General features: G+C 38.7%; 1 protein-coding gene across 5 annotated transcripts; it reads left to right on the plus strand.

Annotated features, from left to right (window-relative positions):
- The first annotated feature begins 29,636 nt into the window (after window positions 1-29,636).
- Window positions 29,637-60,570, plus strand: VBP1 (VHL binding protein 1). Of its 5 annotated transcripts, XM_082608981.1 has the most exons (7): window positions 29,670-29,770; window positions 33,195-33,319; window positions 43,471-43,537; window positions 44,558-44,656; window positions 46,944-47,082; window positions 47,344-47,528; window positions 60,333-60,570. In XM_082608981.1, exons 1-6 carry the CDS (start codon window positions 29,678-29,680, stop codon window positions 47,505-47,507), a joined length of 687 nt encoding a protein of 228 aa, XP_082465107.1. In that variant the 5' UTR covers window positions 29,670-29,677; the 3' UTR covers window positions 47,508-47,528; window positions 60,333-60,570. The 5 variants fall into 5 exon arrangements, with proteins under 5 accessions (XP_082465108.1, XP_082465110.1, XP_082465107.1 ...); XM_082608982.1 differs by lacking the exon at window positions 60,333-60,570 and having other exon boundaries at window positions 29,637-29,687; XM_082608984.1 differs by lacking the exons at window positions 47,344-47,528; window positions 60,333-60,570 and adding an exon at window positions 49,295-50,111 and having other exon boundaries at window positions 29,666-29,770.
- The last annotated feature ends 378 nt before the right edge of the window (window positions 60,571-60,948 follow it).

A 60,948-nucleotide genomic window follows, 5' to 3' on the forward strand; every position in this document is an offset into this window, starting at 1 on the left:
GGGCTGTAATACAACAGCGGTCAGTTTTTGGCTTGTACCTGAATACCAAGCTGACCCAACTGTACATAATCTCAGGCTTTTTCCCCCGCTAGTGACTGGTTGTCAGGGACCCCCCACATGGCTATGGGTGTGACTTGAGGTAAAGGTGGCTGTGTAGCACGAGTAGATGAGATGGGCCTCTGACAATTTGATCGTTCAGCCTGCCCGTGCACTCTGGTCCATGCAGATCCCCACGCCTGACTCTAAATCAGCTCCTTTTACTGGAAGAGCTTCCTTATCAGTATGGTGGCTTCTGGCCCTCAGCCTGTACATAGAGTCACTTGTCCTGGCCTTGGGCTGGCCGAGCTGCTCCTGGCACGTGGTTTCTCGGGTGTCCTGGAAACCCTGGGATGGAGTGAGCTGCAAGGCTCCCTGGGTGGGGAGGGCTGTCAGGGAGGAGAGAATTAAGTCAGTCTCATCTTTGCTTCCTCCTTGAGAGAGGTGTACGCAAAACAATGCACACTTTGAAGAGTGTTTTCAGTCCATCTGCTGCTCCATACCTCCAAGGCTGCCGAGGTCTTCCTCTGTGACTGTCGGTTGGCCAGTTTCTCTCGTGCTGGCGACAATCTTTATGTGAAGCAGGAGCTGCTTAACTGTTAGGTGCAGGCTCACCATTTTCAGGCTCTGCCAAACCCTCGTGTCTTCTGAAGGGGCATCTCCCTCGTTTCCTTGGCTGACCCTTCCTCCTTGATTTCGACACTATCTAGGGCTCACAGAGCCTCCTTCTGCAGGTGGCTGTCTGGTGTGTCTGCCTGTGTCTACGCCTCTTCTTTCCACCATCGCCTGCCGTTCGTGTTGGGTGCGGCTCCCGGAAACTCGCGTAGCAGCGTCTGCTCTGTCTGCCATTCGATGCACTTTTATTTTTCACCAGAGCCATTCAAACCTACGTCTCTGGGCCACATCCCTCATCAGAGTTCCAGGGGCACAAACTCGGGGACCTACCAGATGGTTCCACCCTGCTGGGTACCAGCTTCGCCTTAGCATAGCCGCGGTTTTGGTGGGCGGAGGGCCACCGTGTGCCTCCCGAAAGAGCTCTGACAGCCTCACGCCTACCCTTTCGCTGGGAAGCACCGTTTTGGGGCCTTTTAAGTTTTCGGTTGTTCTGAGCGGGGTTCTGCTAATCACGGGTGACAGCATTGCCACAAATTTATAGCTGTCGGTGAATAATCTGAAAGCAAATCGGATGAAAAAGAATGTTGCCAGCCAACATTGTGCAAGTAGTGACAACTTCTATTTATTTATTATTTTGTTATATATTTATTGAGTGACTGAATGAATGAACTAGAAATGCTCTGTGTGTTTGCCCTGGTGATGCTGGGAGTGCCCTGATCATCTTGGGGCCCCTCCACCCCTCTTTCCTGTCTAGTATGTTTGAACCTTTGAAGCTCACTCTGGAATCCAGACTTCCTGGTCTCCCTGCTGCTGAGGGGCCTGTGAGCTCTGGCAAGGAACAGATTCTCCAGTTCCTCTGTGTTCAGGGTGCCCACATGGTTAAGAGGCATCCCTAGGGAGATCTTCTCCTGGTCCTCATATTTGGTCCAGCAGAAAATCCCTCAGAGCAGATTTCTGCTTGGATGCCTCAGCCCAGCAGCCCGTCTACACTGAGTGGTTTCCAGGCTCCTCTGAGTGTGTATACCTCTTGTGCCGTTATTGTCATTCATAGCACTCCCTTTTCCTCTCACATTGGTCCCTCAGCCCTGCCCACACCTCTGTGAACAGTTCCTTCATTAAACCCTTCTCCAGCTGCTAGCTCAGCAGCATCTGTGTCCGTTTTTGCTACCACACCATCATACTAGCTTCAACTCGGATCCTTTCGCTTCCCCATATATCTGCCCCCTGCTGTTTCTTTTACGCAATGCAACCAGAATGCTGATCTGAGAACTGCCAAAATACAGATCACTCGTCACTTCAAAGTCATCCGGTATTCTCAAGTTAAAGTCCAAACTCCACAACATTGTGTTGATTTTAAGGTCTTGCATCGTCGAATCCCTCCCACCTTCATCTCCTCCATGCTCCCCTTGGCAACATGGTTCACCTTTATTCATGGTCTGTGCCATATGCCCTCCTGCCATGCTCATTCCTCTCCTAGTATCCTACTTTTCTCCTGGATATCCTTCAGCTCTCAGCTTAGTTGTTACTTTGTTCAGGAGTGCTTGCTTCTCTGACATCCCTGACTTGGTCAGATTCACTTACTTGAACACTACCTATCATGCACCTCTCTTTCACAGTACTTTTCACAACTTTCATTTTACATTTATTTGTTTGATTATTTGATACCTCTCCTCCGCCAGAACCTGTAGACTGGAGCCACACAAGCAAAAACAACCTAGTCGCAGGCTTCATGACCTGGGAAGCTCCAGTCTACAGTGAACAAAACAGACAAAATCTCTGTCTTCATGGAGTTTTATATTTTATTGCAATGAGATGGATAATAAACATACATGGAAAGAAACCTATAATCTCAGGGAAGATAATTGCCATGAAGAAAAAGAAAACTTAGTGAGGGTAAAGAGACTGTTGGTAGGTACTATTTTATCTAGGATAGCCAAGGAAATCCCAGTTGAGGAGGTGACATTTCAGGAGAGACCAGAGACTGTGAGTGAGATTCTCTCTCCCTCTTCCCCAGTAGGCTTAATGTTTTACTTAAATTTATTCAGTAATCGGGTGACTCATGAAGGAACCATAAGTAATGAATAATTTCAAGCCCAATGTCTTCTCCAAAAGAAATACATATTTTAGCAGCCCATTGATCATTTTAAGATGCTTTTTTATTGTTTTTTAAAAAATGTATGTAAAAGTATGGTTTGAAAATGTGATTTGATACCAAGATGCTACTTTTAATAATGAATTTACTTCTAGCAATTATTTAGCTTTAATCATTTGCTATACAGGTGTCTTAATTTTATTCAAAATCTTTTTATGATATAGGAGAGTATGAATTTGCTAAGAACTATCTATCAAAAAAAAACTTTTTCCCTAATAACTTTATTTTTAGGTACCCTGCAGTTTACTTGAAGCACTAAAACAGCATTTAGCTTCTTTGGAAGAACAAAATGACATTTTACCTCCTTATAGGTAAGTTGATAAATGTCTTAATATAGGTTAATTTTGTTTTCATCTAAATAATTTCTCTCATTTTAGCAACATCACAGTGACTGAATAAATTACAGGCTTTGAATATGGTGTAATGCTATATAGCCATTTTAAATGATAATATGGGATAGAGTATTTCAGTCTTTTGTGGGATTCCATACGCTTCACAGCATGATCTGCTTCCCAAAGGAACATCTTTTGTTATACTGAGTTATTCTCAAAGTCAGAAGTTGGCACTTGAATAACCCCTCTTTGAAGAATTTGATTTCTTCCCTTAGGGACTCCCCTAGTGAGAATTAACTGTTGTACATAGTAACATTCAAGATGAATGTGTGTGTATGCATACATATACACATACCCACATACACATACTCCTCTATATGTGCACACATACACAAATTGAATAATATAAACTTTGAGGTATATCACTTCAAAATGTTCAAATTAGCTATTTCTGAGTGGAAAAATTATGGTTGATTTCAGTTTTTCTGTTTGTACTTTTCAGTATTGTGAAAATTTTTATAAGGGTCATGTATTATTCGTTCACTCCACTTTTTACAGTTATGTTGATTGTAATTGATTTATATTATCAATCTCTACTAGACAAGTCTGTTAACTATTTCTTTTTTAAAATAAATTTATTTATTTTATTTATTTTTGGCTGCGTTGGGTCTTCGTTGCAGTGCACGGGCTTCTCATTGTGGTGGCTTCTCTTCTTGGGCTGTATGGGCTCTAGGCGCATGGGCTTCAGTAGTTGTGGCACGTGGGCTCAGTAGTTGTGGCACATGGGCTTCAGTAGTTGTGGCTCACAGGCTTAGTTGCTCTGCGGCATGTGGGATCTTCCCGGACCAGGGCTCGAACCCGTGTCCCCTGCATTGGCAGGCAGATTCTTAACCACTGTGCCACCAGGGAAGCCCTGTTGACTATTTCTTAATTATCTCTTTATCATAGATGGATGTGTAGTTAGTATATAGTTGGATGGATAGATGGATAGATGGATGGATAGATGAGTGAATGAAAGAAATGCAGGCTCAGCTGGGTAGGATATATGTGACTCTATTCATCTTTCTTGTGATCTCTTCAGTGTGTAGCATGCATTGATTCCCTCCATCCCAAATTGTCCAGTTCTGAAAGCTTCAGCAAGCAGAGCTTGGCTTGAAGGTAATATAATGCTATTGTATGATTATGATGTCAATGATAATTGAGGGCAGGATTAGAACCTTTAATTCTTACATTTCCTAACCACCTACTATGTCTGCTGCCTCTTCCTAAAGCAGTCTTTGAGCCAGCAACTTCATTTCTAGGAATTTATCCCGTATATATATTCATAGTTGTGAAATGACATATGAACAAGGATATCCATTACAACATTGTAATAACAGAATGACTCTTCATAAGGCTCTTGTTTTAATGTACCAGAATGGAATGGTCTCCAATGTGTATTATTATATAGAAAATGAGCAAGGTGGGAAACACTGCATAGTATGCTACCACTTTTTCTTTTTCAAAACAGAAAGAAAGAATATATATGTTTATTTCATTTCTTAAAGAATACTTCTAGAAGGATATCTGAGAAATGAAGAAAATGTGCAAATAACTACTACTTAAAAGATAAATTTTACAAAAAAAATAAGACATACATAAATCCGGACTGATGTCTGTGTACAGACCTTGTCATGCTTACCAGGGAAGTCCTTGGTAAGCTCCTAAGGTTAGTTTGCCTCATAGTCAGGAAATTTGAAAGCTGGTTGATGACACATTGGCAACTTGAAATTGGCTATGATGGAAGTATGTATACCACAAAAATGGACAAACACTATAAAACAGGCCTTTTCCTGGAGAGCTGGCTGTTATACATTTCCTGGCATGCAACTGCTCAAAATCAGCCATATTCTGTTTTTTAATGGTTGATTTTGATTCAATGATGTTACTTGACCCTCTATGCTAGACGAAAATCCCTGTAATAATGAGCTATACTATCATAGGGTTTATATGTCTTAGAATTTGTTTGATCTTAATTTAACTTGAAGACTTAAACTGTATCTATTTTAAATGTTTTTTTCTTTTGTGCATATTTTCTCAATGGATGCACTTTCTGCACTTTCAACGGGTGAGTTTGACCAAAACTATGATGAACATAAGTCCTTGGAGTAAAACAGTATGTATAGCAAAAACTGTATATTTGCTTCATTTCCAAAAGAAGGACTGTTTTTCTGAGGCCCTATGGTTTGGGAATCATTATAAGGTTAAATGTAGTGGTTGACATGCTGTGGATTCAGTCTGATGTGAATGTGAATCCCAAGTAGGGTAGAGGGGGAAGAGGGGAAGTACTATTATGGTGTTATAAAGGCCTCTGGGCCTGGTTCCCAACAGCCCAAAACTGGCTTCTGGTGATGTCTGCGCATGCTGTCCTGAGGACTTAGCCTAGGTTGCCTAACAGTCATTGCTTGAGCCAGTTGTGTTGAAAATCCTGTGGCCAGCTGAAACCACTTTTTATCTTCAATCACTGTGATTTAAAAATACTGGCCATGGAATCAGAGTACTTGTCTTTAATTTTCACTCTACCATTCATGGACTGTGTGACTTTGGGTAGATCACTTAACCTCTCTGTGCCTCCGCTTCCTTATCCTCAGAAGGTTGCTGTCAGGATAAATGAGTCAATAGAAATGTAGAATGCTTAGAACAGGACCTGACCCATGTATTGCTTAGAAGCGTATTTTTAAAATTTCATGTATATGGGGGACTTCTAATTATCTTTTTCTTTTGTTATTGAATTTTGTTGTTGACATAGTGCTTACTTGCACTGTGTCAGAGAACCTTCTCTGTATTTCAGTCCTTTGGAATTTGTTGATACTTGCTTCATGGCCTAGCATATAACCTTTTTTTTTTTTTTTTGGTAGAAGTTTCATGTGCCATTGAAAACTGTATCCTGTTGAGGTTTTTAATTCTGTTGCTCAAATCCTCTATATCTTCACTGATTATTTTCTCTGCTTGTTCTTACAGTTACTAAGAAAGGTGTGCTAACATTTCCCCTATTTGCTTTAGTCAAAGTCACCAGTGACCTCTAGGTCACAAATCCGATGATAATTTCATCAGTCTTCATCTTACTGGACATGGTTCATCACTCCCTCTTCTTTGATACACTTTCTTCAGTTTGCATCTTGGTTTTCTTCTTATCTAACTCTTGGCTACTTTTTAGACTGTTTTCCACTGATTCGTCCTCATTTCTCTTCTTTATCTATATGCACGCATTCCTAGATGACCTCATCCAAGCTCATGGCCTTAAACACCATTTACATGATAAGAACTCCCAAATTATTATCTCCAGCTCCAGCCATACCTCCTGAACTCAAGGGTTGTATATCCAAGTGTCTATTCCGTGGTAGCACTTGAATGTCTAGTAGGGTTCCAAAACTCAGTGTGTCCAAAACTAAGCTTTTGATACTTGACCCGAGACCTGCTTTATCCATGGTTTTCCCCACCTCAGTTAATGGCAAATAGCAACTCATTTCTTTTAGGAAGAATGTGACTAGGACCAACGTGAAGGAATGAGGAAGGTGGGTGGGACAGAGGACTGAGCTAGAGGACAGGTGCCAGGAGAGACGAGTACTAGAGAAAAGGCTGGAGCTGGAAGAGTAAAACAGTTGGGCAGACCAAGGTCTTTACAATTCCTTACGAACCCCTCCATGGCCTCCTCCCTGTTCTTCAAACACACCAAGCACACTCTTTCCTCAGGACCTTTGTGCATGCTGTTCCTTCTGCTGGATCCACACAGTTCACTCTTTTACATCCTTCAGCTCTTTACTTAAAAGTCCCCTTCTCAGTGAGCCTTTCCTGTCTAGCATTTAAGTGCCCACTCTCCCACCAGCATATCATAATCCTTTCCCTGATATTTTTTCCTTAGCACTTATCACGATCTAACATATTATGTACTTTATTTGTCTTGCTTATCTTCTGTCTCCAATAGAATGTAAGTTAAATGAAGGCAGAGATTTTTATCTTCTTTATTCACAACTGTATCTTTAGCACCTAGTACAGTGTCTAGCACACAAGTGCTCAATTAAAATTTATTTAATTAATCATTTTAAACGACCTTATTTATACTAATTAACCTAATAAATTGAAGTCCTGTTGCTTTGTGTTGCAGTTGTTCAGTCAGAGACGAAAATGAGTCCAACACACGAGATGTATGCGTTAAAGCACAGTGGTAGAGGGCTGTTGCTCACTCAGGCAAAACAGCAAAGCCCTCAGTCCACTATGGCGTATTTATTTAAGCTTTATCTTACATCTATTATACTTTTTGTAATTAAAAGCACATTTTAAGAGCTAGATGTACTTTACTTATAACTTTATCTAATACAAAGAGTTCTATTTAGCGCAGGCTGTGCCTTCCTTGAACATCTAATCAATGCCCCGCCTTATTTCCTTATGTTCCCGATTATACCGAGGACATGCGTGGGTCAGTGCTCAGAACAATCAGTACTGCTTGAAGTCCTGAAACATTCTCATGCACCCAGCTTGCTAGGTGAACCGATTCTTGGGTCACGTCTCTTCCTATGTCCTCAGTTACCCTTCTACACTTTGTAATGGGAAGGTACATATATATATAATTACTGTATTGATAGAAATTAGGTTTTCATCTGATTCTGTCTCTTATTTTCAGATTGTTTTCTCTATGTGATATATTACAACTGACATTGCCTTCACAAGTCCACAAATGTATTGCAGCCAGACAGCAAAGTGGAAGAGTTATAGCAAACGACGTGGATGGCTCAATGGTTAGCCCTGTAAGAAGTAAGCATCTATTTTTAATTTAATATTTGAGATATATATTTTTAAATGCATTTTAAGAAAAAGTATTTATACAAAAATAATGTAAAATTTGTGTTTGTTTTACAAAACAGATATTAACTTTGGAGAAAGCCCAGTCAACAGGTAAGTTTTTTATTATTTAAAAAAGACAGCCAATAAATACATGTTAGAGGAAGGGACGGATGAGACTCATACCTGAAAAGAGTTATTTTTAACGTAGATTTAACCCTTCATGGTTCACCTGAAGGATGTTTTTCTAAGCACATCTTAAATGTTGGCATTCCTCATAGTTCTTTGTATTCTTGGTTCTTTTACTTTATGATATAAACTGTATTAAATGAGTAACAATTTTTTATTTTATTAAACAAAGACAATGAAACTACCAGTTGGAGTGCCTCAGCATCGTAAGGTAATCAGTGTTACTTCAGTGAGTGCTTCCCTACATTTTCAGCCAAAAAAGCCCCCAAAACAAACAAACAAAAAAAACCAGGCAAATGGAAACCAAAGGAAGGCTGAAGCGATATTAACAACAAATAATGTAGAATGTAAGGTTAAAAGCAGTGAACAGAATAAGACACTATTTAGGGAGATATAACAGTCTTAACAGTTTACGCACAAAGGTGAATACATAAAGCAAAAACTATTAGAAATGCATGGAGAACTTGAGAAAAGTACAGTTAAAATGGGCAGTTTCAAACCACCTCTTTCATCATTGGACAAATTTAGTAGACAAAACAAGAAAGGACACAGAGGAATTTAAATAATACATAATAAATAAATAATAAACCTAAGTGTACACACACACACAGAATGTTCATTTTCTTCAAAGCAATCACAAAGAAAACCTTTAAAAACTCCTAAACAATTTTATGGGCTACATTCTTTCATAATCCAATACAATTATAACTACTTAATGAAAAGTTGACCATGAAAATCTTAACTACTTATAAATTCAAAAATATAATCCTTTTGCCAAAGAGGAAATCAAAAGGAAAGTTAACTATCTAAAGGTAATGAAAAAGAGAACTTCATACCAAAGCTAATGGGGCACTGTGAAAGCTGAACAGAAAAAGATTTCATCATTGTTAAAAAAGATAAATTAACAAGAATTTAGTTTTGTCTTAAGAAGATAGATATAAGTTAATAAAAATATATTAGGAGGATAAAATTTATAAAGATAAAGGCTTGGGCTTCCCTGGTGGCGCAGTGGTTGAGAGTCTGCCTGCTGATGCAGGAGACGCGGGTTCGTGCCCCGGTCCGGGAAAATCCCACATGCCGCGGAGCGGCTGGGTCCATGAGCCATGGCTGCTGGGCCTGCGCGGCCGGAGCCTGTGCTCTGCAACGGGAGAGGCCACAACAGTGAGAGGCCCGCATACTGCAAAAAAAAAAAATAATAATAAAAAAAATAAAGATAAAGGCTTAAATTAATAAAATTGCAAAGAAAAATAAATCTGAAAGTTATTTCTTTGAAGTCCAATAAAATGAGGTCCTCTGATTCAACCGAAAAGAGAATGTAAAAGTATACAACATGAGGAATAAGAGAGCTGACGTAACCACAGACGTAGGAGAGATTAAAGTAACTATAAGTGAATACTTTGTGCAGCTGTTTGGTAACAACATATTTGAAAATCTAAAGGAAATTGATGATTTCCAAGCAAAATATAATGACAAAATTCATCCAAGAAGAAACAGAAACATGCATAGACCAATTGCCACATAGAGTAGAGCTTTATCTATCCTTAAAGAATAGGAAATTTTAATTCCAGGCTATAGAAAAAAGGGAAGATCTCCAATTCAGTGTATGAAGTGACATGACCTTAATATGAAAACCCAGTAAAGATAGAAGAAAGTGCTGACTAACCTCATATATTCATTATAGATATCAGAATTCTAAATAAAATATTCACAAATAAAATCCAGGAATATATTTAAAAATTCCACTACCAGTGCAGAGTGCTCCTTTTCTTTTTGAGTGTGCCATATGAAACACCCTGTCTGGCATGGTAGTAGTAGAGGTTAGGTATAATGGAAAGTGGATGCATCTGGCCCATGGTCTGGGGTAGAGTTGATAGCAGTTGCTGTCAGAGGTGAGGAGAAAAGCGGGACCAAGGGATGGTGCTTAGGTTTCTGGCCTGAGCTACTATATGGATGGAATTCTGTACTGAGACAAGCTCTCGAGGAAATACAAGGCATAGAGTTTCCAGACACCCAAAGTCTTAAAAAAAATTACCTGCCATGCACCTTTGCTTAGGAAGATCCTACAAGGTGTGCTCCAACAAAACAGAGAAGTAAACTAAGAAAGGGGAACACATGGGATTCAGGGAAACAGAGTACTCTACTTAAGTGAGAGGTGGAGGGAATTTACAATATAAAAACAATGGAAGTTATATTTACTTGTACAGCAGCCAGTTTAGAATGGAACTGAAGGGTGTAGAGCTCCAGGGGAGATGTCTCCTGGAAAAAATCAAAATGACATATTATTTGGTGCTAACATTTATTGTTTACTCTGAGACAGATACTGTTCATTCTAAGTATTTTACACATAATAACTCAATCTTTCTACTTGAGAAAGATATTATTTCCACTAGATCACAAGCTCCATGAAAGCAAATAATTTCATCTGTTTTATATATTCCAAGCACCAAGGATGGTGCCTGGCATCTAGTAGATATTGAATGGATATTTGTTGAATGAATGCAATGAATCCACATTTCACATATGTGAAAACTGAGATACAGGGATTCTTTGGGATTATGGAATTAAATACCATAAGGAAAAATGTGGCTACTTTTGCGAAGGGGAAGCGGTGACTGGTATTTTTGGTTTTAGATCTTTTAGCACTGGTTGACTTTTTAAACTCTGCATCATGTGGATAAAAACTAAATTTCAGTAAGTCAAATGATGAATACAGAATAAATATGAGCTTTTAGATACAAGAACGATTTCTTAGAATTAAAACTAAAGTGTATGTGGGATAGATTATTACATAATTTGGTAGAGGAGTTGAAATAGATGTAGAAAACAGGGATAATAATCTTAACCACTGGCATAGAATATAGACTCCTAGTCCTGCCATTAATTAACTGTAAGACCTTGAGCAAGATATTTCCCTTCTCTGAGTCTGTTTCCTCATCCATAAAATGAGAATTTATAATACCTTCTTCACATAGTTGTTATGAAAGTTAAATGATATTTAAGATTGTGAAAACACCTAACACAGAGCCTAGTAAGAATAAATGTTCAATGAGAGTTTGTTTCCTTTTGTTTCTAGTTATTCTCTTATTTACACAAAATATTACACATCTTGTATTATTTACTCTCTTAATAACTCTAATTCTATGAAGCATAGTTTATCCCAATTTTACAAATAAGGAAAGAGGTTAAGTTATTTAGTCACGGTTACACAGCTAGTTAATAGCCTGGTGAAGCTCAGAATGCAATACTTCTGCTTCTTATTCTAGTGCCCTTTTGACCCACCACCATGAGGAATACTAGGTTTTTTTCCTTCTATATAAACTATTGAAATAGTTTAGAATTAAATGTATTTGTTCAAGTCACTTTTTTAAATGGGCAACTGCTACTATTGAATTCCTTCTATGAACTCTCAAACTTTGTTAGTGGGAAATTTAAATTTGGCATTATCTATAAAAAGTAAGCTGAAATATTTAGTTTTGTAATGATAACTTAATATAGAAAATAGCCAGTGGTCTTTTTAAAAATCTTTTCTTGTGATTCCTTCCTATTATATTTTACCTATTGATAGCCATAAACATTGTCTCAAAGGCTATATCCTGACGAGGTGTTTAAATGGTATATTTGTCATTTCCCCAAATGGGATGATTTATAAATCTCATTTTAGATTGGACGTGAAGGGGTGTCAATCCTCAGAGATGGAAATGACTGGTGGAATGAACTGGCAGTTGAATAGCTGCACCTGCATATCAACCATCTGGAACCCAATTTCTATTCCTCCAGTTTCCCACATGGTAACGTTTGTGATGTATTATTACGTTTTTTCCTTTTTGATATATACATATAACATATAAATTTGTATTAGAGAAGTAGGTAGACCAAGAAATGTTCTCTTTTTAATCACTTTTAATGTATTGTGCTGACATTTGTTGTAGACATGTTAAGCTAACTAACTGTTCCTCTATTTGTGGAAGGGTCGATCCTGTGGTGGGGAGAGAACTATAGAGTTCCACCATTTTGCTCCACATTTATTGAACACCTATTAGGTATTTAGGCACTGGGCTGACAGATCAACGGTAGACAGACATGTCATCAAATAGAGGAACTGAATATTCCAAGTGGAATGAATACTTTAGAGCGTGTGTTGGTTACTTTTATAAAGAAGCTGAACATGAGGTAAAAAGGAGATGAGATGAATTGACAGGAACTGGTTGGCAAATGGAAACTTGGTGGGTTATTCACGGAACTCGAAGTAGTTTAACATGGCTATCATGTAATGTATGATGGGTGCAGCAAGAGATAAATCTCGAGCTTAAAGAGAGATCAGATCTTGTAGGAACTTGTATAGGAGTTTTGGCTTTGTCTTATAAGCAACGGGGAGCCAAAGCTATAACACGATCACTTTTACATTTTTGAAAGATTAGTCCGGGAGGAGTGTGGAAGATGGTCAGTAAGGAAATAAGACACAAATTGGGGAAGTCAATTAGAAGTCTCGTCAAGTCACCCAGGCAAGAGATCTAGACTGCTCTGGTCTAGAATGCTAGAATGTTGGCAGTAGATCTAAAGCAAGAGTTTTGAGAGATAGATCTGCATATAGAGTTGATAGGAGTTGCTGACAGGTTGAAAGTTGAAATATGGGTCCCCAGTAAATTATCTGCAAATATAAAATTCAAAAAGCTCTGGAAAGCAAGTTTTTTTGTTAAGTTTGCAACAAACTCTTTTGGCCGCAGAACTTTACTTGAACTATAATGAGGCTATAGTCATTATTTATCCTACTAAGTGTAACTATTCATACACGAATGTTGCATTTGCATTTTGCTGCAGAAATATTAGTGTGTTTCATTACAGGGTGCTATTTCAGTCCCCCTGGGGTGTTACTAGTATCTTCTGTGTGTACATTCTAAGTTAGCTTTCCAAAATACAAATCATTCTGAATTCCAAAGCACATCTGGCCCCAAGGACTTAAACGATGTGCACCTCTGCTATTTTTTGTATGATTTTGCTTTAAAACTTCATTGGTCCAATGATATAACAAACTGCACATTAACTCTCAAGTACATAGTGGCTTTGTTTTCCTGATATGCAGCAGAGGTGCATTTAGGAATGAGAATTTTGATAGAATTTGGGAAGAAATAATTTTGAAATGTACTGAGGAAATGTGCGGCTATGCTGCTGCAGTAGATTTGAGGACACAGATGACTAAGAACCTAGAAAGGGTTTGGAGGGATGTATTAGTCTATCTTAAGGTTCACTGAATCTTTCCTTTGTCATCTCCCTTCTGATACTGAGTCATCCCGTTGGGTGTTTTTATTCCAGTTATTACATTTTTCAGTTCTGAAGTTTCTATTTGGCTTTTCTCTGTATCTTCTATTTCTTGGCTGATGCTTTCTATTTTAACTCTTGTTTCAAGAGTGTTCATGATGACTCATTCAAGCATCTGTCTAATAGCCACTTTAAAGTCTTTGTCAGATAATTCCAACATCTGTGTCATCTCATCATTGGTGTCTGTTGATGGCTTTTTTCCATGGAAGTTGAGATTTTCATGGTTCTTCATGTGGCATTTGGACATTTTGACCGTTAATTTAAAAGACGTTAGGTCTTGTTAAATTATGGAGCATGTTGATATCTGTGCTGTAGCAGACACTTGACCTGGTTAAGTTTAAGCTACAACTTCAAGTCTGCTTCTCTGGCCCGTGGTCCCAGTATCAGCTCAGTTTCTACAGTCTTTGCTCTGCTGTTTGGGTCTGTCCTGTATGTGCTCCACTTAGTGGTCATCATGGGACCTGGGCTGTGGTCTCTCCAGGGGATCAAAGTAATCAAAGTCTTTGGTATATGCTCATTAAGATCCCATCTACCCATGTACAGGTGTGGGGAGGGGGCGGATGAACCCAAAGGTTCATAACCAGCTTCCCCGAGCCTCTCTATCTCTGCTCTCTCTCCAGTATTTTCCAGTTTCTTGGGGCTCCCATTCTCTTTCATCTGGCCAAAAACCCCATACATTTCTGTGATTGAAACAAGTCAAGCTTCCAAGTAGTGGTAGGACAGAAAGAATTAAAAAAACATTTTTTTGTCCCTCCCTTCATGAAGCCACAGCTCCACCTAATGGAGAAGAAAGTTCCTCTCCCTCATATATTTGGCTCTTGCAGTTTTCCCTTGCTGCCACCATAGCCACTGCTGCAGGAAAAGGAGAAAAAGAAAAAACACTGCGGGCTTTTTCTGACTTTGTCTGAGCTTTAGGGGTTCTCTTTATAGCTACTCAAGCCAGAACTAGAGAACTTCTGGAGTTTTTTCTCATCTGCACAACAGTGATCTCTTCCAGGTTTCAGGCTGATTTGAGTCCAGTGTGGATGATGCTGGAAGGGAAAAATTACAGATTCACTGGTACTTTGAATTCTGGTGTTCTTTCCTGATCTACCTGCTGATACTTACTTTTCAGAGTTTCAGATAGCTGACCATGCATCCTATCCAGGTTTTAGAGTTAGGTGTTCAGTGAGAGAGGAAGATTTTCTGTGCTTACTCAGTTTTAACTGGAAGTAGAATCCAATCCTTGTCTTTTAACCTGAGTTTAGTTAATGTGTTTTTATGTGATTATGGATATATTTGGATGTTTCTAATATAAGCTGTTTTTTCTCTTATTTTTCTTTTTTCTCTCTTATTTTTTGCCTTCTTTTGCCATGATTAAATTCTTTCTTTTTCTCCTTTCATTTTTTCCCTTTTCCCTTTGAAGTTATACTCTAGAGACTACAACATACATAGTTAAATTACCAAGGTCTAAAGTTAATCAATATTTTCTTCTGAAACAACAAAAGGACTTCAGAAGACTTTAACCCTGATCATACTCCCTGCTGATTTCATATGCTATTGTGGTAAAGTATTCATAACAGAAAAGTTATCATCCTAACTATTTGAAGTGTACAATTCAGTGACATTAAATACATTCAAAAGGTTGTGTATCCATCACCATTGTGTAGTTTCAGAGCTTTTTCATCATCTCAAACAGAAACTCTACCCGTTAAAAAATAACTTTCCATTCATCCCACCATGGTTACCACTTTTCTATTTTCTGTCTCTATGAATTTGCCTATTCTAGGTACCTCATACAAGTGGAATCATACATGATCTGTCCTTTTGTGTCTACCTTATTTCACTTAGCATAGTGTCTTCAAGATTCATCCATGTTGTAGCATTTTTCAGAATTTCATCACTTTTTAAGGCTGAATGATATTCCATCGTACATATTTACCATGTTTTGTTTATCCATTCATCCATTGATGGACATTTGGATTGTTTCCAACCTTTGGCTATTGTGAATAATGCTTCTATGAACATTGGAGTACAAATATCTGTTTGAGTCTCCTCTGCTTTCAATTCTTTGGGCATATACCCAGAGGTAGAATTGCTGCATCATATGGTAATTCTATATTTATTTTTTTGAGGAATCACAATACTGTTTACCACAGTGGCTAAACCACTTTATATTCCCACCAGAAATGCATGAGGGTTCCAACTTCCCGACAACCTCACCAACACTTATTATTTTCTGGATTTCTTTTTTACTTATAATAGCCATCCTGATGGGTATGAAGTAGAGTCTTATTGTGGTTTGATTTTAATTTCTCTAATGATTAGTGATGTTGAGCATCTTTTCATGTGCTTATTTGCATTTGTATATCATCCTTGGAGAAAGGTCTATTCAAAACCTTTGGCCATTTTTGAATTGGGTTGTTTGTTTTGTTGTTGAGTTGTACAAGCTCTTTCTATGTTTTGGATATTAATCCCTTATCAGATACATGCTTAGCATGGTATCATATCCGGGAATTCATTACCAAATGCAATATCATGAAGATTTTCCCCTATGTTTTCTTCTATTTTTACAGTTTTAGCTCTTGAGTTTAGGTCTTTGATCAATTTTGACTGAATTTTTGTATATATTTTGTATATATTTTGATGTAAGGGTTCAACTTCATACTTTTGCATGTGGATATCCAGTTATCCCAGCATCATTAATATCCAGCATCATTTGTTGAAAAGACTATTCTTTCCCCATTGAATGATCTTGGCACCCTTGTAAAAAATCAATTGACTATATATGTGAAGGATTTTTTCTGGGCTCTCTCTTCTATTTCATTGATCTATATGTCTGTCCTTATGCCAGTACCACACTGTTTTGATTACTGTAGCTTTGTAATAACTTTTGACTTCGGGAAGTATGAGTCTGCCAACTTTGTTCTTATTTTTCAAGATTATTTTGGCTAGTTAGGGTCCTTTGAGATTCTGTATGAATTTTAGGATGGGTTTTTCTATTTCTAAAAAAATATTCATTGGGATTTTGATATGATTGAATCTGTAGATCACTTTGGGTAGTATGGTCAAATTAACAATACTAAGTCTTCCAATCCATGGACATGGACTATCTCTCCACTTGCTTAGGTCTTCTTCTTTAATTTATTTTCAGCAATATGTTGTAGTTGTCAGTGTATAAGTCTTTTGTCTCCTTGGCTAAATTTATTCCAAGTATTTTATTCATTTTGTTGCTATTGTAAGTGGAATTGTTTTCTTAATTTCTCTTTGGATTGTTCATTGCTGGTGTATAGAAATGTGATTGAATTTTTGTGTGTTGATATTGTATCCTGTAACTTTGCTGAATTCATTCAGGAGTGCTAACAGTTTTTTGTGGAATCTTTAGGGTTTCTAAATATAAGAACATGTCATCTGCAAAAATACATAATTTTACTTATTCCTTTCCAATTTGACACCTTTGATTTCTTTTTTAGCTCTAGCTATACTTTGAATAGAATTGGTGGAAGTGAGCATTCTTGTTATGTTCCTGATCTTAGGGAGAAAGCTTTCAGGCTTTCACCCTTGAGCATGATGTTAGCTGTGGTCTTTTCATATATAATTCTTTATTATGCTGAGGAAGTTCCCTTCTACTCCTAGTTTATTGAGTGCTTTTATCATGGAAGGGTGTTGAGTTTTATTAAATGCTTTTCTGCATCAATTGATATTATCTTATTTTTTTCCCTTCATTCTATTTATGGTGCATATTATTGATACACTGATTTTCATATGTTGAACTATCCTAGCATTCCAGGAATAAATCCCACTTGTTCATGGTATATAATCCTTTTCATGTGCTGCTGAATTTGTTTTGCTAGTATTTTGTTGAGGATTTTTGCCTCAGTATTCATAAGGGATATTGGTCTATAGTTTTATTTTTTTGTATTGTCTTTGGCTTTGGTATCAGGGTAATGCTGGCCTCATAGAATGAGTTAGGTAATGTTCCCTCCTCTTCAAATTTTGGAAGAGTTTGAGAAGAATTGGTGTTAATTCTTCTTTTAATGTTCAGTAGAATTCACCAGTGAAGGCATCTGGTCTGAGGCTTTTCTTTGTTGGGAAGTTTTTGATTAGTGATTCAATCTCCTTACTAGTTATAGATTTATTATTCAGATTTTCTATTTCTTCATGAGCCAGTATCTTATTTTTTTAATTACCACAAAATAATCAGAAGTATCACTGTTTTAAAGAGTCAGTGTTTGTTTAGATTTAACTACATTATTTGCCACTTTCTTTCTCATAATTTCTTATTACATGTTAGACCTTCTGTAGGCGACCACCTGAAGTACATCTTTAACATTTCCTTTAATAAGACTGCATTGGTGGCCAACTCAGTTTTGTTTGTCTGTGTATCCCCTTCTAGTTTGACAGTTATTTTCTTTTAGTATTCTAAAGATATCACTCTACTTTCTTCTGGCTTCTACCACCACCACTGACAAGTCAGCTTTCAGTCTAATTATTTTACTGTACCTTTATAGGTATGGTAGACAGAATAATGCCCCCCCCAAAGAGTTCCATATCCTAATCCACAGAACCTGTGATTATGTTTGGTTACATGGCAAAGGGGAATTAAGTTTGTAGATGGAATTAATGTTGTTAATCAGATTACCTTAAAAATGGGAGATTAGTGTGAATTATCCAAGTGGACCCAATATAATCGCAAGTGTTCATAAAAGTAGAAAATGGAGGCAAAAGAGTCAGGGAAAGACGTGATGATGGAAGCAAGGTCAGAGCAATGCCATGTTGCTGCCTTTAAAGATAGAGTGAGGGGGTCAGAAGTCAAGGAAAGTGCAATTAAACTGATTTTCTCCTGGAGCCTCCAGAAGGAATGCAGCCCTGCTGACACCTCAATAGAAAACTAAAAGAGCAATTAATCTGAACTGTTTTATTACATTTGAAATTTTGTCTTTTTCTAACTACTTTTACCTTGATGTTTCTAGGTCTGTCTCTTAACACCTCTCTCACGTTTCCCATCTCCTTATCTCTATGTGCTTCATTCTGGGTACTTTCTCCAAATTTATATTCTAATTTACAGATTCTCTCCATCTCTGTTTAATTTGCCATTTATCCCATCCATTGAGAGTGTGTGGTGTTTTTGTTTGTTTGTTTGCTTGTTTCTGCTTTGGTAAATTTTATTGAATTTTCATGAAGTGAACATATCCAACTGAACATATCAAGCAACTACTCTTATTATTCAACCCTTCAGTTAAACATTTTATTCAATGAGTTATGCTTTTAATTTCTAAGAATACATTCTCATTATCTGCTTTTTTGTAATTTCCTGTCCATTTTCATAAATATAGTATTGTTTTATATCACTCTGAAACTAATAATTAGATATTTAATGTTCTCTTCTGTTCACTGAGATTTCTCTTTTTGCTTATTTCTATTCACTTTTATAGTCACCTCAGTCCTCTTTTGTGTTGTTGGTTTTTCCAATTTTGAACTTTATAAATGGAATTATACTGTACATATTCTTTTGTGACCTGCTTCTTTCAATCAGTATTATGTTGGTAAGATTCATTAGTGTTAGTGTGTGCAGGTGTAATTCATTCATCCTTACCATTGTATAATATTTCATTGTATGGACATTTATGTTGGACATGTACATGTATGTTGTTTCAAGGTGTTTGCTATTATTAACAAGGTTGCTATGTATATTCTTTTGACTATCTCTTGGTACATATGTGCAAGAGTTTCTCCAGGGGATCTGCCTAGGAGTGTAACTGCTTGGCCATAGGGTTTAGGTTTACTGGGTAATTTTAAACTGTTTTCAAAAATGGCTGTAACAATGTATATGCCCACCAGTGGAATAAGAGTGTTATCAATGTCATCAACACTTGACATTATTTTATTAATTTAAATTATTTATTATTAATATAAAATAATAGTAATGTATATTTTCCATTAATATATAAATATGAATACCTACCTAAAATTAAAATATAAATAGTATAATGTAAAATGTGCCATTCTTGCTGGTGTTTAATGGTATCATGGTATGTTTTCTTTTTGGTATCTGTCTAATTCATAATCTGGTTGAGTATCTTTTGATATATTTATTAACCATTAAGTTTTCTTTTTTTGTGAAATGTCTGTTCAAGCTTTCGCCTATTTTTGGTTTGGTTATTTGTCTTTTTCTTATGGATTTATGAGGTAAACTGCTTAGAATACTGCCTAGGTCACAGTAAGTGCTCAATAAATATTAGTTAGAAATATGATGAAGGTGATGATGATAATAATAATGATGCCAGTGATTTTGTGTCACAGTACTCCCACCCACTGGTATGTGAAACATAGACCATTAAATTAAATCCCCTCAGTGCTCAGAGAAGGATATGAAAATAGGAAGGCAAGGAGAATAAGCTTCCCCCCTAACAACAATGAAGATGCGCTGGGGGAATTGTGAACATGCTGGGCATACTTCTCTCTTGATAGAACTTTTTAAACCCTTGCTACACTTTCTTATTCTTGAGCTTTAACCTGCATATGACTCACCTTGGGGTGTTGTTAAAATGAAACAAGTCTGGGATGGAGATTGAGATTTTGCATTTCTGGGAAGCTCCCAGCTGATGTTGATAATTGTGGTCCAAGGATCGGACTTTGAATATCAAGGCTTAATGGTAAGTGCCTGGTAATAGGGCACAAGCATCAAGAATAGAAATTATTCATGAGATAGTTATCAATTTTGGCTCAAATGATATATATCAAGAATGAAGAATTTTTAGGGGCTTCCCTGGTGGCGCAGTGGTTGAGAGTCCGCCTGCCGATGCAGGGGACACAGGTTCGTGCCCCGGTCCGGGAAGATCCCACGTGCCACGGAGCGGCTGGGCCCGTGAGCCATGGCCGCTGAGCCTGCGCGTCCGGAGCCTGTGCTCTGCAACGGGAGAGGCCACAACAGTGAGAGGCCCGCGTACCGCAAAAAAAAAAAAAAAAAAAAAAAAAAAAAAAAGAATGAAGAATTTTTAAATAGCAGAATTGGGAGCTAGGATATAAGAAAACTTTGGAAAATATCAGAAACATTGATATTAAAGATGTATTTCTGCCTCTTTTTTCAAGTCCTTCTGGCCAGTCACTAAACACTCCGGGATCAAATGTCTAAAGTCAAAGGCCACTTGTCTCTCATGTTATATTACCTAGTAGTAAATAAAGAGACTAAGACAAGGATTAAAGTTCTGACTTGTATAGGCAAAGAGACTAAATCAGGGTTGAGAGCCAGACATAATTTGATGTTACACCTATAGCACTAAATGTATTACTCTGCTGTTCATCTATTGCAATGAAAGCCAAATTATCTTCATTTTTCACATTATCCCACACGTGAAAAATATCATAACCAAAGACTGGAAATGAAAATTGAAAAATTAAAGTTTTATTTGTTGGAGGTAGTGAGATTGTGGTTGAAATTTTTCTTTTTTTCATTTTGTCTATTAATGTTATTATTTTATTTACATAGCATAAAAACAAAGTCATAACTCTTTCTTGCTTAGCTAAGTTCATATTTCTCTTCGGTTGGAAGTCCTGAAACCTCCTATATCTGTCATGTTCAAGGAAAGATCATTGTCCCAGCTGTAAATGGTTCACTATATTAATTCTCAATATTAAATATATAGCAGAAAGTATTCTGTATCTTATAACGTTTCTTATTAAATAGTAGTAGAAAATGTACTGTATAGTAATTGACACCTTTCTTCAAGGTTCCACACCAGTGGCCTATCCAGTGACTTCACAGCAAGTGCCTGTGTATAGAATGGCAACAAAAAAACAGTTTTAAGATCTTAAGAGTGGGAGATATACGTAAAACTCCCCATGGTTTGCACTAACAGAATAAAACATGATAGGGATAATTTAAAATGGAAGGTAATCCATCCACATCCTTTTCTTGCATTGGAAAAAGAAACAGTAGTCCTCTGAGAAATAATATAGCGAAGGCTTTGTGAATAATAGAGAAAGGAACCCTAGAAATGGGGAGGAGAAGGGATTGTGAAAGTGGAATAGTTAAGGGAAAGCTGTTCCAGAATTAATAGATGATCCAAAATAGGAATAATCAATATACACATAATAGAGATTCAATTATAATTTAGTTTAGTTTACATTATTGGTTTATTCCAAGAGTTATGAGCTACTGTTTGCTGCTGTTTTTCTTCCCTTTCTGCAAGGATTTTGTTGTTTCATTTTGTTTTGTTTTGTTTGCCATTCTGCTGTTTGGGATCACTTTCACTCTGCTTTAAGGATGTAAAAAAAGAAGTGGACTTTCATAAGGCTGAATTTGTTCTTATTGTTCAAGGCTTCCAATGGGAGGAAATTTTAATACAGGTAGAATACTCTCTGGATTTTTTCTGGCTTTTAATCCAACCTTTTTCTAACTCATTTTAGTTTAGTCTGTTATTTCTGTTCTGCCTATTTGGCAATGTTTTCATGACTTATACATTTTCTTTACTTAGTTAAAAATTGTTTGCAATCACCAGTTCTCGTTTTTACAGCCTCAGTGCATTGCATAAATTTCATGTGATGTAATATGAGTAATGGAAACTCTGAAGTCCTTTAGCCTCACCACCAATTCACTCATGCTTTTGCTGTTGGTGTCAATTTGGAAAAACGTTTAAAATATGGGAAAGTATAGAGGATAACAAACGTCCTTGCTTCAACATTCTGAATTACTAAATGTTAACATTTTGTCATAATTTTTCCAGATCATTTTTTAATGAAATTTTACAAATAAGACCAAAGTCTCCTTGGGTCATCCCTAGTCCCAGTCACTCTTTGCCACTCCAGAGACAATGACTGTGAATTTTATGTATGGCCTTCCAGAACATTTTCATACTTTTACTAAGGAAAAATATATAGTACTCTTCTAAATGATTTTTAAAAATTGATTATAATTGGTATTATTTTATATTTATGTTTTTGAGATCTGTCTAGATTGATACATAAATAATACATTAATTATAATGGCCCAGTGATATTTCACATATGAATATACTACCATTTGGTAGTATATTTTATCCCTTTACTGAAAAATTCCTTAAAATAGTTCTCTATAGGCTATGTAACCACTTCTTTTCCTCTCATTCCCTGTTTTTTTTTTTGAAGTTTAAAAAAATTTTTTTACTGTAGTATAGTTGATTTACAATGTTGTGTTAGTTTCAGATGTACAGCAAAGTGAATCAGTCGTACATATACATATAACCGCTTTTTTTAAGATTATTTTCCTGTATAGGCCATTATGGAGTACTGAGTAGAGTTCCCTGTGCTATACAGTAGGCTCTTATTAGTTATCTATTTTATATATAGTAGTGTGTATATGTCAATCCTGATCTCCCAACTTATCCTTCCTTCTGGCCTTTACCCTTCGGTAACTATAAGTTTGTTTTCAATGTCTGTGAGTCTATTTCTGTTTTGTAGGTAACTTCATTTGTATCATTTTTTAAGATTCCACATATAAGTGATATTATATGATATTTGTCTCTGAATGATTTTTGAAGTTTTTTTTAAAAATTGAAGTACAGTTGATGTACAGTATTATACAAGTTACAGGTGTACAATATAGTGAGTCACAATTTTTAAAGGCTATACTCTATTTAAAGGTATTATAAAATATTGGATATTCTGTGAATATGCTGTGAATACACAGCATATTCCCTGTGCTGTACAATATATCCCTGTAGCTAATTTATTTTATACATAGTAGTTTGTATCTCTTATTCCCCTACCCCTCTCTTGCCCCTCCCCCTTCCCTCTACCCACTGGTAACCACTAGTTTGTTCTCTATATCTGTGAGTTTGCTTCTTTTTTGTTATATCACTAGTTTGTTGTATTTTTTCCTCTCATTCTCCCTTGAAACTATTCCAGTAAGGATTCTGCCTGCCCACCGTTGTTCTTATCTCAGTCACGAGTAACCCGCATATTACCATATCCCTTCCACTTCATATGGCTCTGGGTCACCTTTTTTGTTTTCTTCTTTGGAGGTTTTTCAACAGCTTCTTCAGTGCAAGTTGCTGTTACTTCTTCAGAAACTGCAAAGCACTTGGTTTGTAAACTAGTGATATTTCATTTTCTCTGAATGCAGAATATTCCAGCAGCATCTGAGTGAAAGATTGATACTTCAAATTCTAGTTTGTCATTCACGTTTATCTCCAGGGTCTGCCACTGCTCAGCTGGCATCTTCTCAGTTGACATTCTTTAAATGTAATATTTGCTCTAGAGTGGTTACTTGTCCTCTTGTTACTATTGTTTTAGGGGAGCAATAAAATACTAATTAAGTTTTTATTTTGTTTTCTTTTGCATTTGAATTCATAGGTTCCAACTCCAATGGGACCTCCTTCCCTAATGGCACATCAACCCATGATTTATACCCAACCAGGCTTAAGGACCATCAAGCCTTCCACTCTATCCACAAGAAATAACGTATGTTTGACCTGTTGTTACTTAGGTACTTGGTAGGCATGTGCAGTCACATGTTAGAACAGAGTTTTATAATCTTTTGTGCATTGTTGGTGTCTCATAGAAGAAACACGAATTCTAACATTTTCAGCATTGTAAAGAGACACAGAACTGTATAAAGCCAATCCTCTACAAACTTGTGTTGTTAAACCTCAACTGGGTTCTGATACCTAGTCAGCAAGCCTTTTATTCATTCATTCAACAAACACAACTGAGATCAGTGCTGGAGAGGTGGGTAGCTCAGTCTGGAGGTTTCAGGCACAGCTTTCCTAAGGAAGTGATACCTAAGTTGAATGCTAATACTTTAAAATGGATAGCCAGTCAACGGAGAGGGGAAACGATATTTCAGACAAGCATATAAACAGATAGGAAAGCCAAAGCACTATGGGAAGTCAAAGGAGGGAACAATTAATTCAGAGATAAAAGGTTTCAGGGCATTGTGTATCAAATGATAAGGAAAATTTCAACTAGTGGGTGTATAGATGATAGAAGTTTGACATTAGAGGCAGAGGAAACAGCTTGAGCACAGAAGTGGAAGCAAGCAGTGGTAACATGGATGAGGTATAGCTGAAGCATATGGGGAAGTGTCATGATCCAGGTGTTCATTGCCTCAGAATGTTGTTTTCTAGAAGAGCCTTTAGAAGATTTCTGCCTTCAGTCCATGCACTTGGGGCCCCCTGGTTCCTGAATGTTTGTTTTAGGAGGCCTGACAAAGCTTCGAGTATTAGATAATGAGAAGACTGACCAAAGTTTTGTGTAAAACTATTTGTAATTTATTTTATAACCACAAGGAAAAATATGTGGAAATAATGAAAGATATACACATGTGTCTTTCTTTCACGCAGACAGAATCCATGAAGAAGTACCAAAGCGAAAAGATTCCAAATCAGAGGTGAAAACAAATGACGATCTCTCTACTGGCTGATTGAATCATCCACATCTTCCAAGTCAAATAAACATCCATTTGGACATTCAATACTCTTGAGATTCTTCATTCAGTGTTTTTGAGGTGATGCACTCTTTCTCTTGTTTTAATAGTTAGCCTTGAAACTTTATCCTGCAAAATGATCAGAAACTAAACTTAATATATTAATCTCCTGATCAACATCACTAATCATTAGAGAAATGCAAATCAAAACTACAATGAGGTATCACCTCACACCAGTCAGAATGGCCGTCATCAAGAAGTCTACAAACAATAAATGCTGGAGAGGGTGTGGAGAAAAGGGAACCCTCTTGCACTGTTGGTGGGAATGTAAATTGATACAGCCACTATGGAGAACAGTATGGAGGTTCCTTAAAAAAACAAAAATAGAACTACCATATGACCCAGCAATCCCACTAGTGGGCATATACCCTGAGAAAACCATAATTCAAAAAGAGACATGTACCACAATGTTCATTGCAGCACTATTTACAATAACCAGGACATGGAAGCAACGTAAGTGTCCATAGACAGATGAATGGATAAAGAAGATGTGGCACATATACACAATGGAATATTACTGAGCCATAAAAAGAAACGAAATTGAGTTATTTGTAGAGAGGTGGATGGACCTAGAGTCTGTCATACAGAGTGAAGTAAGTCAGAAAGAGAAAAACAAGTACCGTTTGCTAACACATATATATAGAATCTAAAAAAAAAATTGGTTCTGATGAACCTAGGGGCAGGACGGGAATAAAGACACAGACGTAGAGAATGGACTTGAGGACACGGGGAGGGGGAAGGGTAAGTTGGGATGAAGTGAGAGAGTGGCATGGACATATATATACTACCAAATGTAAAATAGATAGCTAGTGGGAAGGAGCCGCATAGCACAGTGAGATCAGCTCTGTGCTTTGTGACCACGTAGAGGGGTGGGATAGGGAGGGTGGGAGGGAGACGCAAGAGGGAGGGTATATGGGGATATATGTATATGTATAGCTGATTCACTTTGTTATAAAGCAGAAACTAACATACCATTGTAAAGCAATTATACTCCAATAAAGATGTTAAAAAATATATCATCTTAATCTCCTCTCTCAAATAACACAAGGACCTCAGACACTTTTAAACTACAAGGGCATTCCCTCCCAACTTATGGACTATAGTGACCCAATATTTTAGTCCTGTCCCATTTTGTTAGCCCCCCAAGTTAAAAGTGTTAGAGAGAAACGTTTTTGCTTACACTTAGCAATGTGTTCACAAATTCTTTGTTCACCATTTCTTCTTGCATTGAAATCATTTCCCTCTTCTTCAGGTACATCTTTTAGAAGTTTATTTAATGTAGTTATGCTGGTGATAAACTCAGTTTTTATCTGAAGATATATTTCTTCATACTCATTATTTTTAAACTAAAATTTAAATTTATATACACATACAAACTCTATAAACATTCTTTTTTTAACTTTTAAATTCATCTTATTTATATTACTTCTAACTTTTATTTTATTTTTTTAATTCAATTTTTATTTTTTAAAAAATTTTTATTGGAATATAGTTGATTTACAATCTAACTTTGATTTTATTTTTTAAAATTTTTATTGGAGTATAGTTGCTTTATAATATTGTGTTAGTTTCTACTGTACAGCAAATAAACATTCTTGTTTGAATCTTTTTGTGGATAAATGTGGATCTATCTCTTGGGTAGATACCTAGGAGTAGAATGGCTGGGTCACAGAGTAGGTGTTTATCTAAAATTAAGACTTCCAAAAGTTGTCCAAAAATTACTGTACCACTTTATTCCACGAGCAGTGTATGAGAATTCTGCTGCTCCAAATTCTTGCCCAAAATCTGCATTTTAAATTTTGGCCATTCTAGTGGGTTTGTAAGTAATATAACATAGTGGCTTAATTTACCTTTCCCTGATGACTAAGCAACTTTTCATACACTTATTGGCCATTCCAACATCTCTTTTAGTGTGTGAAGCGTCCAACTATTTTGCCCATTTTAATGTTTTTCTTTGGTTTTGATATATATATATTTTTTGGCCAAGCCACGTGGCATGTGGGATCTTAGTTGTCCCACCAGGGACTGAACCCGTGCCCCATACATTTTTGTGTTTGGTGACAGGTAGGGGTAGAGGTTTACTTTTTCTATATAGTTATCCAGTTGTTCTTGCAACATTTGTGATAAACAAATTCCTTTCCCCTTGGATTGTCTTGGTACTTTTCTCAAAAACCAACTGACAGCATATTTATGGGTCTATTTTTTCTTTTTTGTTCTGTTGATCCAAAGGTCTATCCTTAGTCCAATAACACACTGTCTTGATTATCATAGTTTTCTGTAGGTCTCAAAATCAGGTAGTATTATTCTTCCATGTTTATTCATATTTTTCAGGATTGTTTCAGGTATTCACATTTTCTTTGAATTACATAAAATATTACAGTCAACTGATCAATTTCTATGCTGATTAGGACTACATTGAATCTATAGTTAAATTTGGAGAAAATAGACATAAGACATCCTAACAAAATCAGTAATTCCAAATCATGAACACGGTATAACACTCAATTTCTTCAGGCATTCTTTAATTTCTCTCTATCGATTTGGGATTTTTAACAGTATCTAGCACTTTTCATTATATAACTACCAACTATTTCATGTTTTTTTTTTTTTTTTTTTTTTTTTTTTTGCGGGCCTCTAACTGTTGTGGCCTCTCCCGTTTTAGAGCACAAGCTCTGAACGCGCAGGCTCAGAGGCCATGGCTCACAAGCCCAGCCGCTCTGCGGCATGTGGGATGCTCCCGGACCGGGGCACGAACCCGTGTCCCCTGCATCGGCAGGCAGACTCTCAACCACTGTGCCACCAGGGAAGCCCTATTTCATGTTTTTTAATTCTAACATAATGGTATTATTTAATTTCATATTCTAAGTTTTTGTTACTACTATATAGAGGCTCCCACTGTCATCCACCGCCCGTATTCCAAGGCCTCAGCCCTGGCACCCTCTAGTCCTACTGCCCTGCCCAATTTCTCCATTCCTCAGGCACCAGCCATCTCCGCACCGCTCCAACCCCTACCCTCTCCCCAGTCCTCTAGCCCTGCCCCCTTCAACAGTTCTACAGCTCCCACCCCTCCCCTTCCTCTAGTCCAGCCCTCTTTCCAGTCCTCTAAACCGTCCGTCGGAGCCAGTCCTTCACCACTCAGTCCAGTTCAAAGCCCTGCCCACATTCCTCTGCTCTGCCCCTCTCCCCAGTCCTCCAACCCCCTACCTTCTCTCTAGTCCCCAAGGTCCTCACATCTCTCCAGTTCTACAGGTCCGTCCAACTGTTTTACTCTTCCAGCTCCAGCCTTTTCTGTAGTACTCCCCTCTCCCGGCACCCGTCCTCTAGCCCAGTCCTCTGTCCCACCCACCTTCCTCATTCCTTCAGCCCCTCCTCATTACCCAACCTCCGGCCCCACCTCCCTCATTCCTCAGGCCCTGTCATCTCCCAAGTTTTCCAGACCCTCCAGCTCCCCAGTCCTTTTGCCCCACCCCTCTCCCCCACTTTTGCGGTTTCATCCACTCCCTCTTCGCACTTCTTCAGCCTCGCCTAGTTTCCTCATTGCTTTAGCCCTACTGTGTGGTAAGTACTTATTAGGTATTCTACATACATAATCTCATTTAATCTTTACAACAGCCTTGTTGGTATGCGTTGTAATTCTCATTTTAAAATATGACTTACGTAGTGTCTTCACCTGTGCTTCTTTCCTACCCCGTATGTCACGGTTATAATATTGATTCTATTATCTTACCAATCATTCATTTTAAGTCCCTTTACTTGTCTGCAAACTAGGGGTGATATTAGGGACACTGAGCTGTGGGGTTTAAAGAACATGACTCAGTGATTTGCACATAGTTCATTTTTATTAAATGTTAATCACTATTATTATATATGTGTCCCCACTAAGTAAGGAAACTGACATTTATCCTTTATTCAGACAGGGCCTGTCTCATGGTAGGCTTTGTGTGAGTGGATGAAGCACCGGTGTACTGTGAAGCACTATAGTGCAGGCAAACGCAGGAACAAACACGGTGGTTAGATGTCAGAAAACACATAGAAGAATAATTACTTGCTTTCAAAGGGTTGTAGTGGTGGATGATCTTGGGGAATGCGTTGGGCCTAGAAGCATCAGAAGAGTTCTTAGGATTTTCTATGTACACTGTGAAGTTTTGAAAACGTTTGAGCTGGGGTGGTGAGAGTCTGATCATAGGTGGCTTTTGGTAAATTGTGACAAAATGGGCGGAGTGTTTATTAGGATGAAGTCACTGGGTCCACCCGGAAGCAGGCACAAGACAAGTCCCCTTCAAGGGCCAGGAAGCTCGTGAATATGGTGGGCCCAGAAAGACACCGAGACCCAGGCCCTGTGGTGGCGTCTAGATCCCGGATTTGCTTGAATCCGAGAAGGGATCGGGTCGCTTCGAAGGCTATTCTGGAGAGTGCTGCGTGTTCTGGGGAGGTAGTGGGGTCCGTTCCGGCTTGGTCCCCGATTGTCAGGGTCCTCCAGCCAGCCCACCCACAAAACCACCGGAATCCCTTTTCCCAGGACTAGGTATTGGCCCTCCCTGCAGAGCCACCTTCGCCTCGGCAGTCCTTCCACGCTTGTCACTCACCTGCGTGCAACCAATTAGAACCCACAGGTTGGGCGACTCGTCTGACGGGTAAGGGGCGGCTACTTCCCGTGAGCCAATGAATGTGCAGACTCACAAGCGAAGGGCGGGCCTGCCGTTGTGAGCGAGCCAATCACAGGCCCCCGGCTACAGGCAGCTCGACAGGCCGTTAGCGCGCGCTCGCTTCCCCAAGATGGCGACCGGTAAGGAGGGTTGTGGTTTGGGAGAAGTGGCCGGAGGGAATGGGCGGCGGCTCCACCTGGGGATTCCTGAGGCCGTTTTCGTGGTAAGAGACACGCTGGTGCTCGGTATCTTGACGCTACACTGTGGGCTACCCCTTCCTTCTTGGCCCCCAGCCCGGCCTTGGTTGTTGGGGGAAGGAATTGAGCTAAAGGACGGCGGAGAGAGCGCTCCGTCCGCTCTCCCCCTCCGTGCCAGGACCGACTGAGCTGTGTCAGGACCCGCCGGGGGGCGCGCGGTCCGAGAAGGCCCCGGAAGATTGGGGGGCGGGGCGCGGGGTGAAGGACTCAGTAGCCAGAGGGGGAGCGGGGCCGCTCTGAGGGACCGCCTCCCCGCCCCAGCCCAGCCCCGACGCGGGATTTCGACTCTACTTCCCGGAAAAACGGAGGCGGTGAGAAGCTTGAGAGTCAGCCTAGATGCCGGGGAGACCGATGCATAGATGGTGACGGAGTACAGTGAGCAGGCAGAGGAGCTCAGGTGTGAACATAGGAAATGGCACCTAGTATGTTGAAGGGCTGCGGTGGCCAGTTGCCTCGGAAGAAGGCGGAGGGCAACGTCGGACTGGGGAGACCTTGAAGGCCTTGTGTGGCCCGCTGGGCCCCTAAGGCTTTAGCCAGTCGGCCACGGGCGGTCACCAGAAGGTGTCTAAGTGAAGCCCCTGTGTAACCACATTTGCTTTTAGCTAAATGGTCTTAACAACTTAGAGAATAAATCGTGTGCAGTTGAGAGAGGAAGCAGGGAATGCATTGTTGGAGGCTTCACAGAACAGGGAGACCAACCCAAGGCCAAACAGAGGGAAACAAGTAGTGCTTTAAATCCTGTCCCCCCCGTAAGGCTGTTCTCGAAATAGTATTTGAATATTATTTGAATAATGAGAGGAAACCTGAGTGGCCTTCCAGGCCAGTATCGCCCATCTTTCTCCACTCAGTTCTGCCTGAACTACTATAAAATCTTAATGGAAATTTCTCAAGTTTCTCCATTTCTCAATATAGGTTTGTACCTATATTGCCTTGTCTCTACCTTTTTGTTTTTGGTATCTTCCAGCCTTCAAAAGACCCATTTCTTTTATTTATTCTTTTATTTACACCACTTTTATATACATTCTGTGCATATTTGCATTTGCTGATTCGGTTTTGTACTATTTTCTTCAGTTATTTTGTTTTTTTTCTCCCTGAGCCGTGCCATCTATTTCTTTCCACTCATCTCCCAGGTAGCTGTCAACAAGAGAGAAAATTTGTTGAGTACCGGGCACTTTCCTAATGCTTTTACAAAACTCTAAGAGGCAGATACTGTTATTCTCATTTTGTACATGTTGAAACAGAGGCACAGAGCCCTTGAGTAACTTGCTCCAAGTCACACAGGGTGTAAGTGAGTTACCCAGGCTTTGAACTTGGGCAATCTGTGGGGCTGCAGAGCTCTACTTCTATGCCATGCTCTGCTACTGGGAGGGAGGTTAGGTCATTATCTTGCTCCCTGTCATTTCTCCTGACGCTAGCACAGTACCTGACACACTGTATAAGCTCATAACTAAGTGTTGATTGAATTTCCATAGTGCCTTAAAATACCACACCCATGGTGCTCAGCAAGAGATGTCTTCAGAAATCTAATTCAGGAGGATAAACTTTATCAAAGGGCTTTATAAACTGTTATCTTAAAATGCATTTTCCCTAAAATGTCACAAGTTATTTTTTCTAGACCTTAAAATTTCTATCAATATGATATAATAAATAATCCAAATTTACATAAATATTTGTATGTTCCTAAACTAATTGGAATAACATGGTATTATAGAAAGAACAGTGGTTTCTAAATAGAACAAGGTTTGAATCATGCCTCTACTTCCCAGTTGCTGCTTAATCTTGAGCATATTACTTTACAATCTGAGCCTCCGTTTCTTTAACTGAAATAGGAGTAACAGTAGTTAGAGTTGCCCTGAGAAACAGAGACTGTACTTTCAGTATTGCAAGTAGATGCTTAATATATATTAGTTTCTGTGTTGACACTGTTTAAAAGTCACACCTTGCCTTTTCCCCATTCCCGCTGATGCAGTTATTTGTTTTCTTTCTCTGCTTTAATTGTCCCTTTCCCCCCTTGTCCATTTGTTGACCTCTCCATCTCTCAACACCTAGTTTAGATATGACCTCCCTGTAGTTTTGTTCACTTATACATATCTAATGTTGAACACTTATTAGCTGTTGTGTACTCTTCTAAGTATTTTACTCATTTAATCCCCTGTGAGGAAAAGGTACTTTTTTTCTTTTTACAGATGAGGAAATTGAGCCAAAGAGAAAGGTTAAATAACTTCCAAGGTCATCTAGTATGTGATGAAGCCAGCATTCAAACCAGGCAGCCCCTGTCTCTTAACCACAAACCTATGCTGCTGTAGTTAATTCTCCTTGCTAGAGTCTAAGCTTCTAATAACATGTGCTAAAAACTTTAACATTTCTCTTCCTACAGTGAGCCTTCTAGGAAGATGCTATCTCCATTTTATCTCCAGAATGCATTTATCTGCATTTTAACTGCATGCATTTCATCTCCATGCAGAACTCAGCCATTGCCTCAGCCTCATCTTTTCAATTTCTTTTACAGTCTCTAGCTTGATGGCTTCATAGTTCACTCCCTTGCTGTGTTTCTCTTCTTTTTTCTTCTTGCCTTGTTTCTGCTAAAATACTCCCTTATAGGTAGTAAGCATGGATAAGAATAATGATGTAGAGATCCCAGAAACTGTGAGATAATTGAATTTAACTTAGCTTCAATGAAGGACTAAAGTTCTTTAAACTACTAGAAGGCTGTTATAGAATCTCCTTAAAGTTTCCATATAGTTTCACTTAGTTCCTGATCCTTACCTAATTAACTAGCTTTTCTTCAAGGACCAGCATGTGCAGTATACATTAAAAAAATGCAGTTCAGTTTTATTGCTTTTCTTTTGCTTATTTATTCCTGTTATAAAAGATTGTTCAGTTTGCCTTTTAGGGTTACTTTATTTCAACCACTTGATACTCAAGGAAGCAGTTGTGACTTGTCTTGGGAACCTAATGATGATATTTAGCGTGATATCTGTGGCAGAACTTGTTGAGTTAAAAATTTCAGTAATAAAATCTATAATTTTGGCACACAGCCTGTTGAATCGTTTTGTGGCTAGGGCACATGACTAGGCAATGTGTTTGACTGTTGGTAATTTTCATATTTATTGCTAGTGCTGCATGGCGGATGTATAAAGCAGACAAGGTCATCTTTCTTTCCCTATATATAAATAAAAAGGAAGGTGGAAGAATAATAAATTAGCTACATAATGTATGTGCACTGTCTGAAATGGTCTCTAACTTTTTATAAATACTTTTTTAGTTAAAAACAAGCCTTTGGAGAAGAAGAAACACAAGCTCTTTTTATGTTTAAAAATAAAGCTAAAGCAGTCAAAAATCAGAGGTATGAATTCTAAAATTTGTAATGTATTCTTTTTGATATTAAAGGAAGATGTAGATTCCTTCATGAAACAGCCTGGGAATGAGACTGCAGATACAGTACTGAAGAAGCTGGATGAACAGTACCAGAAGTATAAGTTTATGGAGCTCAACCTTGCTCAAAAGAAAAGGAGGTAAGTGCAAAATTTCTAAGTTTTTAAAATTAATATTGTATAGCTTAAACTTTTAAAAGATCGAGGCATAATTTGCATACAGATAAAATGTCTATGCGTTGAATGTTCAGTTTGATGAGTTTTGATAAATGTATCCACTTCTGTAACCATTGCCCAGATCAATATATGGAACATTTCTGTTACCTCAGGAAGTTTCCTCCTGCCCCTTTCCGCCCAGCCCCGCACACTCCCAGAGACAACCACCGTTCTGATTATTTTCACCATAAATTAGTTTTGTCTGTTCTTGAACTTCATATAAATGGAAGCATATAGTAACTACTGTTTTACGTCAGGCTTATTACACTTAGTATAATGCTTTTTGAGAGTCATCCATGGTGTTGTGTGTATAAGTAAATTAGTTTCTTTTTAGTGCTGAGTCATTTTCCATTGTATGTGGATGTACCACATTTTTTGTCTATTTTATGTATTTGCTTGTCGATGGACATTTGGTTTGTTTCCCCATTTGGGTTTAAGACTTTGGGTGGACATATGTTTTCATTTCTCCTGGGTAATTATCCAAGGGGTAGAATTGCTGACTTGTATGGTAAGTGTATGTTTAATTTTATGAGAAACTGCCAGAAGTCCTCCTAGGTGGCTTTAGCATATTACACTGCCACCAGCAATGTATTGGGAGTTCCAGTTGTTCTTCATTCTCACCAGCACTTTGGTATTGTCAGTCTAAAGATGCTTTTGAAAACGTAATAGAATGAATATTGAAGTCCTTATGCCAAAGCTTCTAGGATCGTAACATCTTAAATGTCTAGTTCATTCTTTTCATTTTGCCGATGAGATGAGAAACCCACAGAAGTTGTGACTTTGCCAAGACTTCATAAGTGATAGGGCAGAAGTATTCTTGCTCTCGATCCTTTATTCCCCTGTATGTTCATAGTAGCTTACGAAATCAATTCACAGTAATAAATATCTACAGATACCTGCTATACACATGTGACAGCATTCTTCTGTCAGTTGAATGTTTATGGAATTCCTAATAGGTGCCAGATACTGTTTTGGGTGAAATAAGGTCCAGTATAGATGCTTTCAACAGGGTTATGGTCTAGGGGCATGATAGATATTTAAATAAGTACACAGAGTATAGCAGTCAAGGTGTTATGGTGCACAGTAATGAGTTAGCATAGGGGAATGGGAGAACTGAAGGGGGACAGAGGGATTCAGGGGAAACTTTCAAGAGAAGCAGATGGCTATGTAGAATTTTGAAGCCTGGTTATGAGTGGAAGCAGGCTCCAGTGAAGAAGGGTAGTCGGCGTGAGGGTACCACTTACGCAAAAATACAAAAGTTTGTTTTTAGAGGAGAATTCCCTGGTGGTCCAGTGGTTAGGACTCCGTGCTTTCACTGCCGAGGGTGCAGGTTCATTCCCTGGTCAGGGAACTAAGATCCCACAAGCCATGTGGCGCGACCAAAAAAAAAAGAAAAAAAACAAACCAAGAGTTTGTTTTTAGATATATTTTCTCATTTGATTTTGGTGACAACTGAGGAAATCTGAATAGGGCTAGGTGTTAGAGGATATGAAAAGTCATCAACATGGACAGATGAGGGGTGTTAATAGGAGAAAGGATAGAAAACACTATGAACATTATCTTTTCTTATTTGGGGAAAAAATGTGTGTGTGCACAGAAATACCTGGAAGAATTGACACTAATGTTATATTAACAGTGGTAATATTTGGGTGGTGGGAAATGGCATTTTTCTTATTTTGATTACCTGTATTCTTAATTTTCTGCAATGTACATTTACTGCTTTTATAATAAAGGTTGATTTTTATTTGAAAAAGAAGCATAAAGCCATTGGCTTTGAGGTCATTTGCATGGAGGTTACAGATAGAGAAGAAAATGGACCTCAGGACCAAGCCTTGGGGAATCAGAGGGAATCCATGTGTCAAAGTTACCTTGGTAACTCTGGTACTGTGGAGGCATGTGGGATGGCTCCCAGGTCTGAGCAACTGGAAGGGAGAGTTACCAACATCTGAGAAGACTGTGGGTAGAGCAGGTTTGGGGGAAGATCAGGAGGAGTTCAATTCTGGACACATTTGAGATGCCTTTTGGACATCCAGGTGGAGGTGTTAGGTAGACAGTTAAATATATGAATATGAATTTTGGGAGCGATCTGGGCTGACGATAAAAATTTGGGAGTCATTTAAAGCCAGGGGACTGAATGAGGTCCATCACCAAGAGAGTGCATGCAAATGAAGAGAAGATCAAAGATCTGGACATTGCAACAGTAAGAAGTTAGGGAGAAGAGGGAACACCAGCAAAAAAGACTGAAAAGAAGCTTTAAGTGAGGTCAGGAAAACTGGGAGATCATGGGGTTCTGGAAGCCTAGCTAAGGAAGTGTATCATGGAAGAGGGAATGATCACCTGTGTCAAATGCTGCAGATAGCTCACCCAAGTGGGATAAGGACTGAGAATGGACTTGGACTTAGCAAAGTGGAAGTCATTGGTGTTCTGGATGGGAACAGTGTTGGCCCAGTGGTTCAAAGGAGAATGATGGAGACAGCAAATGTGGAAAACTTTTTTGAAGAGTTTTATTCATTTAATAATGGGTTGGTTGTCTTTTTTTTTGTAGGAATTCTTTATATATTGGATACTAGTCCTTTTAGGTTATATGTGAGAAATTTTTCTTGCTTTTGTAATTTGTCTTTTTTTCCCCCTTATGATTTATTTTGATGAGTAGTTCTTAATGTAAATGTTTTAAGTCAGAAGTTCTCTTAATAGTTAATGCTTTTTGTGTATTGTTTAAGAAATCCTATTTTGTATTCCATGTTCAAAAAGACATACTCCTAAGTGTTCTTCTAAAAGTCTTAAATTTTTTCATTTTCATATCTAACTTCTTAATCCATCGGAAGTTTATTTTTATGTGTGGTATATGGTAGGCTTCCAATTTCTTTTTTTAAATGGAAGCACTGTGGATATACTGTTTGAGTCATCACCCTTTATTTTTAATGTAGTTTGATTTAAGAATTTTTCCTTAATGGTTAGTGCTTTTTGTGTCCTATTTAAGAAATATCCCAAGTTCATGAAGATATTCTCTTAATGTTTTATTCTCAAAGCTTTATTGTTTTATCTTTCACATTTAGATTCATAATCTATGGGTTATTCAGAAGTATGTTGCTAAATTTCAAAGCAATTGTGGGATTTTCAAGCATGTTTCTTTGCCCTTTCTGTTTATTATAAGTTGATAGTTGTATGTGCAGTCTTGTTCATAGTCAGGTTTTTCTTTTTGTTTTTTTTCTTTTCTTTTCTTTTCTTTTTGGCAACACTGCTTCATAGGTTTGTGTATTGTTTCTCCATTAAGAGGCAGATAGTATCTAGTTGTTTCTTAGAATGATACTGAATTCCTAGATCCATTAATTATGAGTTGCAAAATGATGATGTTCTAATTCAGTTATTTATTTTTATTTATTAATAAGCTGGCATATTTCTATAAAGAGAAATGTCCATTCATGTATTCTTTGGTAAAAAGTGGCTGCAGGAAATCAGCTCACCTGTCACTTTGTTCCCTTGCAGGAATAGCCCTGTAGCTCCTATCACCTCAACAGCTCTCTGCTACGTGAACAATTAGAGGGGCAAGTGCTAGTCTGCTGCCAGCTTAACCTGAAACAATTTCTATCCTTTTTTTTAAAGCTTTTTAGTCTATTCTATTAGGTGCATGCAATTTGAGAATTACGAAGTCTTCTTGGTGAATTTAACCCTATGTAAAATAATGCTTATTGTTTTAGTCAGTTTTGTTGGACACTTAGAGCTACTCCGGCTTTCTTTCGGCTAACACTTAAAAAAAATTTCTATTAGAGTGCAGTTGATTTACAATGTGTTAGTTTCAGGTGTACAGTAAAGTGAGTCAGTTATACACATACATATATCCATTCTTTTTTAGATTCTTTTCCCATATAGGTCATTACAGAGTATTGAGTAGAGTTCCCTGTGCTATACAGTAGATTCTTATTAGTTATCTATTTTATGTATAGTAGTGTGTATGTCAATCCCAAGCTCCCAATTTATCCCTCCCTGCTTCCCCCTCTGGTAACCATAAGTTTGTTTTCTACATCTGTGACTCGTATTTCTGTTTTCTAAATAAGTTCATTTGTACCATTTTTTTTAGATTCCACATACAAGCAATATCATATGATATTTGTCTTTCTGTCTGAGTTACTTCGCTCAGTATGACAATCTCTGGGTCCATCCATGTTGCTGCAAATGGCATTATTTCGTTCTTTTTTATGGCTGAGTAATATTCCATTGTATACACGTAACACGTCTTCTTTATCGATTCATCTGTCGATGGACATTTAGGTTGCTTCCATGTCTTGGCTATTGTAAATAGTGCTACAGTGAACAGTGGGGTGCATGTATCTTTCTGAATTACAGTTTTTTCCAGATATATACCCAGGAGTGGTGGCTAACATTTTCCTCGTGTATTTTTTCCAATCCCTTTTCTTTCAACTTATTTCTTATTTATATTTAAGGGTATTCCATGTAAACAACATATGGTTATTATTTTAAATCTTTTTAGATAAACTAATTTTTCTTTTTGGATACTTTCAAGATTGTCATCTCTTTTGTTTTATCTGACTATGATGATTTTTTGTGTGTGTGTGGTACACGGGCCTCTCACTGTTGTGGCCTCTCCTGTTGCGGAGCACAGGCTCCGGACACGCAGGCTCAGCGGCCATGGCTCACAGGCCTAGCTGCTCTGCGGCATGTGGGATCTTCCCGGACCTGGGCACGAACCCGCGTCCCCTGCATCAGCAGGCAGACTCTCAACCACTGCGCCACCAGGGAAGCCCTGTGAGGATATCTTTCTTAAATTCTTCCTTAACTAACTATATGTCAGATTCCTGTAACCATGGATACCTGTGTGGATTGCTTTTATCTATAGAGGATTTTGCTTTTGCAGGAGCTGTGGGTCTTCATCAGCCTTGGACTGCTTGAGCCCTGTTCCAAGTTCTTGCACTTAATATGTGAGCTCCCCCGTTGAGCTGAGCATCAGGGGCCCAGGCTCAGGTCTATAGTTGGTATTGTCACCTGCCTTGAGATGCCTGCTTTTCTCTAGTCCTCACTGCTCAACTCAAAGCCTTTTCCATTTTTATTCCCTTTTATTTTTTCTGAAAGTTCCCTCACCTCTGATACCAGCTGTGCAACAAAAACTGTTTCTGTGCTTGACTGAGTTGTTTTGCAGCAGACGGCTGTGTAGTTTGGATACTAACCTTTTCTTTACAGGTGTTGTAAATCTTTTGTTGCAGCCTGTCATTTAACTTTTACCTTCAGCTGTTTAGGAAGCAGTAGCATAGCACAGGGAGATCGGCTTGGTGCTTGGCCATGACCTAGAGGGGTGGGACAGGGAGGGTGGGAGCAAGGCTCAAGAGGGAGGGGATATGGGGACATGTGTATGCATATGGCTGATTCACTTTGTTATACAGCAGAAACTGACACAGTATTGTGAAGCAATTATACTCCAATAAAGATCTATTTAAAAAAATACATAAAGTAATTATTGATAGGTATATAAAAAGTTATTTAGTATTTCATTCTCTTGTGGTGAACTCTTTAACACATGAATTATATGTGCTTTATCTTTCTCTAACTGGAAATTTTGTGATTATCATTTTTTCTGTCATCTGTTAATTTTTTTCCTTCTCTCCTTCTGGGATTCCTGTTAATATGGATGTTGACTCTTCTAATTCTGCCTTCCCTGTCTCTTTATTATTTCCTGTCTTCTGCTATTTTGGTAATTTCTCTTTTGGCAATTAAATGGATGTCTGTGAGTTCCTTATTTCAACCATTACACTTTTTATACCTAGTATTTTTGGTTGGTTCTTCTTATAGCTACTTGTTTATTCTTCATATTACCAATATCCTGTCTTTTCTCTTTGAAGTATTTTTAAATACTCACTGTATAATCTTGTAGAATTTGATTTTGTTTCATCTGGTACAGGTTGTCGAATTTATTGTTTTTATTTTATTTTGTAGTTGAGTTTATCAGATTACCATTTTTTTCCCCATCAGCTCATGTTCCCTCAGGGTTATCAGTTCCTTTGGCCATTAATGTGTATGGGAACAGGAGTAATTCAAGTCCCCCATGGTGGGCAGGGTTTACACTCTGCAGCACAGCCATTGGACAAATGCTGTTTCTCCCCTACCAGGTGCCTCAGCCTCTGGGATATTCTTTCCGTTCCTTTGTCTTTGGCTGTTTTCACTGGCATCTCCCCTGGGAGGGGGAGTGGGCAAGGGGAACTGCTGGGGGCCAGTACCTGTATTCTCAGCTCCTCAGCCTGACCTTCTCCCTGCCTTTGGCCAATTCTGTTTTTCTGCCCTGTAGCAGTGATGGGGTAGGTAATGTGATTCACCCACAGCAATTTAGAGGGAGGAAAAACACCTAAAAAGTTACCCTTTAGCCCTAAATTCCCCCTTTGAAGACTTGATCCACTTCCCTTCTAAGCTGCTGTCTTCCCTCTCACTTCCCTACCCACTCCCAGGACCTAGAGTTTTCCATTGTTCATAGAATAACAAAGATCTAGAACTGATCCAAGAGTCTGTTGATAGGAAGTGGATAAACAAGTTGTGTTATATTTTTAAATGGGTATTACACAGCAGTGAAAATGAATGAACAAATCTTAGGAACTTAATTGAGTTATAAAGCAAAACCCCAGAAAAATGCATACAACATGAGACCATTTGTATTAACCTAAGAAACTAGCAAATAATATATTGTTCAGGGATACACATAAATGTGATGAAACTATTTGAAAAAGTAAAAAAGGGACTGTAAACACACAGTTCAGGAGAGCTGCTATCTTTTGGGACAGAGCAGGGTGGGGAGGATGTATTGCTCAGACTTGCACAGTGGCCTGCGCTCTACAGCTCATGAGCCACAGCTACAGAGCCTGTGTGCCTAGAGCCCGTGCTCCGCAACAAGAGAAGCCACCACAATGAGAAGCCCATGCACTGCAACGAAGAGTAGCCCCGGCTCGCCGCAACTAGAGAAAGCCCGTGCGCAGCAATGAAGACCCAACTCAGCCATAAATCAATCTGTCAGTCAATCATATACATGACCAAAAAACTTGATCTGAACATACTAATGTTATATGTGTATCAGATATTTTATAAATGATTGCATGTAGATCTTTCTAGCATTTACTTATATCAACATATACAAAAATAAGCAAAATTGAGAGATCTATGACATCCATATTGAATTGTAAAGAGTTCACAGAACATTAGCCTTCAAACTATGCTTTAAAAAAAAATCAGTGCTAAGGGTGTGTTTCTCAATTCTTCACTGGGCTGTACTACCAGATAGTGATACTATTTTTTAAGCAGCAGGCTTATCTGACATATTTGCTGGGTCAGTAGCACACGCTGTAATAAAGTTTGCCATGCTAACCTTCTTCACACATGATGTGACTTCCTTTATATAATTCAGGAAGTACATTTTCATTATCATATTTAAATTTTGTTTACATGCTGATCTCTAATAATATTTTGTTAAATGTATTCTGAAAGAACCACAGCTTTGTTTTTGTATCCTTAGTCTGTTTTCTTACAGATTACATTGTGATTTGACAGGACTCCCAGAACTGTTTTGCACATTTTTCCATGCAAAACACTTTAAAGCCTTGGGCAACTTTAATCCAAAAAAAGAGCTAAAAATGTTTCATTCTTTCTTCTCTAAGTTTGACTTTGAGTGTTTTCAGCATATTTTTTTTTTTTTTTTTTCTTTTTGCGGTATGCGGGCCTCTCACTGTTGTGGCCTCTCCCGTTGCGGAGCACAGGCTCCGGATGCGCAGGCCCAGCGGCCATGGCTCACGGGCCCAGCCGCTCCGCGGCATATGGGATCCTCCCAGACCGGGGCACGAACCCGTATCCCCTGCATCGGCAGGCGGACTCTCAACCACTGCGCCACCAGGGAGGCCCTTCAGCATATTTTTATCTCTTATTTTCTTGTCAGTGAGATTGATTTCATTTGGGAATTAGTTGCTAGTAGTTTTTAAAAATTATTTTTAATACGCTTTATTTTTTAGGCCAGTTTTAGTTTCATAGCAAACTTGAGCAGAAGATACAGAGATTTCCTGTATAGCCCCTGCCCCCCAACACACACATAGCCTCCCCATTATCAACACCCTTCACTGGAGTGGAACATTTGTTACAATTGATGAGCCAAGACTGATATGTTATTATTAACTAAAGTCCATAGTTTACATTAGTGTTCACCCTTGTGTTGTACATTCTATGGGTTTGGACACATGCATGATGTCATGTATCCACCATTATAGCATCATACAGAGTAGTTTCACTGCCCTAAGAATGCTTTGTGCTCAGCATGTTCATCCCTCCCTCCCCCTCCTAACCCCCTGGCAACCACTGATCCTTTTACTGTCTCCATAGTTTTGTCTTTTCCAGAGTGTCTTATAGCTGGAATCATACAGTCTGCAGCCTTTTCAGGTTGGCGTCCTTCACTTAGTCATATGCATTCAAGGTTCCTCCATGGCTTTTCGTGGCTTGATAGATCATTTCTTGTTAGCAGTGAATACTATTCCATTGTCTGGATGGACCACAGTTTATTTCTCCATTTGCCTACCAAGGTCAACTTGGTTGCTTCCAAGTTTTGGCAATTATGAATAAAACTTCCATAAGCATTTGTGTGCAGTTTTTGTGTGGACCTAAGTTTTCAGCTCCTTTGAGTAAATACCAAGGAGCATGATTGCTGTACCATATGGTAAGAGTATTTTTATTTTGTAAGAACCTGACATACTGTCTTCCAAAGTGGCTGTTGCTCCACATCCTCACCAACATCCAGACTTGTCAGTATTCTGGATTTTGGCCATTGTAATAGGTGTGTAGTGGTATCTTGTTGTTTTAATTTGCAATCCTCTGATGACATATGATGTGGAGCATCTTTTCATATGCTTATTTACCATGTGTATATCTTTGGTAGGGTATCTGTTAAAGGCTTTGGTCCATTTTTTTAATCCAATTGTTCATTTTCTTATTGTTGAGTTTTGAGAATTCCTTGGGTATTTTGGATACCAGTCCTTTATCAAATGTGTCTTTTGCAAATATTTTCCCACAGTCTGTGGCTTGTCTTTTTCTCTTGACAGGGTCTTGTGCAGAGTGGAAGTTGTTAATTTTAATAAAGTCCAGATGTCAATTATTTCTTTCATGGATTGTGCCTTTGGTGTTGTATCTTAAAAATCATCACCATACCCAAGGTCATTTAGGTTTTCTTCTGTGTTATCTTCTAGGAGCTTTATAGTTTTGCATTGTACCTTTAGGTATGTGATTCATGTGAACTTAAGTTTTGTGAAATGTGTAGCGTCTGTGTCTAGATTCATTATTTTATGTGTGGATGTCCAGTTGTTCCAGGCTAGTTGTTTTTCTAGTAGCTATAATATAACTTGCCTGTTGAGTCTGATCAGTCTCATCATGTCCATCGTTTTCTTAAATTTTTTCTTGTGTTCAAACAGTGATCCACTTATAATTTTAAGAATAGTTGTTACCTAACTTGAAAAGAAAGTATTTTTCAACATAAAAGTTAAAGAAAAATTACCCAAAGCTTAAAAGAATCGCATAGTTGTACTATATTTTACTGTGGTGTGTTAGGCATTCAAGTGCTTTTACAGTGTGGGAAGCGCAGGCCCTGAGAAGCTGTCCCTGCACTTGCTGGCGCTGAGCTGCCTATGACTGAGGGAGTTGGTGGTTTTCAATTTAGAATATAATCTTTGAATGCATGTTATTTTAAAAATGAGTATTTAAAGTGCAATTCTAATTAAATGTAGAACCTCTGAATCAACCTCTGTGGAATATGATTTTCTCTAGAAATGTTAACTAATAATGGGGGGTTTGACGTATAGAATAGGACTCTGTGCACAGTAGTCATTCCGTAAATATTTGCTATTATATCTAAATATTTTAATAAATATTTATGTCTGAAATATCTTAAATATTTTAATAAACAAAATTTATTAACTATCTTACAGATAAAATATCTTAAATATTTCATATTTATAAATTGTCCTCAAAACATATCAGTAGAAAATGCAAAGCTAGTAAGACTGTGTACTGGTGCCAAATACTAAGTTAACCTGTTTTCTTATTCACAGGCTAAAAGGTCAGATTCCTGAAATTAAGCAGACTTTAGAAATTCTAAAGTACATGCAGAAGAAAAAAGTAAGTGCATTTCTCTTTGTAAACATGAGCAAACCAGGATACTTCAGCAGAGACATGTGTTCCTTGACTCCTTGGTCACTGGTATTTGAACCAGTCCTGAGCACGTGTACTGATGTCACAGACAGTGAGACATGTGGCTTTCCACCAAAAGTCAGGTTTAATTCTAGGACCCACACTTCTTGGGGGTATTTTACTTATATGTAGTATTTGCAGAACTTAAATGCAATTTGAAATTATTTTAAGTACAAAAAGAAGATGTCATTTTGAGGTAGCAGCATCTAATAGTTTTTGTTGTTGTTATTGTTATTGTTCTCTCTAAGAATAAGGAGTGAGTCCAGTACTTATAGAGCTGGAAAGAATTTTAGAAATGACGTTTCAGGTTCTCATTTCACAGCTGAGGCAACATTTGCAAAGAGGTTACACTTGACCACTGTTACATAGCTAGTTACTGGCAGAACTGGATTTGAGAATCTTCCGAGTCCTCATCCAGTATTTGTTACATGAGCAGGCTGTAAAGATTAAATGTCATAAGTATATTGTATTTAAAATATTATGTGTATGTGTATGTATATATGATTTATTACTTGACTGGTAGAATAACTACATTTCTAGTATGTTTTTTATGTCATGAACCTAATAAGAGGCTTCAGAAAACTGGTTGTTGAGCATGAAGCACTGATGAAGTAATAATAGATAGTGCTTGTCTAGTGCTTACTCTGTGCCAGGCACTGGGTGTCTGTGTGTGTGGGGAGGGGTGTGAGACTGGGGTGTGTGTGTGTGGGGGGGTGTGAGTGTGTGAGAACTCTGCTTGCCACAGCCTTTAGAGCTATAGTAAGTAGCTGAGCGAGAACGCACAAGCCTCCCTGCCCATCCGTCTGGCTCCAGCATTCGTTTCTTTACCACTCTACTTAGTCTGTGTGATAGGACTGTTTTAAATGGCTTAGGTTCAGCTCTGTGATCTCTTCCTTATAACCTTGGTGTGAAAATGGACTGTTTGCAGTACTGTCATTTTTTTTGAAGGAGTCCACCAATTCCCTGGAGACCAGATTCTTACTGGCAGATAACCTGTATTGCAAAGCTTCAGTTCCTCCTACCGATAAAGTGTGTCTGTGGTTGGGGGTAAGTAAATGTAATAGCCACAGCTTCCTTGGCTGACATTTGTAAAGCATTATTGTTGAAGCTGTGGAAGGAATGAAGGGGTGGCATTCAGGGCGATCGGGAGTGTGAGGAAGATTGCCGCAGAAACGTGCTCGAGTCTCCCCCATCAAAACAAAACGGACCAAACCCTGCTTCCCCTCCAACTAATGCTTTAATCTCTTAAATGTAACAAAAGGTGCTGTTGAACCTTAGATAGATGTTTCTTCATCATCAGATTTTGTTAGTTCTAGAAAGATCTCTCTAAATTTGAGGGGCAAGGATTATTACAAAAACCTTGAGGTTAGAACCCATTTTTTAAAATCATATATTCCAACTGTGATGATTTCAGAGACCTTCTCTGTGATTTTTTCCTATTTTACTCCTCTCAGTCGCATGATCGACCAGCCAAGCCATCCCTGACTGTCCAGCTAGCTATCCATAGGTCTTGTTACCTCAGGCAAGTTCCCATACAAAGCAGCCAGTCACGACTGCTCTCAGCTCTCCCAACTGGGAGGATTTCCGCTTGCTATCCTGTAGAGTCATCCCTGAGAGGCAGTCTCGTGCCATGAAAGATAGGCGGATTCGTACATGGAAACTCACTTCTCTGTCCCTTAGTTCCTTCTCCTGATTTCTGTTAACTGTAATCTTTTCAGAGTTTGTACATTTATTTCTACAAGCATAATCCCTGTACTTGTTTAGTTTTAGTTCTGTAAATGGAACAGCTATCCACCCAGTAGCCCAAATCCTAAGGGTTGTTGTCCTTTGTTTCTCTTTCCCTTGGCACACATTTAATCAGCAAGTGGGGATAAGATGATTTCATAAACTAGACTGGGACAACAGGGAGCTCTCGAGAGAGAGAATTACGGCTGGAGCCCACCTTACACGAGGGTGAATTCCAAGTGGATCACATTTGAAATGTGTGATGAAATACTGACACCATCAAAATTGTATGCCAAGTCACAGATAACTTATTTGGAGCCCTGAAATAAGGATTGGTTTTTCAGGCCTCAAAACTCAGAAACCATGAGCAAAGTCAAAAGACAATCAACAGGAAAAATATTTGTAACTCATATCACAGGCAAAGGACTAACAGGTTTGCAGGGCGACTTGCAGTTGTGTTTTGGGCATGTCAGTCTTGAGGTGACTATTAGACCATCAAATAGAGAGGCTGATCAGGCAGTATTTGAGGGGTGAATCAACTAAGGAGATATACTTGGCACAGGGTACTTCCTGAATGAATGATTGATGTTTTTTGACATGAATGAAGTGTTTTTAAATGTATTCGATTTTCTCTTGTTAAAAGTAAGCAAAATGTAGAAACTTTCTGGAAAAGAAAAAGTAATAAGAAGCATCAGTCATTGAGAAATGAGATTGTGGGTCTGGGTTTAGAGAGGCATTTACTCTGCACTGAATATTTTTAGTCCTATCTGAATTTTTATGCAGTTTTCTAATTATCATGGATTTGCATATTCAGTCAATAAGAATGTAGCACCTACTTTGTGCTAAGCACTTTCATGTTGTCTCATTTAATTCTTCCAACAATCCTTTGAGTAATTTTTAAATTCCATTTGCCAGATAAGGAAAGTGGTTCAGGATATGCCCGGTGTTAAGTCAGGTGCTAGGAGTATGGTTCCCCCTGTGTCAGCATTTACCCTGGAGGTAGGAAGGGGGCAGTAAAAGCCAGCTGTTTCTCTCAATGGATCAAATGTAGATAATATGTATGTTTTTGAAAACTTTTGGTATCTTAAGCTCAGAAACAACTATTTCAGTTGATCTGAATGTAATACTGTTTGGTGTCACAATAGAGCTAGTAGAAAGATAGGATTTGGTAACTAAAGAGACTGGTTCTTATGGTAATTCTTCCATTTATGTAGTATCCCGGAAAGCGTAGGTAACCTGACCTCTCGGAGCCTCTGTTTTCTTAACTGTAGAGAAGGTAACTTGCCTCACCAGGGTTGTTATGATGAGTAAATGATAAAATGTATGTGAATATATTCTCTAACCCAGGGGTCAGTAAATATTCTGTTAAGGGCCAGAGAGTAAATCTTTTTGGTTTTGCAGACCACACGGTCTCTGTCACAAGTAGTACTTAGCTTTGCCACTGTAGCATGCAAATCTAAGTGAATAAAGAATGGCTGGGTTTCAATAAAACTTAGGACAAAAGACAGCCGGCCAGATTTGGCCCAAGGGCTGTAGTTTGCCACCCCCTGTTCTAATCTGTAATGCACTGGGTAAATGTTCGGACGTTGTCATGCTTTTCTCTCTTCAGGCGAATGTAATGCTTGAATATGATATTGATGAAGCTCAGGCATTGTTGGAAAAGAATTTATCGACTGCCACAAAGAATCTTGATTCTCTTGAGGAAGACCTGGACTTTCTTCGAGATCAATTTACTACCACAGAAGTCAGTATCCTTACCTAAAAAAAGGCAAGGGGGGAAAGGAGAAAGATGCTTTCAACGTTCTTACATGCATTGCTTTAATGAAAAGAATGCCCTTATTCTTAGACTGATGTTAAGTTGCAGATTTTATGAGAGTAGTAAATGACATACTTGGAACTAATATTTAATAACTTTATAGATAGACTAATCTGAATTTAAAGTGTGAAAGTGTGGAAACAGCAAAGTCGATTTAGAAAATGAGTATTTTTCTTTCAAATATTTTCCCAAGACATCTTCATAGCTAGTCAAGTAGTGTATTTATCAAGGGTCTCCTGTGTTCCTGCAACTGTGCTAAGCTGTATGGGGCACGGGCTGGTGAGAGGATCAGTGCAAAACAAGAAGAGTGGCGAAGTCTTGCTCTGTTACAGCTGCACATGTGAACCTGCTGAATGATCGTCTCACAGCAAAATATAAGTAAGTTCACTTCATGTACTCAACACCAAGGCAGTTTAAAGTTAGGGAAAGATAGGTGTGGGCTGGAATTAGTTCAGAGCAGGCTTTGAGAAGATAGGACTGAGACTGTATTTAAGGCAGAGAGAACAGGCAGCGGCAGGTATTCTGCTCGAGGGGGAGGGCTCGCATGTTGACCCAGCTGCTCAGCCCTGCACAGTCACCCAGCACAGAAACGTGGGAGTTGACCTTCGCTCCTCTCTCTTTCATCACCAGAAGCCGACTAATCACCAGATTCTTGTCAGCTTTCCCTTGTAAATCTCTCTGTCCATTGCTGTTACTCTCATTTTGGCCTTCTAGAAGCTAGACTCAGTAGTTTTCTAGTTTGGTTTCCTCACATCTGTCCTTTACACTGTCTCCACCATGAATTCACTGAGTCACACTTCTTTTTATTCCTCTGGTTATAATGCTTCAGTGTTCTTTGTTACATGTAAGGATGCACATGGGCACCCTGTGAGGTGCTTCCTGCCAGTCTTACCTCCTGCCACTGACTGCTTCCTGCCTTGGCCCTCTCCCAGTGCACCCAAGTTCCAAATAACCCTGATCGGTTTTTCTCAGTCCCCAAATGTGCTGTGTCCTTTGTCCACACTTGTTTCCTCCTATCTAGACTCATTTCCCCCTGTTTACCTGGGTTCCTCTGTTTTATCTTTCATATGTCGGCTCAAGCAGCAGAACATTTCTGGACATTTTCCAGTCCTCTCAGGGTGTTTTGTTGTTCCTCTGTGCTCCCGGTGAACTTTGCACGTAGTGCTTTATTTTTCATGCCAGACTGGGAGCTCTTCAAGTGTAGGAGCTCCACTTTCTCTCTCTCCTCCACAGCACGTAGCACATGACAGGTGTTGAGTGGTTGGTGAGGGAAGGCAGGCCTGTTTGAGGCCTAGAGCAGCAGTTGGCACGTGACTGGTAATGTGGAGACTTCATTCAGACAAAAAAAAAGCCCAAAACTATAACATTCCCAGAAGATAACATTGGAGAAAACCTAGATGACCTTTAGTACAATGGTGGCGTTTTGGATATACCACCAAAGGCATGATCCATGAAACAAGTAACTGATATGTGAAGGCCTACGCAGGGTGGTGTTTGTGGAAAGGAAAAGATATATAGATGCTTAATAAATTGGGTGAGTGTCCTGTTAGCCAAACAGAGGGTAAGAGATAAAGTGATTAGGGCTTCCCTGGTGGCGCAGTGGTTGAGAGTCCGCCTGCCGATGCAGGGGACACGGGTTCGTGCCCCGGTCCGGGAAGATCCCACATGCCGCGGAGCGGCTGGGCCTGTGAGCCATGGCTGCTGGGCCTGCGCGTCTGGAGTCTGTGCTCTGCAACGGGAGAGGCCACGACAGTGAGAGGCCCACGTACCACAAAAAAAAAAAAAAAAAAAGATAAAGTGATTGATAATTGTAATTTAAACATTACATGTCAGTGTATGTTTTGAACTACCTTTGAAATATCATGGATGAGGGGCTCTATAAAACTGTTGACAGTGTCAAGCACATATTTGTTAAATATAATACCATAGTTGACTAGATATGCTAGACAATTATTGATTTGAGGTCTTGACTTGATTTTGGTGTAGTTTTGTTCCCTTTTTCGGCAGATGATACTACACCTTGCTGTAGTCACTAGTATTTTTTGTGTGTGATTTCTGTCTTTGATTCAGTGTGTGAATGAATACTTAGTCATTGAATGTTATCTTTAGAATTGCATTTGCATTTTCTTTGACAATTCTTGCAGATATGGCCAGGGTTTATAATTGGGATGTAAAAAGAAGAAACAAAGATGATCCTACCAAGAACAAAGCATAATGCTGGCAATTAAAAATGTGGTTCAATTTTCCAAACATGTTATTTTAAATACTCCAAAGTTTATCCTTAAAAGTTGACATAACTTTAAATAATTTTTAACAGCAAGAATGATGATTAAAACTTAAAAAAAAGGTACAGCCACTATGGAGAACAGTATGGAGCTTCCTTAAAAAACTAAAAATAGAACTACCATATGACCCAGCAATCCCACTACTAGGCATATACCCTGAGAAAACCATAATTCAAAAAGAGACATGTACCAAAATGTTCATTGCAGCTCTATTCACAATAGCCCAGAGATGGAAACAACCTAAGTGTCCATCATCGGATGAATGGATAAAGAAGATGTGGCACATATATACAATGGAATATTACTCAGCCATAAAAAGAAACGAAACTGAGCTATTTGTAATGAGGTGGATAGGCCTAGAGTGTGTCATACAGAGTGAAGTAAGTCAGAAAGAGAAAGACAAATACCGTATGCTAACACATATATATGGAATTTAAGAAAAAAAAATGTCATGAAGAACCTAGGGGTAAAACAGGAATAAAGACACAGACCTACTTGAGAATGGACTTGAGGATATGGGGAGAGGGAAGGGTAAGCTGTGACAAAGCGAAAGAGAGGCATGGACATATATACAGTACCAAACGTAAAGTAGATAGATAGTGGGAAGCAGCCACAGAGCACAGGGAGATCAGCTTCGTGCTTGGTGACCGCCTGGAGGGGTGGGATAGGGAGGGTGGGAGGGAGGGAGACGCAAGAGGGAAGGGATGTGGGAACAGATGTATATGTATGACTGATTCACTTTGTTATAAAGCAGAAACTAATAAAAAAAAACTTAAAAAAAGATAAACACCACTTTATTTATTTATAAAAACAATTAGTTTCAAATATTTTATGAAATTTGCAGTATTTTTATTTTTTGCATCTCCAACAAAGTAAATGCTGCTTTCCTCATTTTGTTTGTTTGTTTGTTTGTTTGTTATAAGAAAAGTCTTAGATGAAATGGCTGAAAACTGTGAGATATGCTATAGCTATAAGTTGATTTTTTGGACAGTTTAGCACACTTTTTCTTTATTGGCTGGTGTTACTGTCACTTGTGATATGGTTAAAACCAGTTTAGAGGTAGGAAAAACAGTTTGAATATTTGAAAAATTGTTTTTCTTTAGCACACGTGGGGCTTTATGGTCCTCTGTTGCTGTTATTTGTCCTGTGTAAATGGAGTTTCATGAATTACTGCTTAGCCAATAACTATTATAATATTCTGTATTTTTCAGGAAGTGGTAATTTGCATTCCTAAACAGTAAGAGGGCTATTGAGACAACACTTTCTAACCCGATATAAGTGCACAGAGCCTAGAGCCTTTGCAATGCTAACATACAGGAGATCTTGGCCAACATGAAATAACAAAATTACGCACTGAAAACCCTTGCCTGAGGCGACTTTGTACTTCTTAACAGTTCCCCAAAGCAGCTGAACAGGAATATTAAGATAACTATAGATCTGTGATGGTTTACAGGAGTTGTGAGCTTTCTAATTCATGATAAAACTTCGTAAGAGTGTTAGAAGATCCCTATGGAAAGCCATTGATACAGTGGCTGGTACTGGGTGATACAGATTCTGGTAAAAACACAAATGTATTATTCCATCTCCATGTAGTAAAGAGTATACTTGTACAATGTTTTGTACTTGTATTTCATGATATTAAAACAGTGAAGTTAAAACTGGCACAGTACCTTTTTTTATGTTATACTTTCTAAAATTAACATGGGTCTTTTCACATATTGGTAAAGTTTATTTACTTACACCATAACTAGCTGTGTCCCAAGAACCTCTTATGTTTGTAGAAACAACATAAGATCCCTTTGGAAGGAATGTAGATAAGCAAACAATTGAGAAGTTAAATCTGAAAGATAGCAAAGTTCCTTGTCAATTTTTCTTTCATAATTTTAAATTCCCATATTTTAGAATTTGAGATTTGTAAATGTCTTGATATATTTTAAGTGCTACTTTTTCCCAAACTTTATTATGGTAAGTATATTGGTATAAAATGTCCTTGTTAATATTAGGATAGGAATGATTTGCTCAGAAGATCTTACTTTTGTCTTACTTTAAGTCCGTGAAAATCTAAATACGAAATTTTAGGTATTCCAGGCAGTATGAGGAAACAGCTCTTTAGAGATGTGAATTAAAGAGCAAAAATTACATTAATTATTCAACAAATATACATAAGCACCCAGCATGTGTCAGAAACAGTATTAGGCTCTGTTAATTAAATAAAAGATATTTAAATCTTGCCTTTGCCAGAAAGCTTCTCTTATAACAGTCTACATTTTCAGAATAACATAACCATCCTGATTTGACATGATATTTTCAAGCTTAATATTAGGATAGTAAACCCGAAAAGACAATGAGCACAAGATTGACTACAAAAAGTGATACTGAGTAACAAGTATGTTGGAAATGCAACTGAAATTTAACTATTTTTCCATTGTAAACATGTTCATTTGAGAAAGTTTAGAAAATAGGAAAAAAAGACATTTAAGTTCCACTTGCAGTCCGCCTTAATGATTCTGTGGCTTCCATTTCTTTTTCTATGCATAGGTTTTTTAAAAACATAATTGAAATAATTTTGTCTGTATAATTTTTATCCTACTTTCTTTACTTATTATGGAATTTGCTTATATACTGCTTTTAAATTAACATTATTTTACTGGTTTCATAGTATTCTAATAGGTAAACTCTAGTAAACTGTGATTCACAGACAATTGGTTGTTTTAAAATTTTTTTCTGTAAGTAGGAAATAACTCAGTTTGCATGTTTACAGAAGGATTTTTCTTTTATTTAGGATTTTTCCTGAGATTACCAAAAATGGAATTATGGAGTCAAAGATTATAGCATTTTATTTTCTGGGTTAACTGAGAGTGGTTTGGTCAGTAGCAACAGCAGGGGGTGATGGGAAGCACAGTTGATCATCCTTGCTGCCCCTATAGACGCTGACCACCACAGCTGCGTAGCCAGAGTGAAACCCAGATCTGGTTCCCGGGTGAATTTCCTTCCCTCTGTACCATGGTGCCTTGCTCTTATTTAGAAATACCTAATAATTCATTAAGTTCAATCCCTAATGAATGCATACTCTCCTTTCTTTGTGTGTTTGCTATTCTCTGCCCTAAACCTCATGATACCTTTAAGGGTATTGAACCATTTCTTTTTTTTTTATTTTTTTTTTATTTTTTTTATTATTATTTTTTTTATTAGTTTCTGCTTTATAACAAAGTGAATCAGTCATACATATACATCTGTTCCCACATCCCTTCCCTCATGCATCTCCCTCCCTCCCACCCTCCCCATCCCACCCCTCCAGGCGGTCACAGAGCACCGATCTGATCTCCCTGTGCTCTGTGGCTGCTTCCCACTATCTATCCACCTTACGTTTGGTACTGTATATATGTCCATGCCTCTCTTTCGCTTTGTCACAGCTTACCCTTCCCCCTCCCCATATCCTCAAACCATTTCTTAAAGGTTTGTCTCGGTTGGTTCTGAAGACTCTGCCGAGAGCATGTGCAGCACTCACCATAGCCGGTGTTGGGTTTGACTACACGTTAAACTCACAAGACCTGGATAGGCCACGTCTGACACCAGTTTACTCTGAAGGACACAGGACAGGCAAGACACTGTGGGCACCATGCCAGGGGGCAGCTTTAGGCACAATTCTAATGTCCCCACAGGTGGCCACAGGAGCCGCCCTGGCTTAGAAGCCATCAGAGAGCACTCTGTCTTGTAACAGCCGGGGTCAGGGCCCAGGAATGATAGGCCCACTGCGCTCAGGGACGCTGAGCTGTGACTCCCAGCAGGTGTTGATGTGCAGTCGCAGCCCTCCCAGACCAGGCGCAGGGTACCTCCTGGGACATGGTGCCAGAAGCAGGCCCGCCCATCCCACAGCTGACCATCCACCTTCATCAGGTTTTCAGGGCAGCCAAACTAGAAAGTGAATCCGAGGTCAGTGCCTCACCTCGAGGGAGGAAGGGGTTTTGAACACCTCACTCAGCCTGTTGGGTCTTGCGTGATCATGGCCAGTTTTTGACAATGGCTTACTTCCTTTTCCAGTTCCTTTCATAAGGCCGCTTAGCTAATATCTGCCTCTGCAAAAAAGGTAATAATAGTTCAAATATTTTAAAGAGCCAGATGGAAGCATCAGGTGGGAGGTCTGAAGTTTTACGATTGCATGATGGATTGGAGAGCTTTTTTCTCCTTGCCCCAACTGACGCCATAAATTTATTGAAGCTTTATGCACTCATCGCAGAGTGACTTTTTAGTCTTGTGGCCAAAACTCATTGATAAACTTTTTCATTTTTACATTTTTTATTTTGAAATTTTATAACTACAACCAGTATCATAGAATAGACAGGCCTGCTAATTCACCACGTTTTCTCTATATTAATACTCTTCTGTATGCAGGGAGTACTGTTTACACAACCAGTTCTGAAAGGCACCAGTGTTGGAAGAGTTGGTTAGTGTATTATGTGCGCAGAACTGCTCTTCTTCTTTGAGTTATTAGCAGGACATGGCCCAGGGTTCTAGCTGAAAACTCAGGTGTGGATGGTGCTTCAAAGTTCAGCTGAAGAATTTACTTTTGTTTGTATCCCTTTCTTGTGTGCTCAGTATATTTGAGCAGTTTGTATATAAAGGATCATGTCTCCTGGCCGTGGTTTATGTTCAGTTGATGGTGTTACAACTCTGTTTTGCCTTTAGGGGATTCTTTATTCAGAGGTAGGCCATGATTTTTTTTCTGGATCTTTTAGCTCCCCAAATAAACCCATCTTAGACTGAGTCAGCTTATTTTCCCCAGATCAGACCTGTGGATTCTAGAGAGTAAAATATACAAAAATTTAAAAAGCAAAAGGTCAGGGGATAACAATCTCTTCCTTTTCCTCAATACTTAACATCTTTGGCTACTAAGTCCCTGTTCGGAGTGGATTGGGCAATAGTTTATTCTCAGGTGGTCCAGAGACAGCTTAAGAGTTAAATTTTAACTGACCCTAGACATTTAATTTTCAACTTTACTATCACTGTTGGTTGCAATACCAGCACAAAATGACAGTGTTAGCTTTTCAGTATCGACTTGGCGTCACACTGTGATTGCAGTGTTCACTTAAAAGTGGGCTGTGGTCGCGCTTGTCTACTCCATTGGTCCACAGCTGCCTGAGAGATGACCAAGGTCTAGGACTGACCTTGGCTTTCTGGATAGAGTCTGTGCAGGTCAGATGAAAAAGGAGGTGCTGGAGGAAAAAATGTTTTATCCCAGAGAAGGATTGGTCCGAGACAAATATGATCCTGGAAGACCAAGGGCAGGAAGACCAAGGGAATTTGGCCCTGGGCAATACAGAGGTGGGCAAGTTGGGAAGTAAGCCTGGACCCCCTTCCCTTCCTCCAGGCTCTCTGTCATACCCTGTATGATCCTCCCCCTATCGCATAGGTATTCAGTTCGTTATACCAGAAACTTCTGAAAGCAGATCGGGCCCAACATGGTTCTGGGAGAAATCCATATAACCAGTAACTGGAGGGAAAACTGTTCACCCATAGTAAAGACCAAGGAAAGGGACATTTTAAAAGCAGATAAGAAGAAGAAAGCTTGGAAGGGTTTTTGAAAGGGAAGGAGTATGGTCAGAGTGCCTTTGTACAGCTCAGACTTTTCATGTTTGACTCCGTATATGTCATAAGAGAAAATTATTCAGATTGCTGAAAAATGGCAAATAGATACCAATATTTAATATGAAGCTTAGAAGTGGTGGGGTATACTGAACACTGGTTATGGAATTGCCATTAATACAAGTTTTCAGAGTAACGTACTTTTAAAAAATGTTTCGAACACTTCAAATGAGACGGCAATGGGATGTTTTGGAGAATCAATTTTTTGGGCTTCCTGTAGAATTTAATGCAGTGAGAACACTTAGGAACAGAGGATTCAGATGAAAATATGAACTCAAAAGAATACAAATAAATGTCCAGCACACGAAATTTTGTTGCCTCCATCTGTCCCTTAAGGTAATACGGCTCCTCCTGCTTGACCATCTCCCTCTGGTGGTCTTGACCTTCTCCCCATCCCTCTGCCACAGTCACACCTGGGACCATATCATTACCAATCACCGCAGCCCCTTCCTAATCGCAACCTCAAGCCCAATTGAGGTTTACACTGCCCGCAACATCTTGACCTCTTTCATGGTCTGCCTTGCTCTCTTCCTTGTGCATACCACTAATGCTCTTGTCCCCCTGCTGCTCTGCTGGCCTGGCCTGGCTAAGCCAGTGAGTGTCTTGTTCAGTCTGACTCTGCCGGTTCCCAGCACTTTAAAGTTGTGGCTGCAAGGCTTACGAGGGTGGTGGTGCTGTGCGGTCATCGTTCACGCTTCCACGCTCCTGTTCTTCATCTCAGCTGATGATGGGAGGGATCGGTGCGTGGCCCCCCGCCCCCCACATGTATCTACCCACCATCTGCCAGTATTTATAAGCCTTTGCTGTCACTTCACTCACTGAAAACAAAAACAAGTTAAGGAAAAACCAAACGACAAAAGAAGCTTTTGTATGGGAGGCCCCTTCCCAAGTGCAGCCCCAGCCTGTGGTGCTCTGCCACGCTCTGAAGGCGCTGGGGCGGGATCCCTCCAGTTTTCACGTGGCATTCTTCCTGTGTGCACGTCTGTGTCTAAATGTCCCCCTTTCATAAGGACACCAGTCATATTGGATCAGGGGCCCATCCTATTCCAGGATGACCTCAACTAATTACATCTGACGACTCTATCTCCAAATAAGGTCAAATTCACAGGTACTGAGTGTTAACCTCAACATATCTTTTTGGGGGGACATGATTCAACCCATAACTGTTGGTGTGCGGCTTTGCACAATGTTGAAATGTCAGGAGTGCGTGCATTGCACTGTGGTCCACAGCAGGACAACTGTCCTTGCTCCACTTGCCCTCCCCCAATTCCCCTCTCTCCTGCATCCTCAGTCTTCTCCACTGAAGCTTTCTTATCTTAAAAAAAATGCTCTCTTGGCCTGACTTCCCCCAAGCTGTCATCCTCATTTCTCTTCCCTTCACAGAAAGTGTTGTCTCAACAGTGTTGTCTGTATTCACAATCTCTGTTGTTTCTCTCCTGTCCTCTATCAGGTGCATTTGACACAGAAGATTACTCTCTCCTCTGAACATTCCCTCCTTGGTTTCTATGATCCCTGCCTGGTTTTCCTCCCCTCTCTGCCTGCTGCTTCTCAGTTTCATGTGCTGGTGCTTCTACCTCCTAGACGTCTGGACTTCATTCAACCTTGTGCTGGAAAATACTGCCTCTGCACTGGCGATGCTCAGATTTTTATCTCCAACGTGGACCAAGTCAGCAACATCTGCATCACTGCCACTGCCTCTGGAGTGGGCTCTCTGCTTCCACCCTTGCCTCTCTTCAGGGCAAAGCCAGCCTCCTGACAGTGGTCTCAATTCACTGACATGAGATTAGCTGCCACTCTGTCTTTTCATTTACCTCCTACCCTTCCCCTTGTGCCTTCTGCTCTAGCACACCTGTCTCTTTCCTTTTCCTAGAGTGGACTCATTTTGTTCCTACTTCAGGACTTTGCCGCTTGTTGTTCTCTCTTCCTGAAAAGTGCTTCCCCAGGAATCTACAGATATCTACGTGGCTTACCCCTTCACTCAAATATAACTTCATAAATAAGCTTCATGTGGGCACCATATACACATTTGAAATGAGTAGCCCCTTGCAAAACACACGTAAAAGTGTGTCCTTATCCCTCTTCCTTGCTATTTTCCCATTAGTACTTAACTCTAGTGTGTATGCCATGGCTTACTAGGGACAACCCTGGTTTATACCTATTGTAGAGCAGTCAGTTAACACCCTGTTTTTAGCTCCCCCTTCTACTTTCAATACTGTCTTAGCTTGGTTGCGATTTCCGACTGGAGCACAGAAAAGGGAAAGCCCAGGGAACTGGATTGTACTGGAGTGAGAAACATAGGGAGGAGCTTAGGAAAGCGAACCTGTGAGTTCTGTAGGTATTCCTAATCAACACACCAAAAACTTCAAAAACTGAGCAAAAGGATAGTCCACTGCCCAGTTTCTGGACGGTCCACTGAGTGCTGCACGAACACAGGAAAGATCTCAGTGGCTCAGCAAAAGTTTTGAGAACAACTGGCATTGGAAAAACAGCCCACAGAGACCAGTTTGGAATGTGAGACCTTAACCCATCCAGGTAAATTGTCTGCTAAAACAAAAATATCTATGTTCGCCATAGAATTTAAACAAGACTCAGAGTCACATAACATTCAAGAACCAGAGAAGTATCCACTCACCCGAAAAAAACAGAAAGTATAAATTTATGTAGATAATATAGAAATTAATACATTACAATGCAGAAAAGGTCAAATTGATAAAACCAAGAACAGAACTGGTTCTTTGAAAATACTGATAAAAATAGACAAACCTCTAATAACTCCTCTGAATAATAAAGCACAGAAACATATAACATTATAAATGAAAGGTTTCTAACCACCAATACAGATACTTTAAAATTATACCAAGCATAACTGTATGCCAGTGCATTTGAAAATCTAGATAGAAAATATAACTTTCAAGGAAAATATAAATTACCAACATTTACCCACAAGGATGCATGTGTTAATCTGGACAGGCTGTGTGATGCTACATTAGTCAATCCCAATCCCTGTGGCCACTTCATTCTGGAATCCAGGCTGATGGATTAAACTATTCTAAGGTATATAAAAAGACAGATTCCCAACCATTTCATGAATTCATAAGGCCAGAATAACCATGATGCCACACCTGACAGCACCAAAGATCAACATTTTCCAATGTGTTTCTCACTGAATAGTAATTCTTTAAAATCCTTGAGAAAGTGAATTTTTTTGTCATATGAGTTGAGGAGAGCCCCTATATGTAATAATGTAGTCCTACAGAATACTATTTTGCTTTGTTTAATCCACAATTTTCCAAATTTATTTGACTGTATGTTCCTCCCCCCACCCCAACCCAATTCCTCTTAATCCCTGTGGACTACTTTTTTGGAAATACTCTTATGAACCAATCTCAAACATGAATATAGATGCAAAGATGCTAATAAAACATTAGTAAATTAAATCAAGCAGTGTTTAAAAAATACACCATGAACAAGTAGAGTTTATGCTAAGAATGTTAAGCAATATTGTTAAACATTAACATTTACTAATACAATTAATTATAGGCTGAGGGAAGAAAACCATTTGATTATTTCAATGGGTACAAGAAAGACATTTGAAAAACTCAACATACACTCTTTCTCAAAGCTCTTAGTAAAATAGGAATGCAGTGAAAAGTTCTATAACCTAATAAAGATAATTTAAAGTTAAAATTCGTCTAGCAGGAGCAAGACAAAGATGCCCACCATCACTGTTGTTACTCATCATTTTACTCCAGGCTCTGGCCAGTGTAAAAAGACAATAATAATAATAATAATAATAGTAAATATTAGAAAGGAAGAGAGAAAATTATCATCATTTGTAGAATATAATGTCTACCTAGAAAACGGAAGAGATCAGTTGAAAAACTAAAGTAATGAGAGTTTAGTAATGTGTCTGTTTACAAGATGTAAGCATACACAAATCCACAGATTTCCTACACAGTAGAAATAACCAACTAGAACAGGTAATGAGAAAAAAACCTATTTATGATATATAAATATTAAATTAAATTAAGGATTAAATGAATGGAATGACATATTCTATCAGTGTCAGTAAATTAATGCAATCAAAATCTTAACCCTACCTGAGGGGAGTCATGACACATTTATACTTATTTTATTTTTAAAATAAAACTGTATACATTTAAGATGTACAACGTGATGATTTGATATACATATGCATAGTGAAGTGATTACTACAGTCAAGCTAATTAACACATCCATCTCCTCACATAGTTACTGTTTTTTTGTGTGTGCGGTGAGAGCACCTGAAACCTAGTCTCTTAGCAAATTTCCAGTGTTCAGTAGGTAGATGTCCAGAACCTATTCATCTTATATAACTACAACTTTGTACCATTTTACCAGCATCTCCCCATTTCCCCCACCCCCCCTGTGCCTGCTTCTATGTATTTGAGGTTTTCAGATTCCACATACAAATGAGATCATGTAGTTGTTTTCTTTCTGTGTCTGGCTTTTTCAACATATGAATAGATAAAGAAACTGACACATTTATTCTTAAGTTCTAATATACTGCATGAGAATATCAGAAAATTTTGAAGGGAAAAGAGATCATAAATACATATTATGGAATTATCATAACTAAAACAATGTAGTATTAGGACAGGAATAGGCAGATTAATGAACTATAATACAGGAGTCCAAAAACAGACCCCCTTCATATATATATATATGTATTTGATATTCAAATTTAATGTTTGAAAGGGGTAAAATATAGAATGGAGTATTCTGTGGATAGTATGGGTTAAAAAACTAGGCATTTGGGAAAAGTAGTTGTTATCCCTACCTCTACATTCTATACATAAGTCAATTCCTAAAGGAACCCTAAATCCATTATAGGAAATCATAGGAAAATGGCTTTCTAGTATTTGGGTGGAGAAGGTCTATCTAAATCTACCATTACTGCCAGAAAGCATTAACAAAAAAGGCCTTATAAGAAAAATAACAAGGTACGTGGTACAGAAATCACAACTGCCCCCCAGCCACCCAGTTCCCCAACTCTGAGAGAGCTGTTTCCAGTTTCTTGGAGACAACATATTAAATAATTATTAAATAATAAATACTAAATATTATTTAGTATTAAATTATTTAGTAATAGTAAGTAATATTATTTATTATTAAATATTAAAGACTTCTGTATTTCCAAACACCATAAGTAAAAAGTCAGAAAAACATGAAAGAATATTATAACATACGTGATGGATAAAGAATTGTTTTCCAGGACTTCCCTGGTGGTGTAGTGGTTAAGAATCCTCCTGCCAATGCAGGGAACACGGGTTTGAGCCCCGGTCCGGGAAGATCCCACATGCCGCAGAGCAACTAAGCCCGTGCGCCACAACTACTGAAGCCTGCACACCTAGGGCCTGTGCTCCGCAACAAGAAGCCACTGCAATGAGAAGCCCGCGCACCGCAACGGAGAGTAGCCCCCGCTCGCTACAACTAGAGAACGCCCGTGCACAGCAGCAAAGACCCAACGCAGCCAAAAATAAATAAATTTATATAAAAAATTAAAACCTCTAAGAAAAAGAATTGTTTTCCATATATAAGATCTTACTAATTAATAAGATAAAAGCCAGCACCTTTTTTATTAGTTAGGACTATTTTCAGCAGCAAGGAACAGAAAACCAATAACCAAAGGTATGCAAATTTAAAAATATTTATATATATTCACCTCTCAGATTTGCAAAGAGTTAAAAGATTCACAATAATACTCAGTATAGGCATTATTATACACTGTTCATGGGCATTCAGTTAAACCTTTCTGGAGAGCAATCTGGTTAATTATATCAAAATTTTAAATGTGTATATTATTTGATTCATAAATTGGTCACATTTAT

Source organism: Mesoplodon mirus (assembly GCF_964341445.2).
Source record: "Mesoplodon mirus genome assembly, chromosome: X".
NCBI classification, from domain to species: Eukaryota; Metazoa; Chordata; class Mammalia; order Artiodactyla; family Ziphiidae; genus Mesoplodon; species Mesoplodon mirus.

What these genes read in the sequence shown, in the direction of transcription:
- VBP1 (XM_082608981.1), top strand. Translation starts at nt 29,678, where the DNA reads ATGGCGACCGGTAAGGAGGGTTGTGGTTTGGGAGAAGTGGCCGGAGGG. An exon ending in CTTGCTCAAAAGAAAAGGAG is followed by an intron (nt 33,320 to 43,470) that starts GTAAGTGCAAAA and finishes TCTTATTCACAG; the next exon opens with GCTAAAAGGTCAGATTCCTG. An exon ending in ATTTACTACCACAGAAGTCA is followed by an intron (nt 47,083 to 47,343) that starts GTATCCTTACCT and finishes TATTTTCCCAAG; the next exon opens with ACATCTTCATAGCTAGTCAA.